Below are 72,089 nucleotides of genomic sequence, written 5' to 3' on the forward strand. Positions count from 1 at the left end.
TGGCGGCCCAACAGAGATCAATCCAGGCTCTGGCCTCCTCTCTGATGGCAGCCATTGTCCCTGTTTCCAGCCTCCCCCCTACAACTTCCTCTACCCAGTCCCATTTCCCTCAACCCCAACCTATCCGAAGCACACAGGCAGACCAGCATGCACCCAGGACGACACACAGGAGTGGCTCAGGCAAACACAAGCACCACACATCATTCCACAGGCACTCACACAAACACCATCCAGATGCAGACATACCAACATCCACCGCCTCCACTGTGTCCCCCTCCTCCTCTTCGTCCACCTCCCTCCCAGTAGCACCTACACTCACACCTGCATGCACTACATCCTCATCCACTACCACCATCACCAGCATGCCTGTCACTATACACCCCACACTGGCAGTCACCACCCCCACATCCATGCACACATCCCCTGTGTCCTCTCCCACTCGGTCTGTGCCCCTCCTCCCAAAGTACAGAAACGCAAGCACTCAGACACCCAACATCCACCCACCTCACAACATCATCCAGCCCATGCACCTGCACCCAAACACAGCAGACTGACACCTCCTACAACCACTTCTTCTTCCTCCACTCCCAAACCTTCACCCTCTTCCCGTCCCAATGTCCCTTCCTCTTCCTCCACTCCCAAACCCTCCCCCCCTCGTCCTTCAAGTCAGGCCAGGGTGGTCAGAACCCAGGCGAGCACCTCAGCCACCCAGTCCACGGTCGCAGTAGTGTCGACAGCTACTGCAGGTAGGAGAGGATCCTGGGAACCTGCCAGCAGCACTGAAAGTGTGCCTGCACCAGGTGCATCAAGGAAGGGCAAGGAGGCACCACCAGCTGCGAAAGGGAAAGGCAAGGAGGCACCACCAGCTGCAAAAGGGAAGAGCAAGGAGGCACCACCAGCTGTGAAAGGGAAGGGCAAGGGGCCTGCACCTGAAGGCAGGAAGGACAGGAAGCCTGGTGCTGGGACTCATTCGGAGCCCCCACCACCAACCATGGCGGTTCAGCCATCCGAGGCTGCAGGGGATGGGCTGGAGCCTCCCTCTACCACTGACAGCACCGCCACCAGCACCACTGCCAGCAGCAGCAGCCCTAGTAGGCAGCTGCCCGAGGCTGCAGGGGATGGGCTGGAGCCTCCCCCCACCACTGACAGCACCGCCACCAGCAACACTGCCAGCAGCAGCAGACCCAGTGGGCAGCCATCCGAGGCTGCAAGGGATGGGCTGGAGCCTCCCCCCACCACTGACAGCACCACCACCAGCACCGCTACAAGCACCACTGCCAGCAGCACCACTGCAAGCAGCAGCCCCAGTGGGCAGCCATCCGAGGCTGCAGGGGATGGTCTCGAGCCTTACCCCACCACTGACAGCACCGCCACCAGCACCATTGCCAGCAGCAGCAGCCCCAGTGGACAGCTGTCCGAGGCTGCAGGGGATGGGCTGGAGCCTCCCCCACCACTGACAGCACCGCTACCAGCACCGTCACCTGCACCACTGCCAGCAGCCCCAGTGGGCAGTCGTCCAAGGCAGCATGGGATGGGCTGGAGTCTACCCCCACCACTGCCAGGCCCGACACCAGCCCCGCCACTGCCACCACTGAGCAGCCGTCACCACCGGCGGGCAGTGTGTAGTCCTGCCTCCTTGGCCTGTAGTGCATCCTGGGCCCGGCAAATCCTGTAGGTTTGACACCCAGGTGAGAGACCTGGACCTTGCACTCCCCAAGATCTGCATCACAGGGCACGATGCCCCCTCCAGAACCAGTGGAAGAAGCCATCCACTCCACCCATTCTTCCCAGGATGAAGCACACTGGGCACAAGGCCCGCTCCAGAACCAGTGGAAGAAGCCATCCACTCACCCCATTCTTACTAGGATGAAGCACACTGGGAACAAGGCCCCCTCCAGAATCAGTGGAGAAACAATCAACTGACCCCATCCTTCCCAGGATGAAGCACACTGGGCACAAGGCCCCCTCCAGAAACAATGGAAGAAGCAATCCACTAGAGAGACTGTGGCCTTGCACTCACCAGGACCAAGCACTGGGCAAACCACCCACTTGAGAGACTGTGGCCTTGCACTCCCCAAGACCAAGCAGTGGGCAAACCACCCACTTGAGACTGTGGCCTTGCACTCCCAAGGACCAAACAGTCGGAAAACCACCCACTTGAGAGACTGTGGCCTTGCAATCCCCAGGACCAAGCAGTGGGCAAACCACCAACTTGAGAGACTGTGGCCTTGCAATCCCCAGGACCAAGCAGTGGGGAAACACCCACTTGAGAGACTGTGGCCTTGTACTCCCCAGGACAGCGCACAGGGCATGTAGCCCTCTCCAGGACCAGTGGCGCTGTACCATCTTCCGGCTGAGGTGCCCCCCATTCCTCGTCCCCCTGAAGTGCCTGTGTATATTCGACCTGATGCCCCTACAGTGTTCTCTCTGTGTTGTTGCAGGAGTGAGGTGGGGCCTTTGCCTATGTGTTGTGGCCCTGTGGCCCACAGACATTGAAGACTGGGCAGTGACCCTACATTTGTAAATATGTATATACTTGTTGTTTTGGATGCATGTATTAATACCATTTTATCTTATTACACTCACTTTCTTCAATTCATTTTGTCCTTGTATTCTTCCTGAGGGGTATGGGGTGGATATGTAGTGTTAGTGCATCTGGTTGTGTGTATGGTGTTGGGGGTGGGGGTGTTGCTTGTTGCATGTGTGTGTCAATTGCTTTTTTCTCCCTTGTGTGCTAGGCGGCAGGACTCATAGTGGTCGTCTTCACCGGCGCTGATGTTCGTAATGGAGGAAAAGGTAGACAACCATGGGAAAAATTTGCAGCTCGGGCTCCATGGTGTTGTTGTTGTTCCCTGAGTCTCCAGAGGTGACTCCTTTGACTTCTGTGTTCTGTTTCCTCCGTGCTTTTGATGCTGTGGTACTGCCCTGGAAAAGGTGGCAGATGAGTGTGTCATAATAATGTGGGCGGTACATTGTCTTCCGCCTAGCTGTTGGCGGTTACCTCCGTGGTGCTTGTTCTTACTGCGGTGGCGGTCGGTGTGTTGAAGTGGCTGTCTGTCTGGGTGGTGTCCGCCGTGGTCATGATTCCATTTTTTTTTACCGCCGGCCTGTTGGCGGTATTACCACCACTTTATCACCGACTGCCAGGATTGTAATGAGGGCCCTAGTCTTTTAATGATAGCTTTGGGTGAGCCCATAAACAAGAAATTTCCATAACCTAGGCACAAGAAAATAAGCACCTGAACCACTATGTCCTGGATTGCATAGGTTGCAGGTCAAGGATTTTGCACATAATCCTCAACTGTGCAAAGCAGGATGTCAACGTTTTTTTTGTTGCTTGGGCCTCCATGGATGGGGAGCTGTCCAACCACATGCCAAAACTTTTTATTGAAGGCGAGGGAGTTGGAGGAGTTCCCAAGCACTCTGGCCAACTGACTGGTGGTAGTGGCATTGGTTTATTCCCCAAAAACATCAACTCAGTTTTGTCTCAATCCACTAAGCCATCTTCTTTAGGCATCGGGCTAGCTGATGATGCTCACCTGTCTTGGGCGCAGGACACAACCAATTGGGTGTCATCAGCAATCGACAACCCAAATTCCATAACAATGTCAGCTAGAGGCTGTACATAGCTAGTGAAAAGTGTGGGGTACCCCACACTTCAAGGGAACTGCTTCTGAGTAACAGGGGTTTCACAGATTTAAAAAAGACCTGTCTTTTAGGGGGGCAGCCATTTTAAGGCACCATCTCTTATTCCGAGTTCCCTCATCCTGAGAACCAGGGTCTAATGGTCTACCATGTCAAACGCTGCACTCAGGTTGAGGAGAATGATGGCTGTGGACCCTTTTTTGTCCAACAATATCTTTATCTCTTCTGATACAGCTAATAATGCTGATTCTGTACTGTGTTTTGGATGGAAATCCATCTGGGTAAGAAGAATGACAGACTGAGTTGCACTCTTTTCTAGTACTTTCCCCAAGGTTGGCAACAAGGAGCTATGTCTATAGTTACTGGGGCATGTGGGGCATAGATAGGTTTTCTTTAACAAAGGTTTGACTACCACATGTTTCCAAGCTCGTGGGACTGTCCCAGTGGTAATAGACATATTATGAATATCTTAAAGAAGATTTCACATGCTCCTTTGCAAAGAATATGGGGTGGAGGTGGGTCCAAATGGCAACTCTATTTAACTTTTTCAAATAAAGCTGGATGCTTCAGTTGTAATCAAGGGAAAGTTGGGAATACTAATCGGCCCCCTGTGTGTAGCATATGTTTCTAGTGAAATGGGTAAAGTTTCCCTTGTTTTTTTTAGGGCATTGTATATCCTGTAGACTTGGGGGTCATTATGACCCAGGCGGTGGGTGTAAATCTGGCGACAGTACGGCCAACAGGCTGGTAGTACATACCGCCACATTATGACATTGGCAGGTTGGCTGAAGCCAACCCGCCAATATACCATAACGAGCGCCATGGCGGTAGCAACCGCAGGGCTGGAGATAAAAATATCCAACCCGGCGGCTGCTACTGTACCGCCGGTGGCATTTAAATCCTGTCTTCCGCCATGGTTTTCATGGCGTTCGTAACACCACTAAAAGGATAGCGATAGGCCGTACCAGTGACAGGGATTTCCTTCCCTGTCACTGGTAGGAGGCCCACTCACCCACCCTTAGACTCCCTAGACACCCCTTAACCCCCCTCCGTCCATGCTCCTCCCTTCCAATCCCCCATACACACACACTCGCAGGCACACACCACACATTCACACACTCACTCACACAGGCATACACGCATTCATACAAGTATGCATCCATTCATTCACACACGCATCCGTACACACATTCATACTGACATGCAGACACGCATTCACATTTCCATTCATACACACATTCTCACACATGCACACACACACACGCAAACAACACTACACTCACATTTGCATTCACGCACACACTCAAACATTCCTGCACACACCCCCATACACACACACAACCCCCCCTGTCAGAAACCCGACTTACCTGCATCCAGGGGGTCTTCCATCAGGGGACGGGACGAGGCGCTGCTACCGCCAGCAGCGCCCACCAGCAGAACACTGCCAGGCTGTATTATTCTTCATAATACGGTTGGCGGCGATTTACTGGCGTGGAGCTGCTGGCGCTAGCAGTGCCACCCTAACACCATCCACCAGCATGGCCACAGCTGGATTTCCGCCCTTCTTGTGGTGGAAATCCGGCTGTGGCCATATTATGGTGGATGGATGTCAGCCGTGGCAACGGTCTTTTGGCGGCCCTCGCCGCAGCGGTAGGTGGCACTTACCGCCAATGTTATAATTAGGGCCTTTGTCTTGAAAGTAGGCTGCCAATTAATTGCATTAAGTTTCTGTGGGAGTGTGCAGTGAATTTTCTGCTTTGGAGATGGTGAGGAATTTCATGACGCACAGTAGTTGCCTGGGGACACTGGCAGCATTAATCATTCGTGCTTCATAATATGAACAATGTGTTTTCTTAGTTTCCTGATGGTATTGCCTAATGGCTAGATGATAGGCAAATGTATGTTTTTTCTTCATAATATCATACAGTGGATTGTCATACAGTGGAGTGGTGTATAGTGGAGTGGCGTACAGCAGAGTGGCATAGAGTGCAGTGGCATACATTGGAATAGCGTACAGTCCAGTGTTGTATACTGGAGTGACGTACAGCCGAGTGGCATTTAATGGAATAGTGTAGAGTGTAGTGCTGTAGAATGGGGTGGCATCCAGTGGAGTAGCACAGAACGGAGGTGGAGTGGTGTATACTGAAGTGCCATAAAATGGAGTGGGGTAGAGTGGTGTGGGTGAGAGTGGAGTGTTATATAGTAGATTAGCGTAGTATATAGTGGAATGACGTAGAGTGGAGTGGCATAGAGTGTAATGACATCGAGTAGAGTGGTGTAGAATGCAGTGGCATAGAGTGAAGTGTGGTAATTGAAATAGACATAGGCCCTCATTACAAACCTGGCGGTTGGTGTTAAAGCAGCGGTAATACCGTCAACAGGCCGGCGGTTAAAAAAATGGAATCACAACCATGGCGGAAGCCGCCAACACAGACAGCCACTTTAACACTCTGACCGCCATGGCGGTAGAAACAAACACCGTGGCGGTAACCACCAACAGACAGGCGGAACACAATGTACCGCCCACTGTATTACAACAGGCCTATCTGCCACATTTTCCGGGGCGGTACCAACGCCATCAAAAGCACGGCGGAAACAGTCTTTGGAACGGAAACCACTCACCTCTTGACACCCAACGAGGAACCAGGACGCCATGGAGGCCGAGTTACAGGTGCTACCAATGTTGGTTTACCTCCTCTTCTACCAGGAGCAGCAAAGACGGCGGCGATGACCACGGTGAGTACTACACCTAGCACACAGGGGAGGGGGAGAGAAAAGAGAGAGTGACACACACACACACGCAACACCCCCACCCTCACCCACAACAACATACACACAAATACATGCATCAACATTACATTTACACCCGTCACCCCCTGGAAGAACGCAAGGACAAAATGAAATGATTGTAACAAGTGTAATCATCCAAAATTCAGATAGGCCAAGATAACTTTAAATCATCAGTATATTAAAATATGTACAGCAACTACACAAGTCCGGATAGTGTTCCAATCATTGTCCGTGGGCCAGTGGTCCCAAAATGCATGGGCGAAGCCCACACATGATACCTGACTCCAAACGGAGATAACAGCGCTGGGGCATCAGCTCGAAAATAAACAGGCACCTCAGGGGAAGGGGAGGGGGGCACCTCAGCCGGATGAAGGGACGCCACCACTGCTCCACAAGGGGGCTCCATGCTCACTTATTGGTCCTGGGGAGTGCAAAGCCACAGTCTCTCAAGTCTCTCAAGTGGATGGTTAGCCCATTGATTCGTCCTGGGGAGTGCAAAGCCACAGTCTCTCAAATCTCTCAAGTGGGTGTTTTGCCCACTGATTGGTCCTGAGGATTGCAAAGTCACAGTCTCTCAAGTATCTCAAGTGGGTGGTTTGCCCACTGATTGGTCCTGGGAAGTGCAACGCCACAGTCTCTCAAGTTGGTGACATGTTCCACTGGTGCTGGAGGGGGCTTTGTGCCCAGTCTGCTTCATCCTGCCAAGGACTAGAGTAGTGGATGCTCTTCTCCACTGGTTCTGGAGGGGGCTTTGTGCCCAGAGTGCTGCACATGCAGTGTGGCATGTCCCATTCCCTCACCTGGGTGTGTGTGCCACGAGATTGCCTGGGAACATGTAGCATGATACTCCATGGAGTCAGAGACACACTCCACCCTGCTGCGACTTTGCCTGCCACCTGCTGTTACTAACAGTGCTGGGTGTGGTGCCTCATGTATGTTTTGCAGGGGCCAGGACATCTCCTGCAGCCTCGGACGGCTGTACACTGGGAATGTTTGCCATGTCGGCTGTGGTGGCACTGTCTGTGCACTTCGCGGAGCTGGTGGCGGTGGTTGCGGCGGTGTCTGTGGCAGAGATGCTGCGGGTGGTCAATGTGTCAGCACCTGTGGAGGGAGACAGCAGGACGTCTCCTGCAGCCTCGGATGGTTGCCCACTGGGGATGATGCTAGGGACTATTGCTGAGGCGGCAGACGTGCAGGTGGCGGTGCAGGTGGCGGTGTCCACTGCCGTACAGGTTGCTGTTCTGTTTGCCAGAAGGGGTGACACTAGACCCTCAGCTGGAGGCTCCGTGCCCTGTGCTGACTTTCCCTTAGCCTTGTGTCCTTTCCCCACCTTGGAAGTCACTGATGGGCCCTTGGCACTGTCCCCTTTTGGTTTGGAGGAGGCCTTGCTGGGTGGTTGGTGTGGCTTTTCCCTACGGCATGTGGGCCCCTTCTTCACCTTGGCAGGTGGTGAAATGGGCTGATCCTTGGCCTCGCTAGGTGGCACACTGGCAGCCCTGATGGGTGCTGTCCGCGATGTTCCACAGTGCTGGAGGATTTGCTGGGATGGGACCTGGACATCCTGGCCCTAGGGGAACGACGGGGTGGGTGTAGGGAAGAGGTCAATGTTAGCCAGGAAATGTTTTTTAGACACACTGGGATGGGAAGATGGAGGGGGTTTGGGAGTGGAGGAAGAGGCAGTGGTTGTAGGAGGTGTACGTTTGATGAATTTGGGTGAAGGTGCATGGGCTGGAGGCTGTTGTGAGGTGGATGGCTGTTGGGTGGGTGTGTGTCTGCCTTTGTGGTTGTGTAGTTTGGGAGGAGGGCTCACAGATACACTGGGAGAGGACACAGGGGACGTATGCATTGTAGTGGGGGTGGTGAGTGCACTTGAGCGGTGTGTGGTGATGGGCGTGCTGGTGATGGAGGTAGTGGCTGAGGATGTAGTGCATGCAGGTGTGAGTGAAGACGAGACAAGGAGGGAGGAGGAGGACGTGGAGAAGGGGGACACAGTGGAGGCAGTGGATGTCGGTGTGTCTGAATGGGTCTGGTGCTTGTGTGAGTGCCTGTGGGATGTGTTGTGCTTATGTTTGCCATGTCCACTCTTGTGTGTTGATGAGTGTGCATACTGGTCTGATGGTGTGCTTGGGATAGGCTGAGGTACAGGGGATTGGGTCTGGGTAGTGGAAGTTGGAGGGGGGAGGCTGGACACAGGGACAATGGCTGCCATCAGTGCTGAGGCCAGAGCCTGAAATGCTCTCTTTTGGGCTGCACGCCAGAATGAATGCCCTCCAGGTATGCATTTGTTTGCTGCAAGTGCCTCTCGACACCCTGGATGGCATTCTAAATGGTTGATTGCCCAACAGTGAAGGTTCTCAGGAGGTCAATACCCTCCTCACTGAAGGCAGCAGGACTGACTGGGGCAGGGCCTGAGGTGCCTGGGGCGAAGGAGATGCCTACCCTCCTGGGTGAGCGGGCACGGGAAACTCGATGAGGGGCTGCTGGGAGGGTGGTGCTGGTAGGGTGGGTGGCGGCTGTACCAGTTGTTGCGGTAGGCACAGAGGTGCCCGCCACCGCAAGGGAGCTCCCATCAGAGGAGTCACTGCTGTCTCTGTTGTCTGTTCTTGTCCCCGTCGGGGAGCTCCCCACGCCCTCCGTCCCACTGGTGCCTTCAGACTCCGTAAATTCACCCACCTGGGCCATGTGGGTTGCAGCTCCCTCCTGCTCCAGTGCCAATGCTCCTCTGCCAGATGATGCTAATGCGCACAAGGACAGGGTGACAAAACAAAAAGGGGGGAAGACAGAAGAGACACATGGTCAATGCCTGCAACACCACCACCACCGTTGGCGGACACAACACACAGGGAGCAGCCCTATGCACTAGCCCATACACTAACAGTGCAGGGGAAAAGCACATGCCCATGGGGGACTCTGCCTAGACCCATTTGATGCACAGCTGGAACCCACAGAAGCCTGTCTAGGTGTAGAGGGCCACTACCACCTTTGGGGTTGGAGTGGCACTGAGCCTGCAAAACAATGGATCTACCTTGGCGCATCTGCCCTGGCCTAGGGGAACCCACAGCCCACTTCCCCCACCCAGACACCTCGTAAAGCACGCAGAGTCAGCTGAATGAAACTGTACTCACCCCCTTGTGGCTGCTGTGATGCCCTCAAGTGCCCATCCAACTCAGGATATGCCACAGCCAGGATCCGGTACATCAGGGGGGTCATGGCGCGACAGGCACCCCTTACACGTTGGGAGCCCATCCCCAGCTGGGACTCCGCCATCTTCTTGGTCCAGCGGTGCAGGTCCTCCCATCTTTTGCGGCAGTGGGTGCTCCGCCTCTGGTAGACCCCGAGGGTCCGCACTTCCTTAGCGATGGCACGCCAAATACCCTTCTTCTGGTTGACGCTGACCTAGAGGAATAGTGAAGTAAGAATGGATGTTACTCCCCGTCCGGTTCTTCTCACTCATTGCCCACAAACCTCCCACCCTGGCCCAGAAAAACATATACTCACCATCCTCACATGCTGGCCTGTGCCACCCTGTCTCTTCCATCCACGACACTCCATACATTCATGTGCCATGCATACAGTTTACTCACCTGTTTGTCTGGAGGACCGTAGAGTAGCGTGTACTGGGGGAGGAACCCATCCACCAGTTTGTCCAACTCCTCCACAGTAAAGGCAGAGGCCCTTTCCCCAGAAACTCGAGCCATTGTCGCTTCCAGACTCAGGTCACAGCACCACTTGCAGTGTAGGTCCCCCCACAGGAATGAACAGGTGTACAGAAACCGCAAAAGCTACCATTCTATGAATGTGCAGATGGTGTGTGTTGGCAGACCAGTACATCTCCCATGTGAATGCCAAGTATCCTGGCTCAGTGCATGACGCTTACATTTTTAGGAATAGCAGCATCCCTTATGTGATGAGGCAACTCCAGAGGCACCAGGTGTGGCTAATAGGTAAGCCCAAGGCCTCAATACAGTTGACATAGGTGTCTGGGTATGGGAGAGTCCCTAAGAGTTGGAGGATGTCTAACAGTTGTACCTCGATATTTGCAGGTGACTCTGGTTACCCCAACCTGTCATGGCTACTGACCCCAGAGCGGAATCCCAGGACAAGGGCAGAGGAACGCTACAATGAGGCACATGGGCGAACTAGGAGGATAAAAGAGCACACCTTCGGCCTCCTGAAGGCCAGATTCCGGTGCCTCCATCTGACAGGTTGTACTACTCACCGAAGAAGGTGTGCCAGATAATCATGGCATGCTGTATGTTGCACAACCTGGCTTTGTGACACCATGTGCCTTTTCTGCAGGAGGATGGGCCTGATGCTGGTCTTGTGGCAGCTGTGGAGCCTGTGGACAGCGAAGAAGAGGAGGCAGAAGAAGAAGATATAGACAACCGAAACAACATCATCATGCAATACTTTCAGTGAGACACAGGTAAGAGGATGGCACTGCTTCTCACATATCATACTACTGTAGGACATTGCATAAATCTGCCTTTTTACCACTGTGTATGGACCCTGACATGTCACTTTGCCTTTCCATTTCACAGATCTGGGTCCCAGTTTGTGCCCTCTGCTATGTTTACTGCTGCCCAACAACTGTGTAACATTGGTATGTGAACATAAACATTGACATTGCTATATTTCTGAGAGGTTGCAATTACACATTTGTGAAAGTACAGACTGACTCCAGATTGATTTGTGATTCAAGGGTGTTTATTTCTGTGCTAATAAGTGGAGGTGTGTGTACAATGGGCTGGGGTGATGGTGGAGGAATGTCCATGGTAGAGTTCAGTCTTTTGGTCTCACAGATGCATTGTCCAGGGGGCATAGGAAGTGGAGTAATGGCAGTTCAAAGTTGTCAGGGTGACAAAGTGGGACAGAAGTGTGACAATCAGGAGAGTCTTATTTCCTGGCGGGGGACTTGGCAATGTTCTCTGTCTTGTGCCTGGATCTTAGGGACCGTTTGCGGGGTGGTTCTCCTTCTGCAGGGGGTGGGGTGCTGGTGGCCTGTTGTTCCTGTGGCGGAACCTTCTGTCCACAAGCCGGCGGAGGTGGAGGGATGTTCATCGTTCAGGCTAGTGTCAGGGCCCGTTTGTGTGCCACTTTGTCCCTCATGGTGTTGGCCAGGTCTGCCAGCACCCCTGCAATGGTGACCAGGGTGGTGTTGATGGATTTCAAGTCTTCCCTGATCCCCAGGTTGTGTTCCACCTGCAGCCGCTGGGTCTCCTGAAACTTGGCCAGTACCGTGCCCATGGTCTCCTGGGAATTATGGTATGCTCCCATGATGTTGGAGAGTGCCTCGTGGAGAGTGGGTTCCCTGGGCCTGTCCTCCCCCAGTTGCACAGCAGTCCTCCCAATTTCCCTGTTACCCTGTGCCTCTGTCCCCTGAACTGTGTGCCCACTGCCACTGACTCTAGGTCCCTGATTGCCTTGGGTTGGTGGGTTTGCCTGGAGTCCCTGTAGTGGTGGACACACTGCTGATTGAAGTGTCCTGGGCTAGAGGGATGGGCCCGCTGGGTGGGTGCTCCAGATGGGAAAGGCTCTGGGTTGGTTTATGACAGTGGCAGTGGAACCGACTGTCCAGAGGTCCCTGATGGGCCGGGGCTGGTCATCTTGATCCAGACGTGCAGAGCTGCTGTTGTCACTGTGGGCCTCTTCTGTGTGGGGACTGGATATGTCTGGCACCTCCTGTCCGGTGACGTTGGGTAGTGGTCCTGTTGGGGTGTAAATGCATAGTTATTGTATCTGTGTGTGCCATCTTATGCATTGGGTGAGTTAGCCTCTACTCGTGTGCTTGCATTGTAGTGTTTTGTGTTTTGGGGTCTGTGTGGGTTTCTGTACTGGACATGCTTTGGTAATGGGTGTCAATGCTCTGGTGTTGCATGCAGGGCTTGGTATTGGGATGGGTGGGTTGTGATAGTGGGGCATATGTGAGGTGTTGGAGTGATGGGGGTGAGGGTGGGGGTATGTGATGGCATGCAGGTGGGTTGAGGGGATATGGTAGTTAAGATATGACTTACCAGAGTCCAGTCCTCCTGCTATTCCTGCGAGGCCCTGAGGATGCAGTATTGCCAAGACTTGCTCCTCCCATGTTGTTAGTTGTGGGGGTCCACCCCCAGTCCTCTGTACTGCTACCTGGTGTCTGGATACCATGGAACGCACCTTCCCCCGTAGGTCGTTCCACCTCTTCCTGATGTCATCCCGTGTTCTTGGGTGCTGTCCCACTGCGTTGACCCTGTCGCTGATTCTCTGCCATTGCTCCATCTTCCTAGCAATGGAGGTGTGCTGCACCTGTAATTCGAGAAGCTGTGGCTCTACCCGGATGATTTCCTCCACCATGACCCTGAGCTCCTCCTCAGAAAACTTGGGGTGTCTTTGAGGTGCCATGACGTGGTATGGGTAATGTGTGAGGTGATGTTTGTTGTGCTGTGTGATGTGTTGAGTTGGGTGTGTTGTTTGAGGTGCGTGGATGTTGTATGAGTGATGGTGTTGTGTGCTTGTGGATGCTGGTGTGTTTGCTATTCTCTCTCTCTGCTTCTTCACAAAAATGTCGTTATAAGGGGTTGTGGGTAATGTGTGTGTGTGTTTTATAGTGTTGTGAGTTTGTGGGTGTGGTGTGTGTATGTGTATCAGGTGTGTGTATTTCAAATTGTCCAAAGTGGTTGTGTTTTGTAAGTGTGTGTATTTTGAGCACGGCGGTGTGTACCGCCAATGGATTACCGCGGGTGAAAGACCACCACATTGATTCATGGGTCATGATAGTGTGGGTGTATTCTTGTTGGCGTGACGGTGTGGGTTTTGGTATTGCCAGTTTATCACTGACCTTTGGTGTGGTGGACTTGTGTGGGTGTCTGTATTGTGACGGATTACGAGATGTGGGTCGTAATACCTGTAGCGGATTTCCGCCACGGCTACGGTATTCAGCATGGCGGTAAGCGGGATTTGCAGCCAGGGTTCTAATGAGGGCCATAGTGTCAATGTGTGTGGGAGGATGTAGATGTAATGTGGCAAGAAAATACATTATTAGGTGCAAATTGTAAATGTTGGTAGTATGTGTGAATAGTATAATTAGTGTTAAAGTTGTAAGATTTAAAATAGTTATATATTGTGCTGCAGTTTACTACATTAAGTGTGTGGTATACCATAGTACATGCACATGATAAGGCATTATGTGACTGGCTAGTAGCTGTGTTTACCAAAGACAAAATGCAGACATGTAGTTTTCAGCACAGTTTGGGTGCTTTCCATATTTCCCTGTGTTCTGGGTTTGGGTCTTAGGTATAGGTGGGTACTAGGGCCCATGTTTATACTTTTTGACGCAAACCAGTGCAGGCGCTAGTTTGCGTAAAAAAATTTACCGCCAGCTAACGCCATTCCTACGTGCCATGCAGGTGCCTTATTTAAGGATTGACGTTAGCCGGCGCTGCGGGCTGGTCAGAGTAAAAAAAAAAATTACTCAAACCAGGAAGCTCCGGCGTAGGGGAATATGGGGGTTGTGTGTCAAAAAATGGTGCAAGTCAGGTTAGAGTAAAAAATCATGGCTCAAACCGGACTTGCGCCATTTTTTGACGCACAACCCCCATTGAAATGACTCCTGTCTTAGCAAAGACAGGAGTCATGCCCCCTTGCCCAATGGGCATGCCCAGGGGACTTTTGTCCCCTGGGCATGCCCATTGGGCACAGTGGCATGTAGGGGGGCCCAAATTAGCTCCCCCCATGCCACTTTAAAAAATAAATAAAAAAATACTTACCTCAACTTACCTGTTCTTACCTGGGATGGGTCCCCCCATCCATGGGTGTCCTCCTGGGGTGGGCGAGGGTGGCAGGGGGTGTCCCTGGGGGCAGGGAAGGGCACCTCTGGACTGCTTCCATGGTCTAAGACCATGGAAGTGTTTCCACAGGTCTCTTAATGCCTGCCCTCAACCAGGTGTTAAAAAATGGCGCACATCAGGCTGTGCGCTGTTTTTTAAGGCCTGCCCCCTCCTGTGTGTCAAAATGACGCAGGAGTATAAATAAGGCGCACAGGCCTTAAAGTCATTTTTTGGACGGGAATGCCTACCTTGCATGTCATTAATGCAAGGCGGTTTCCCGCATCCAAAAAAATACGCACACAGAGGTTTTTTGGGCATCCGCGGGGTCGGGCGTCATAGTTTAAATATGGGGCAAGGTTTGCGCTGAATGTGCATCAAAATTTTTGACGCACATTCGGCGCAAACAGAGTATAAATATGCCCCTAGGTTTTCTTGTTGCTCCCTACCTATTATCATTTTATTAAAGTGTTAATAGATAGAGAAGAGAAATTAATTTATGATTTTCTATATATCTTTACTGCAGTTTAGGGAGAACTGTACTTTTCTTTTTACGTAGTGCAGTAATTTGTAGGTGTAACTGTGGTACTGTGTATACATTTGTGTAAAGATTTAAATATGTTAAAAGCAGAATATAACTGTACTATACTATATTTATAAAATATAGTATAGCACAGTGTATTTCTAATTTATTTGACATATTTAGGGACTGAATATGACTCTGGTGGTCAGACTGAGCTGATCGCCAAAGCCGCAGGGAGGAGGCTGCCGTCATACTGGCGACCTCCCCACCACACTCGTATTCCAATTTTTACACCAGGCTGACCGGCCAAAACATTGTATTATGACGTTTCAGCCAGTCAGACCGGAAACAGTGCCATGTCACTGGCCTTGGCTCCCTTAAGGAAGTGGAGTTGGAGTGGGATGCGTGGCCCCTGTTCCCAAGCCTCTGAGAGGCCCTGGGGAACCCATCCCTTGGGGCTGAGGTCAAAAAAGAAGGGGAGAGGGCAAGCAGCCCTTCTTCTGGAGACTAATTGGGCTTCAGGGATCCCATACCTGAGGCTGAAATGTGTAAAAAAGGACACCACTACGGGGCCAAAATATGAATAAAAGCAGAAGGGGCTGCATGGCACCCCTCCTATGTCTTAAAAATGCCTCAGGGACCCCATACTCCAGGTTGTGACACTTATTAAGAGGCCAACCCCCTGCTGCACATGGTCATCGCATCATGGTATTGGCTGCCTGGGGTGGTGTTGCCAAGCCACTCATTCCACTGCCAGGTTGTCTTCCTGTGTGTTAGAAGTTCAACTCTAGATAGCCCAAAACTTTCCCAAACTCAATGCCAAAATGAAAGATCATATAGGTAGGAAACAATATTGAAAGATGTCACACCTCATCTGTTCACAAAACCCAGGAGACAATCTCTCTCTGGTGAGCAAGATGGAAACTATGGGAATCATGATGAAATCAACATTCTTCTTTGAAAAGGAAGAGCAAAACTGTTTCTTCAAAATGTTGCCATATACTTGGACTCTTGAGAAAAATTCTGAAATTATTTCATCACCATCTGCTTGCCCATTTAATCTCCTTGTCACTTCTCTTTTAGATCGACTATTGCAACATTCTCTTTGGATGTCTGAATCCCCCGAGCCAAACTACAGAGAATCCAGAATGTCCCAATACAATTGGTCAGGTATCATATACATTTGATCATGTAACCGAGGCAAGAGTTCACCTTCATTGGCTTCCTGGTAAGCAAATAATTTCTTTCAAAACACTTTGGGCCAGATTTAAGAAAAGTGGTGTTGCTCATTAGTGCCCCCCTAACGCCACTATGTGTGCGCTATATCTAAGATATGACACATTATGGCAGTAGTTAGGGAACTAGCATCAAAATGTTTTATGCTAGTTGGGAGCTTTGCAGGATTAGAGTAAAAAATGTTGACGCTAATCCTGCAAAGCCCATTGAGGTCCATTATGAATAATGGTGTGCCTCCTTTTAAGGCATTCTCTGAGCACCATTTTTTCGGTCCTCCTACCGGGGAAGCACCCCCTTTGCATACATTATGCATGGTGCAAAGGGTTACAAAGTGGTGCAATGCAGGCATTGCACCACCTTGTAAATCTGGTGCAGCGTTTTTGGCCATTTAACGCCACATTAGTGTAAAAAAAATGATGCTAATGTGTTATTAGATGGTACAAGGGGCTCTTAAATCTGCCCTTTTTTTAATGCACAGGGTCTTCAATAGAACTGAAACATTATGCCTTGCTCTTCACTCACTATATTTCAGTGAGAAGTGTGTCTTCCACTTCTCAGCTACTATTCTAATTTCTCTCTTTTAAGCAAACTTGCCGAAGTGTGTGTCTTCTCTGATACTTTGTGCTGCAGATCTGGAACAACTCGCTACACATCAAAAGTATACAACCTTATTCAGTGGTCAGAAAAGCTGTGAAACCTCATCTTTTATGTTAAATGTATTTGTTTTATAGTGGGTTCAAGTCATCTTTAATACCAAGATACCAATGCTGGTGAACAATGGGGCTTGTAATGGCGGCTTACCCATCATCATGAAGTGAAATGGTAGCGTCTACTGTTAACTACGTTAGCAATGTAGTGCTCCATCTTTCCAGTTCACTGCTTGTGAATCATGGTTTTCAAGCAGCATTGCCACATTACACATTGGCCAATGTAGGCACGTCCGTGGCCTGTTCATACCAAGAATAGCTTTCTCTACATTAGCTAACGTGCAAGCTGCGTGTATGAGCATGCTCATATAGTAACTCAAGCAAATCCATGACCCCTACACTGATAAGTGCACAATAAATGCTTCCATAGATCAGCAACACAAAATGATGAAGTCCCCCTGCAGATTAAAGTGAGGGGTCCCTAAAATCCCATAGTTCACAGATTCTCATAAGCCTTAAATTAATAGGAGGTCTCCAGAAGGAAGAAAGTCTCCTCCCATACGCAATGGGGGTTCAAAGAACAAACTTCTTTGGCATTGGAGACGCTGTCTCTCCTGGTCAGCTATGATCGATCAAGACTTATTTCCTAGGTCAGTGCGTTTAATTCTCTGAAATTGCCCCCACCGCCAACGTAGACTGGTCAGAATGTTTTTTTCTAATGAGCACCTCCTCCACCCGAAGCACAAGTTTGTCTTGGAAAATTAAAATTCGGTGCATGTTAGGAGTTTTCACCCAGTGCCCATAGGTCGTTTTTTCCCCGTGATGGCTGAGCTATACATGCCCATCTTGGGCAGGAAAAAGCAAGAAGCTATAGTGTTGGAAGGTCTGTTGTAAATTTGATGGGCATGCTGATGCCGTATACAGCGTCATCATGGCACTTTCCCAAAGCCGGAAATGTCTGTGTCAGGAACGCCAATATCCTCTGCAGTTCCATTGGGGAGTGGGATGCAAGGGTCGGGAGTATGAGACATCTGGCAGTTTTTAGCAGCTGTGCTAGCTCCACCAATTGTTCCACTCGACGGGAAACATTTGATTCAGTTTCTAAACCACTGTCTAGAAGTCCGATTGATTCATTTAATGACAGGCCAGATCGATAGATACAACAGAATTTATAAAAACGCCCTTAACCGAAAATAAAGCAATTTCTGTTTTGTGGTGTAATTTGAAGACGGTCACTCACTTAAATTCTTTAGGAAGAATAAAACATCAGGTACAAAGAGATTGTGCTGTCCAATTCAGAGACTAAAGGAGTGGATTGATACCGACACAGGGAACACTAATAAAGGAGCAAAATTAGTAATAAATCACGTATTTGATTTTACCTTTTCACAGATAGAATTCTGCATTGGAGATGTACCTTGCCCTGCAGTAATGTAGGGATTAGGGCTGAAGGGGGTATGATTGATCAATCAATTTGTCCATAACATCATGTATACTCTGACTAACCTGATTGGTTATGGACTGACTAGTGATGATGCCCAAAATGTTCCTGGGCACTTCTAAAATGGAGGTCCAAAGGTCATTGTATATTTGAGGTCAGAAGGATGTGGTGATACCTGGTTTTCTCGTCAGGGAAGGTGAGGAGTTATCCAGGCAAATTTCCTTTTGTAAGTGGGTTGATCATCTCATTAATAAATGTACCACAACAGTCCACAGTGAAAGCAGAGGATTGTTGTTCAATAACCTCTATATTATATGTTAACGGTATCACAGAAGGGCCTGTAAGGGTGTTACATTTATATAGAGCTTTGGAACCCTAACAAGCTGCTGAAGTGCATTAAAGGACAAGTAGCACGCTACCCCTTGGAATTGCTATGGATGAAGCAGTGTTGTCTCCCCACAAAGGCTACAGTTTTGATACTGTGCACAAGGACTGGGTTGGGGTCCTCTTGTGTTATTTCTTTGCCCCCTGCAAATGAACTGAAGTGAAGAGGAGTAAGGCATAAGATTCATAAGCAATCAGTGGTAGTATTTGCATGGATAGATAGTGAGTTACTTCAGTGTGGCCTCTGTGGAAAGTGTGTTGGTATTGTGCATGTATGACAAAGACTGCTCAACCTTAGTGCCATCCAGTTTATTAGCTGCACATGTGCATGACGTGGGAGAACTGTGGAGAATAGACTCGGTCAAGCATGTGGATACATCCCTTTTTGGAGTGGTCTTGATTCAGCAATTTAAATCCCACTAAATGTGTAGTATAGGAAGTGTGCAAAGGGGCTACGTTTGGGAGGTGCAATTTTCCATCAACTGTAGTAGATGCTCTGTAGTACACACAGGAGTAGCAGGTGAGCAAACTATAGTAATGCATATTATGAAGCTAGCGATGGTGCATGCTCTGTAGAGTCCCATCATGCCATGTGATTTGTATTGCTTGTACTGGTGCCCATCAGATTGTCCATCATTCTTTTAGGGGCTAAAGGACTCGTAGGTCTATATCTGTTGCTCATTTCTCCACATTCTGATCTTTTATTTTATACAGTTATGTTTTCTTCCATTACGAGTCTGTGCCTATAGTTTTCATACTGTTGTATACTTGAATCTTGAAAAGCAATTTAATATCAGAATAAAGTCGACTGTATGAGAAAAACAGGCAAATAAAGCTCATGTTTTTTTTCTCACTTGAGAAATGACAATGATATCTTTCTGACTATGGTTTTAGAAAACAGCATAAAAGCATACTTTTTGTCCTTTCAGGGAGAAACGGACATAACAACTTCTGGTAAACGTGTCCTAGCAAAGCTGTAGATTGGGAACATCCTGGCTTGTCAAACGTATAAACTATCCTCTCAGGTAACTTTGGGCTATTTGCCCGTGGGATTCAGGTAAGCTCTAATGCTGTGCACCCCTATTTGAAAGCATGTCTGTGCTTATTATTAGCCAGGATTTACTAAAAAGGGAATGCATTTTATGGATTATGTTGTCTGCGATCGTAATATTTACTTTTTGTCTCATGATTACTACATTCTAATATCTGCTACAAAGTTATACATATATTGTGTATTAGACTGTCTTAGAATAAAGCCTCATAAAATAATGATTTATATATCTGTTGTGTGCTCTGTTAAAGAAAAGGGGAATATGAGCCACCTACCCCTGTATCTCTAACAGGTATTACTGTATTAATGTTATTTTCCAAACATGAACGGTCTCTGGATAAGCTGAATAGAGACTTACTGGACACCACTTGCCCTTTTTCCCTGCTGAAACTGGCAGGCTGATATACTCGTGCTTGCCTTAAGGCCAAGGAAAATCTGCCAGACCTTTTTGTGAAATTTAAAAGATACCCTAAAAGCATGTGGGCTGTATTCACAAACTTCATATTGTAGTACTATGGTTGTTCTACAATGGTACTACAAAATGTTATCACAAACTTACAAGTGAACATTTCAACATCCCCCTGTCCGATCGTTTCTATGGGAAGATTCTCATGCATTCGAGTTTACTACTTACTAGTAAATGTGTGGGGAACTAAGGAGAATGACTGTCAAAAGGGGCATACTCACTACTAAATGGGAGAGGACTAGGGCTAAGTAAGTTGGGGCTTGCGGAGGGCTAATGAGGGGCAGACACACACTCACAAAAGAAAGACCGTTCCTATTCACAAACTACCCTTCTGAGGTTGCTGCAGAAAAAAAGGGCCCAAACAGCAGCAAATGTATTCCAGCTCAAAGCCTGAGCAAGTCCAACACCACATTTTTCCAAGCACTGGTACGGCAACAGCGTCCAGTAAAAAACAAATCAGGTAAGGATACAAAATAAAACCTATAGGAAATAATTTTAAATGAGGTTAAATTATTTAAACTATTTAAAATTATCGATAAATGTAATTTATTTAATGTTTAATTTAAAAAGAAACTACTATTTTATGTTAAAACATTATAACTTTTTTTAGGTGAAAATTATTTTAACATTATTTTTTAATCAAAATAATATAATTACTTTTTAACTAAACTATACATCATGTTTAATACTTTCAGTACATAATAAACATTTTTATTTTTACTTGGATGGGATTTTTCCTAATTTAAACTGTAGAAAATAGTTTAAATTTAATATAACAAATTCAAAATTAGTACATTTTAAATTAAAACAAAGTTATTAGTGCTGCAGCATATTATTTCTTCTTTTATTCTACGTTTAAAATAAATACAGTTAATTTAAATTAGTATTTAACATACAATCTTTTTTACTAATAATTTAAAGTTTAAAAACATTTTTACTTTTTCCTATATGTTACCATAGGGAGATCTCCACAATCAGCAATCCACAAGTTGAGGTACCCCAAGGGCCACCTACCGAACAACGGGCTGTTAGGTCCAGGCATTGTGGACTAGCAGACCGACAGGCCCAGACACCCCATGCACAACCCCAGTCCAGCACTAGAGCTCCTCAAAGTTGGACATCCTGTCTGTCGCATTCAGGCCACTGAACCCCAGCGGCACGGAGAACATCCACTCCTGCTGGGTCCGAGGAGTGCACCTGAGTAACAGGGATATTCATAGCAGTTCTTGACAGTGAGGTAACTTGTGGGGGTGAGAAAAGGGGTCCCAACCCTCTGGGATCTGGTGGTGAGGAGGGAGCTACAGGGTAAGCTCAGGTAGCCAAGGAAACCACTGAAAGTGAGCTTGAGAACAGGACCCGACTTGGAAGAACAGCGTGTAGCTCTGAGTGAAGGAGGCAATCTATATGGGAGTCAGAGGAAAGGCGTGAACAAATGAGGGAGAGAGAGAGAGAGAGAGAGAGAGCTCACACCTTGGAAGTCCAATGAGAGAGTAGAGAAGCACACCCTCCACCTGAGGAGAGCAGGGGTAGGTACAGAGCCCCAGTCACAGAAGAATCCAAGGTAGAATCATAAGAGAGGCTTTTTACTGGGATCCGACCACCACTAGAGTGCTAACGAAGGAGAGGGCTGACCAGGAAATTAGGGACTAAGGCAGCCTGAGCAAACCCAGCTTAGACACAGGAGGACCAAGATGACACCTTTGGGTGCTCCCGAGGAGAGTAGCGACAATCATGTCCGCTGGTCCTCCTGGACATGCGGGACAGATAAACTAACCCCCAAGGGATATAGTAACTTAGGAGGAAGGTGAGATCTTCACACAACCTTTTTGCCACTTCCTAGCCTGTTGGACTGAGAGAAGTGATCAGTATGATAGTCCCGGCTGTAGGAGGCTGGCCTAGTTTGTAGTGGGTACCAAGGGGTACTTACACTCTGCACCAGGTCCAGTTATCCCTTATTAGTGTAGAAGAGGTGTTCTAGCATCTTAGGCTGATAGAAAAGATAGCTTAGCAGAGCAGCTTAGGCTGAACTAGGAGACATGCAAAGCTCCCACTATACCACTGGTGTCATATGCACAATATCATAAGAAAACACAATACACAGATATACTAAAAATAAAGGTACTTTATTTTTATGACAATATGCCAAAAGTATCTCAGTGAGTACCCTCAGTATGAGGATAGCAAATATACACAAGATATATGTACACAATACCAAAAATATGCAGTAATAGCAATAGAAAGCAATGCAAGCAATGTACAGTCCCAATAGATTGCAATGAGAGCACATGGGTATAGGGGCAACACAAACCATATACTCCAAAAGTGGAATGCGTACCACGAATGGACCCCAAACCTATGTGAGCTTGTAGAGGGTCGCTGGGACCGTAAAACAGTGAGGGTTAGAAAAATAGCCCACCCCAAGACCCTGAAAAGTAGGTGTAAAGTGCACCTAAGTTCCCCAGAGAGCACAGAATTCGTGATAGGGGAATTCTGCAAGGAAGATCAACACCAGCAATGCAACAACGATGGATTTCCAGACGAGAGTGCCTGTGGAACAAGGGGACCAAGTCCAAGAGTCGCGACAAAGTCGAGATTGGGCAGATGCCCAGGAAATGCCAGCTGAGGATGCAAAGAAGCTGCCACCGGATGGTAGAAGCTGTGAATTCTGCAAGAACGAAGAGGACTGGGAACTTCCCCTTTGGAGGATGGATGTCCCACGTCGTGAAGAAGCTTGCAGAGGTGTTCCCACGCAAAAAGACCGCAAACAAGCCTTGCTAGCTGCAAGGGTCATGGTTAGGGTTTTTGGATGCTGCTGTGGCCCAGGAGGAACCAGGATGTCGCCAGTTGCGTGAGGAGACAGAGGGGGCACCCAGCAAGACAGAGAGCACTCACAGAAGCAGGCAGCACCCGCAGAAGTGCCGGAACAGGCACTACAAAGAGGAGTGAACCAGAGCTCACCCGAAGTCACAAAAGAAGATCCCACGACGCCGGAGGACAACTCAGGAGGTTGTGCTCTGCAGGTTAGAGTGTCGGGGACCCAGGCTTGGCTGTGCACAAAGGAAAACCTGGAAGAGTGCACAGGAGCCGGAGCAGCTGCAAATCACGCGGTTCCCAGCAATACAGTCTAGCGTGGTGAGGCAAGGACTTACCTCCACCAAACTTGGACTGAAGAGTCACTGGACTGTGGGAGTCACTTGGACAGAGTTGCTGAGTTCCAGGGACCACGCTTGTCGTGCTGAGAGGGGACCCAGAGGACCGGTGATGCAGTCTTTTGGTGCCTGCGGTTGCAGGGGGAAGATTCCGTCGACCCACGGGAGATTTCTTCAGAGCTTCTAGTGCAGAGAGGAGGCAGACTTCCCCCACAGCATGCACCACCAGGAAAACAGTCGAGAAGGCGGCCGGATCAGCGATACAAGGTTGCAGTAGTCGTCTTTGCTACTTTGTTGCGGTTTTGCAGGCATCCAGAGCAGTCAGCGGTCGATTCCTTGGAAGAAGGTGAAGAGAGAGATGCAGAGGAACTCTGATGAGCTCTTGCATTCGTTATCTAAAGAATTCCCCAAAGCAGAGACCCTAAATAGCCAGAAAAGGAGGTTTGGCTACCTAGGAAGGAGGATAGGCTAGCAACACAGGTAAGAGCCTATCAGAAGGAGTCTCTGACGTCACCTGCTGGCCCTGGCCACTCAGAGCAGTCCAGTGTGCCAGCAGCACCTCTGTTTCCAAGATGGCAGAGGTCTGGAGCACACTGGAGGAGCTCTGGGCACCTCCCACGGGAGGTGCAGGTTAGGGGAGTGGTCACTCCCCTTTCCTTTGTCCAGTTTCGCGCCAGAGCAGGGCTAGGGGATCCCTGAACCGGTGTAGACTGGCTCATGCAGAGATGGGCACCATCTGTGCCCATCAAAGCATTTCCAGAGGCTGGGGGAGTCTACTCCTCCCCAGCCCTGACACCTTTTTCCAAAGGGAGAGGGTGTAACACCCTCTCTCTGAGGAAGTCCTTTGTTCTGACTTGCTGGGCCAAGCCTGGCTGGACCCCAGGACGGCAGAACCCTGTCTGAGGGGTTGGCAGCAGCAGCAGCTACAGTGAAACCCCGGGAAAGGTAGTTTGGCAGTACCCGGGTCTGTGCTAGAGACTCGGGGGATCATGGAATTGTCTCCCCAATGCCAGAATGGCATAGGGGAGACAATTCCATGATCTTAGACATGTTACATGGCCATGTTCGGAGTTACCATTGTGACGCTATACATAGGTAGTGACCTATGTATAGTGCACGCGTGTAATGGTGTCCCCGCACTCACAAAGTCCGGGGAATTTGCCCTGAACGATTTGGGGGCACCTTGGCTAGTGCCAGGGTGCCCACACACTAAGTAACTTAGCACCCAACCTTTACCAGGTAAAGGTTAGACATATAGGTGACTTATAAGTTACTTAAGTGCAGTGGTAAATGGCTGTGAAATAACGTGGACGTTATTTCACTCAGGCTGCAGTGGCAGGCCTGTATAAGAATTTTCAGAGCTCCCTATGGGTGGCAAAAGAAATGCTGCAGCCCATAGGGATCTCCTGGAACCCCAATACCCTGGGTACCTCAGTACCATATACTAGGGAATTATAAGGGTGTTCCAGTATGCCAATGTGAATTGGTGAAATTGGTCACTAGACTGTTAGTGACAATTTGTAACGAGAGAGCATAACCACTGAGGTTCTGGTTAGCAAAGCCTCAGTGAGACAGTTAGGCATCACACAGGGAACACATACATATAGGTCACAAACTTATGAGCACTGAGGTCCTGACTAGCAGGGTCCCAGTGACACATAACAAACATACTGAAAACATAGGGTTTTCACTATGAGCACTGGGCCCTGGCTAGCAGGATCTCAGTGAGACAGTGAAAACACACTGACATGCACTCACAAACAGGCCCAAAGTGGGGGTAACAAGGCTAGAAAGAGGCTACTTTCTCCTACCGGCCCAGAGGAGGGATCCTTCAAACCAGAGCACCTAGCGGTTGTGGAAGACTGCATGGGCCTGGAGGGGGAGATCCCAAGTGGAACATCCCTTACATGCAGGATTGTCTAAGGAGATGGGAATGCTATGTTGAGGGAAAACCAGTGGAGCTACCCAAAAGAAGGATATGCCCGCTACTACGGAAGGGCACATCAAAGACCATCTATGTGCAATGGGATCAGATGGATAAGGAAGGGCTAAGAGTCAAACTGCTGCCCTTGTTGGATGGGTCGGGAAATGCATCTCATGCTTCAAAAAGATTACTGCGGGAACAACCCAGGTGATATGCAATGTTAAAAGTCTGCTAAGCAGTATTTTCGGAAAGCAGACAAACATGGTGTTCGCCTGAGCTTGCATCCCTGCGATCACACTGACAAACACGGAGCATGACTGGGCTGCATTCAATTCACATAGGCATCAAATATGGATAGTCCTGAGGGAAATATTCCCTGACTGCCCAGATGCAGGAGGGTTAATGGCAGACACCATGAAACCTGCGGAGACCATGACAGGTTTTCTAGACAAGATGAGGGAATGGTGCAGATAGGAGACAGGACATCAATGGACAGATACAGAGCCTCAGGCCATCTTCTCTTACAATATCTTGAAGAAAGGGCCGCCCACCAAAACACAAAGTGGACTGGACAGCGTAGTAGGGCTAGACACCAAAACTTGGCAGGAGATACAAGTGCACATATTGTATTTTCACAAAAAGAAACAGGAAAAAGACAAGGAAAAATAGGAGCAAGCACAGAGGGACAGCGCTAAGTTGGTTTCACATAAACAGAGGAAGACCGCCCTTGAGGGGGCCACGTTGGCTGCAAGTGTGCAAATTGCACTAGTTTTGAAGGGAGCTCCACCGCAGGACCCCAGAGGTTTCTAAAATACCTATAATGATAGAAAATAGGGAGGTTGGTAGCAACCAAACTCCATACAATGCTGCTATTGCCACAGAATGTGCCACATGGTTGACAGATGCCAACAAAAGGCACACCATGCCCAGAAGTCGATGAGCTGGGACCAATCCTGCAAAATTTACATTTGCAAAACCAAGCCCCATGAAAACTGAATGCGCCTTATATTCAGCCACAGAGAAGTCAGTTCATTGTCGCACCACTGCAACATAGTTCATATAGTTGGACCAACGCATGGCATCAGCAATTACAGACAGGGAACCTATCCTAACAAGGGCTGGGGCCACAGCAGGGAGGGCTACCTGTTTAGGGAAACAATGCCTTCGCTCAGTCACAAAACCCAAATGCACCATAAACCTCAATATCCCAAATGCAAAGTATCCATTTTGCAAACACATTAAAATTTTACTGCAGTAAAACAAAAAAAAGGCTTACAGGAGAACATTAGGGATTTTAACCTTTACTTGATGTCGATTGGGTATCCTCACTATAGTCCACCATTCATGGTTGCTGTGTGGTTGTCGATCGGGTATCCTCACTGGAGTTTGCCATTCCAGGTGCCCGTGGGAGCCTAGGCCCCACTCTGCTGCTGATCCCCCAGGTGGGGGCCAGTTGGCCACACCCCGGGGGGAGGGCAGTCTGACGAAGAGGGGCAGGGTGACTCCCAGCCAGTGCTTAAAAAGCAGGCACCCAGGTTCCCACACACATGTCAAATGGGACAAGTTCCAATGACCAAGTCAAAAGGTCCCTATTCTCGGGCACCGAGCCAGGACTAGAAATCCTTTGTCACGTAGTCCCAGCAGCAATAGCGCCCCCAGCAGCCCCTAGCCCAGCCTTTTCGTTCCACAATTTCCTTCAGTGCCGGGAACCAGGCTTCCCGTGCACTTGGGGTAGAAAAGACCCCATAACCCTCACAGCACACACATGATTTCCAACAGATTGCAGAGCTTTGCATGATGTCAAGTCAGTACAGGGGGTTTCCCAGGACATCCAGCAATCCCAGTCCATTCTCATAATCCAGGAAAACTTTGACGAGTTCTTGGCCTTTCTCCAGACTCTCCATGCTGCGGTACTTTTTGCCTCCTCCTTTCCATCAAAGCTTTCCAATAGCAGCCGGGAACTGTGGGTCCAAAAAGGTATGGTCTGAGAAAGGTGGGGGTACCAGAGAAGGGAGTCCCAAACACCCATCACAGCTCCGAGCAGGATAGAACACAGAGATATGCTCACCCCTGTATCATGCCTCATGCGTGCAGTTTGAAGAGAGCAACAATCACAACCTCAAACACTGCAAATCACAGGCACATGGGGGCCTCTGAACAACTCTCTGACCGCCCTGGATTCACAGCAAATAAAGTACCAGATCATACGGATCATACAAAATTGTAGAGAAGCGCCTCTAGACCAACAAAAAAAGCCCAAAGCTAGCCCAAAAGAATCCTTCAGAAAAGGGCATAGCCAAGACGCCTGATGCCACATTTAAGGGTCACATTGCATGCTCCATACCAGGACTAGATGGTCACACATGTGACCCCAAGGCACGCTGTTATCACCAACCAACGTTCAGTGTGACATGCCTCCTTTTTATACATCCCCGTGCATGTGTAGGTTGAAAACACTGCCCACACTGATGGCACCCCCATGAGCAAGCCAGGGTACTGGAGGGCTGGCGACGCCAACAGAGCCACAGTTAAAATTTTAAATTACTTACGTGCACAAGAATGATGCTGTGAAGCATACCCTCAGACGTATATTTAGTAAGGCACGGAGAAGGGGGAAGCCCAACAAACCACGAAAATTAATACATGCCTGAATAATAACCCATTTTTTTCCAAACTAGGCATCACAAGTGGGGCTACCTTCCAGTGTCTTACTAAAATCACGGAAAACTGAGGCACCAACACCAAAGAACTTTGGACATCTCTGCCGGAATTATCTCAAGACCTACAATGTTCCACAAGTTATGTGTTCTTATACATTTATACATTCTCTGTTTACTAGGGGTGCTACTGCATCCATGCATTTCTAAAAAGTGGCCTTGTCTAATGGAGTCTATTCAGAAAACACCACAGCGCTTGCATAAGGATCCCTCCCAAGTCACCTATAATTACACTGCACTAACACTAGCATTCCACACACACTACAGAGTGCCCTTTACACAAAACGTGGTTTCAGCACATGAGCGTCGTGGGTTCCAGGACATCATCCGGGTCATGTTACATCGATTTGCTGATACCACATGCAGTAGACACAGATAGGCTTTACTTATCCAAAGAGATAGCCCCGGAAAAAGCAAAATGCCTTCTCAATCTGTACATATGTAAAATTAGGCCCAAACTACAACCTAATAGGGTAGAGCCCCATAGGGTAGTAGTAAATCTGACACGCTACAAGACCAATCCCACATCATTGTATCTTCTCACCGAGCCTAGCGATATCCTCAGCTAGATAAGATGCACAGAAAGGGAGCAATAGGGAAGAATACTTTTTGGCCCTGAGATTTTCCAAAGAAGTGAGTCTAGGAGGTAGCTAAACCACCTAACCAGTGCAGAAACATATCTGCTCCCACTTGCAACTGTGGTTCCAGGGTGGCTCTTAGATTTGTTAACAACAAGCAGACCACAGACAAGGAGTTTCAGTGCAGGACCATTCACCTCAATGAAATGAAGGAAAATGGGTCTCGTAGGGGAGGGTTGAAAACAGCGTCGATATCCCATGTCAAGATATCTGGGAGACTGAGATAGATACAAGTGGATAGGAGGGAAGGGGCAACCCCTAATTGTAGGGAAACTCACACTGTTTTCCTTATGTTTCAGAGGCAAAGGAACCATTCCGCTGGCCACAAATGAAGACTGTGGCACAATACTGCACATGCCGGACATGCAATGGGGCACCCCCATGCTGATGGACATCTTCTGGCGATGCAGCAAGTTTGCTTACACCAACTCATCCCTGGATGGCATGGCCTCTGCTCCCTCATCACCATACATACCCCTACCCTGGTCATCCCTGGAGAAGGTCTGTCAGGACTGTACCAAACCTTGCTAAGGGGGAAGACGACTTTGTTGCATCAGGCTCGAGAGAAATGAACTGCTGATTATTTTGGCTGGGCTCAATACAAGGACATTCCAGCAGAATCTAGACTGTTCACCGATGCCCAAGTGTCAGCGAGAAGGTCCATACCTTTTTCACCTTACAGACAAATGTGAATGCCCCCTGGTTGCAAATAACCAGAAGGGAAATGCTCAAAATAATGAACAGTACTGAGCTCAGCCTTAATGCAATCAAGGAACAACGAAGAGCCATCCGCCTCATGGTGATGCAACATTGGTACGTGTTGGACATGATGAGCATAATAGAGGGTGGGGTTTGCATTAAGATAGGTGAATCTTGCAGTACTTTCATGGATCGTAATGACATGGAAAATGGAACTTTGACTCTTGCCATTCAAGCATTGCATCAACTACAGAAAGAGATGTGTGAAGTTGGAGGTGCCACTGAGCATGCGTGTTTCATGAACTGGTTCTTCTGGCTCCCCTAGTGGCTGACCGGTCTATGCACGTCATTGTTGCTAGTTTTCATTGTGTTACTGTTTTTATGTGGTTTCCTACAAGTGGGTGTTTTCTGCTGCAAAACACAGGCCTCAAATTGGGTAGAATGCAAGTAGCTAGGGAGGTTCGTCAACAATGTGATTGTCATGATGTATGGGTTTGATGGTGTAGTTGAAAATTCAACTAGAAGGGGAATGTTAATATTGGATTAATCAATGTTGATGCGCACAGCAACACATTCATATACATGAACGGAGTTGCATCACCATTATTAGATTCCCCTGTTGTGAACTCTCCTGCAAACATGGCATGAAGGTACGTGGTCAAGCAGACGCTGAGGCCTAGGCCTGAGAATGCTGTCTGACAGGTCACAGGTAGGATAAGATGTAGCCCGCAGGCAAACACACAAACAGGAAACTTAGAGATCTGATCTCACAGATAGGTGCAGTAACACCACAGTGGCCCCCGGAGATTAGCCCCAATAAAACACACATGGACAGAGGGTTGCACGCATTCCCAAAACACCATAAAGTTAAATACCACATGTACACAGACAATTAGAACACAGTACACACTGTACACGCAGCGGCCAGTCGCCCCTCAGGCCAGACATCTGAACATGTACTCGCTGGCCCACATTGTGTCCATGCAAAGTCGAGGCCCACCTGCATTTACTATCTAGAACTGTTTTTATGACTCCATGAGAACTGTTTGCATTTTCAACCAAAAAAGGAATGTTTGTTTTGCTTTATGGTACTCAGAGAACTGTATAAAAACCTACACCAAGTTGATGTACATTGAGAGACAGTCATCAGACCCTGGTTCTGTAATTGCTCTTCCGACCGTAATGTTTGTTTAAACAAACTGTTCCTGATTTGTCAGACACCTCTTGTGTTTTTTAAAGGTAAATTCCCATTTGAGCAACACATGTTTTACAGGGCTACGCAAGTGAGTGGTACAATCGAGCCCGTATGTTAAAGACAACTATGGAGCGCAACACTGCACCAAAATTGGCAGCGTCATGCACCATCATTTTTACAACGCAGGGATGCGCCGTATTTATGTGAATGCAGCGCACAACTGTGGTGTCCTCTGCGCAGGCGCTAAATTAAGCTGCTGTGCCAATGCAGGCATCCTTGCACCATTGTGCGCGGATGCCTGTGTTGAGAAATTTTATTGTTTATGTGTGGGAAGGTGTCCCTTCCTTCACATAAACAATCACTAATGGCTATTTGGCACTTCTTTGTGTGCTGCAGAATGCAGCACACAAAGAAGTGCCAAAGCGTCATTTTGAAATGATTGTTTATGTACAGAAAGGGACACCTTCCTGCACATAAACAATCATATCTGGCATTTTGCTCTTTTATGCATAGAAAAAGCAAAAACGAGGAGGAATAAAAGTATTCCTCCTTGTTGCGCCTTGCTAACGCCACCACTGGGATGTCGTTAGATTTTGGCACCTTCTCAGGTTTACAAAATCTCGTAAATCTGAGGCAGCGTCAAAATGCAATGGGTGTTGCTGTGGCACTCCCACAGCAACACCCATTGCACACCTCTTCCACACAAAGGGCTGCATGTGAAGGGGCTGTATTTACAAGGTAGCGTTAAGCCATAAAAAGTGGATTAACCCCTCCTTGTAAATACAACGCAGGGCATAGCACCACCGTAGCGTCACTAAAAGTGACACTCCGGTAGCGCTAGGAGTTCTTAAATATGCCCCTAAGTGCTTCAGGCCCACTAGTAGCATTTAAGTTACAGAGCTGGGGTACATGTAGGATTACCTACTACGGACTTAAAAGCAAATTAAATGTGTCAGTTAGATACAAGTCATTTTCATCATTTTTAAAAGAGAGAGCACAAGCACTTCTTCACTGGTTAGCAGTGGCAAAGTGTGTAGAGATCTAAAAGTCAACAAAAATGAATTCAGCAAAAAGAGGAGGAGAAGGCAAAAAATCTGGGGGAAGACCACCATAAGGCTTACAGATCTAACGGAAGTTCATCCATAGTGTTTAGATATGACATGACAATAGTGTTGTCCAATGCACATATACACATACAGTGAAGCGGGATATGCAATATCTTTGAGCTATCCGTTTCAACAAAAATAATACTGCAACCATACTGAAATTTCCAAAGTTCTAGGGGGCAAAGGGTTATGGTAGATTGTCGGTACTGAGATCTATTACATTTCTGTGGATTAATTATGTGCTCTAAAGAGAAAGACTCTACATATTTTAGCAAATGATGAGGAGAAAATGTAACAAACAACTTGTGAAAAGAGAACCACGAGTCACACCTCTTTTCCATCCAGTTTAAAAATCAAACGTTAACCCAGTGTTAAGAATGTTATTGTTGGTGAAGTCTTATTTATGTATGTATTTAATTACTCAACTGTATTATACAGCGCAGCAATGATATAGGGAACTTTACAATGGACAAAGTTGGCTTGTACTTAACATCAAACAGGATCACATTTGAGCAAAGCACTATACATGTCTTATGACTATGGGTACGGAAATAAGACAAGTACTGGTGGGAGAGGTCGGTATTTAAATGTTTCTTGAATGTCAAGAGTGAGGCAATTCCAAGACAAAATGTCTGCATCCATGAATGATTATTTGTGCATGTTATTGAAACGAGGAACTTCTAATTAAAGAGAGTTTTTGTTTCTCAAGTTTTTTCTGCTTCCTGAAGTAGTGAGGAGCATGGCTGCAGCCTGGCATTCTCTAGTGCGGCGCGATGGAAATGTTTTTTTTGCTAGATTTGGTAACAGTTGCAAATCTCCTAAAACGAGTGCTATGTTTGTATTTTTTTTTCATCCGTGACAAGTAGTGCCTCTGAATAGCCAGAGATAGAGAGGTTGTGTGGCATCTGCTAAGCTAGTATTTTCAATGTCTAGTCTTCAGAGAACGAGAGATTGAACAGCAATTTTCAGGTGGTCAGGGGACATAAGATGCTTGTTTTTATTATAGAGAGTAGAGAACGTAGGGTCCAGTTTAGATTGCAGGGGGTAGCCCGTTTCTCCGCCAGTGTGACAGAGTACATTTCTATGCCACCCTGTCTGAGATGCCACCTGCAGAATTTATAAATGACCCCCAAGGTGGTGGCCATTTATAAAGCATTGGCATGAACAGGCGTCACTGAGGTTCAAGGCAGTGCCTTTTCCAGTTTGGTGCAGGGTTCCGTCAATATGACTGCACCAAACTGTTTTTTTTCTTTTTCAAAAAGAAATTCCCAAAACTGGATTTTCTTTTTGAAAATAAAAAATAAAATGTTCTCCTTATCAAGGGAGTCCCCTTCCATGGTGAAGCAGCATTTAGCAGTTTTCACTGCCCCTTGCTGCCAAGGTTTTCCTGGTGGTGATGGGCTGTGAAACTACCCTCTAATACCAACCATCTAAATCAGGTGGGTGGAATTACAGGTCTGCCTTGGATGGCTCTTAGTCCCCAGAGCAGTCGGAGGGGTTTAATCACAGCAGGGACAGAGAAGTCTGGTCTGGTATGGTTCCCCTGCATGTAAATCGGTTGGGCGGATCATTATTTTGGCAGCATAGATACTCTGTCACCATTGTAATGGAGTATCTATACTGTCAAGATATAAATTGGCCCCTTTGTTTGCAAACTTTAAAAATTGGTTGAAGCAAGTTAAAAGAGTGAGGGAAGAGTCTAAGGCAAAACCCACCGATTTTACTTGTAGGGGGTGTGATGTGAGAAGACGCCTACTGTTGAGGAGACATTTAAGAGAGAGGAATTAAATTTAGATTTATGCTTAGATAGCAAGGGGAGTTCTGGTTTCTGTGGGTTAAGATTGGACTATAATATAATTTTATGTTTGCATACATATTCTTTAGAAAATAGTTGAACATTAACAGTGTAAACTTTTTTGTAGTTTTGGAAATACATGTGGGTTGGGGGGTAGTCAAAGCATAAATTTAATGTGCTTACTCTTCAACATCTCTCAACGATGGAGCCCTACAATGGGTTAACAGACTTCTGTAGTGGTCATAACTGGTGCTGGTACCCAGAAGGGAAGCATGTACACTGTGCATTTGATAAAGGAGGCCGTTGAGAAATCCCTAGGAACGTACCTAGAAGAATAACATAAAGTACAGTATTAAACATTGACACTCAAAGGGGACCCACTAAAAGTAAAAAGTTATGCAGAGTAGAAGAAAATAGCTAGATTACATCAAGGAAGGTATATGGTGGTTAACTGGGAGCTCATGCTAATCGTCTAATTCAGGAATCATCATCTCACTGTATCCAAAGAATGCATGGGTTACAAATAGTGCCAATAGCTGATATGTTATCCAATGGTAGCATTGCTTAAGGAGCAAAAATTGGAACATGATGATAAACACTGACAAGCAAGAAAAAAAGAAAAGAAACAAAAGCAACAACAGAGAACACAAATTCTATCCGTGACCTAAAAAATAAGGTTAAGAATACTTTTTTAGTATTCGTAAAAACTTGCATTTAGGCATAGTGCATACAATGCTTTCTGCATTATACCTTGGTACGTCCATTTACATTTTTTAAACCCAGGTCAGTGATGAAACTTTGGAGTATCTCAATATTAAAGCAATTTATTCTTAGGACATATCCATCTTGCAGCTGACTTGTTCTGTACATAGTCAGGCTACTCTGAGTTCAGTTTCAACAACCACGGCTTATTTTTGACTCACTCACAAGAACCCTGGTTTAGGATGGGCTTTAGCGTAATTTCAATGGGTATTTCTGCAGAACCTGCAGTTTATATTCCTAAAAGGTGGTACAGGGGGCGAAGTGAATGAGACCTTAATTAAACTGAGTTCCACTAGTTTAATTTTTACTCTTGAACAGGGGCGGGTCCTCCATTTGGGCGAAGGAGAGTCACCCCCCCGCCAACAGCAGTAGCTGTAAAGCCTTTCAAAGAAAAGGATAATAAACTATGTTTAATATCCTTTTCTTTGAAAGGGGCGGGACCACGGGGTGATGTGCACTGAGGGGGAGTGCTGTGCACTACTCCTCAGAGCGCATGTGTGTTTGGCTGGCCATGTCGGGCCGGCCAAACACACATGCGCACAGGGCTCTCTCCAGCCCATCAACTGCATTGCTGGGCTGGAGAAAGCCTGTACAGGCTCCCAGTCTGCCTTGGAGTGCCCAGCCAGGGCACTCCCAGCCAATCCTGATGCTGCTCCGAGCAATGTCAGGATTGGCGCAGGGCAGACTGGGAGCCTGTGCCTGCCTGGAGAGACGAGGGAGAGCAGAGCGGCGCGGTGCGAGGTAATTTATTTTAAAAAAAACATTTTTTATTTATTTAATATTTACCCCCCGCACTGCGCCACCCCACCCCTCACATGCAGTGTGAGCTGCGATTACTCTTGAATAGCTCTGCTATCTTTTCTGGTTCTCTGAAGCTGAAGGAACACATTTATTTTTTCATGACTGTAATTGTCCTTTTCGATGTGTATTATTTTGTTTTGATTGCTGCAAAATGGAGAGGGGTCTTTTTGGCACATGTGTAGATGAACAAAGTGGCAGAATAAAGCCTGGATCGCTTAAAGAGATGGCCTCATGCTATGGAATAAATGGTAGGGAGGCACAAGAGGGTAGTAAATATTTCCCATTACAGAAGCAGAAGCAGAAACTACCAATCAATCAGGTGGATTTATATAGTGGAAGAGGGTATCCAAGGGCTTGAGGGTCATGATGGTTCAGACGACTCAGTCCAACAACCAGGTCTTGAGTGGTCCCCGGTATTCCAGTAGAGAGGTGGAGGTCAGTAGCTGCAGAGAGAGGTCAATCCAGGATTTCCTCATGAGGTAGGGTGAAGGAGTGTCCTCTGCTGTTACTTCAGTGGATGCGGAGGGTGCGGGAAAGTGAGAAAGAGGCGGAGCGTAGTTGTCTGGTAGGGTGGTGGAAGTTCAGGCGACAGTTGAGGTAGGCTGTTCCATGGTTGTGTAGTGCTTTGTAGGCATGGATCATCAGCTTGAATTGGCATCTCTTCTGTATGGGGAGCCAGTGGAGTTTTGTGAAGTGGGAGGTGATGTGGGTCCATCAGGGGAGTTGATAATGGGCCTGGGAGTTGAGTTCCATGAGGTAAGTTGGTGGTCCTTATTGATTTCATTGAGTGCATGAAGGTGAAGGACGTCTGAGGGCTTGTGCTGGGGTACCCAGCAGTTCTGTCCACTGCAGCTTGTTACCAACAGCAATAAAATACTGCTATTTCTAATTCAATACTGAAGTCTGCACAAAACAAATACGGCCAAAATGATTAGACTAACTATCCAAAATTTGAGTGGCTCTGTAATGGTCTCAAAATTGGCAAAACAGAAAATATCAAGAACTTTGCTACACTTTTTTAGAAAATTCAGAAGCTTCGTAGAGTGCACAGCATCCGGTCCAGCATCGAAATTCGTTCTCAGTTTCAGGAGCAAGTGCATTTGTCAAAGTTAATGAAAGAAATGGCAGAGTCTATTTCTCTTTTGAAATGTATTTCAAGCAGGTAGAGCTTGAAAAAATACAGAAAAGTGACAGCTTCGTAATGTCAAAACTATAGAGATACCATTACACTGATGAAAGAAAGATTAGTAGAGCGAGGCATTGTATTAACTTATTTTTTAATCGAAAGGCCAGCAAACTGGCATACTACAGTCACTGTAAACTACTGATAAACACTCCTGCACAAGCAGGGGACGGACAACACCGACCCACTCATAATCAAGGCCTATGGAAAACAAAGGTCCTGTCAAGAGTTGTGGTGAATTCTATAGCTAAACATTAAAATTACTACAAGAAAGGTTGAAATGGGAAGTTTCATCATCAAACTGAAGATTGCATTGGTCTCAGAATGTACAATGTTTAACTGCAACCATCCATCAGTAGATCCGACACAATGCCTGCGATACCTTCCAAGCTACATTTTAACCAGATCCAGGGTGAATTGAATTTTACGATCATGAGCTGTGGATTGGATATGAACATGGATAAAAACAGTTAAGAAAGACACTACAACTGAAATAATCTCAACATGTCGTGCAAGGATATTCGAGGCAGGCACTGCAGGGTAGTACCACATTAAAACTAACAAAGACTAACTAACCCTACCACCAGTGACAGAACTGCACACACTTTCCTGTCTCCCTCCTCAGTGTTATAGCCTCTTCACTATGTCCATTTTTACTTGAACATGCTAAGCAAAATAGCATAACAGATAGACAGAAAGAGGCTAGAATTCTGCAGGTGTTTATAAAAAAACAGAAAGAAACAGGTTTGGTACCGGAAAGTGCCATGCCTCTGCCGGCTCCCCTACTCCCTCCCAGTTGTTTTTACAAGTTTAATAGACCCATGTTAGCATGTGCTTTGTAGGATCCTCCCCACCAAGGCAGAGTTGCAAACAATATCATTAAAAAGTCAGGTCTAGGGGCTTAGCCTGACCTGACATGGTGTGAGGCATGTTTCCCTGGCTCTTCGGCCCCTCGTGAGGGAGTCAGCACTGGGATCATGACGGACCCCTAAAGCCTTTAACAGTTTGCCCAAACAAGTCGAGAGCACATCTACCCGGGCGCTGTACTGCAATCTTGACCATTTCTCAGCAAATGCACTCTGTGGCCTAGTTGTTTCAGAGCCTCCATCTTGGACACACTGCCCCCTCGCTATTGCCTGACTGCGAAGGTGCTTGGGGCCTTCCTCTGCAGTATAAAGACCCTACTCTGGAACAACTGCATAATAGGCAATGCCGAGAGATATTCTATGGAACGCTTCCTGCTGCCTGAGTGGCCCCAGAACAATCAGAGGCATCCACTAGATGGTGGTGACTGCCAGAGAGGGAGAATTTCTCCACGGCCAGATGGAGAGGTGAGATGTGTTGTGCCGTGCGATTGAGAGGCCAAGGACTGGTCCCTGCAGTGCCCAGATGACACCCTTGATTGCTTGCTCCTGCACCTGAGGGTAATTGTAGCACGACCGGAGGGTGGAGGAGTTACACAAGAATGATGCCACTGGGCCCTTTTCATACTCCCTGAAGAGACAGTGGTGGCATATGGAGTATTGGGCTTCTCTCCCCTTGATGGTCGATTTGGGTGCTGCCTGGATCTGGCGGTTGCACGTACACAGGGGACAGGAGGGTAAAGCTGACTGAGTTGCCATTCTTGGCAGCACCTGGCCATCACGCCTTGCCTCTCGGCAGAGGCCACAGACACATGGGGTTAATTGGACTTGGAGGCCAGCAGTGGACCCCTCCCATGATGCTGCGCAGGCTGAAACTACCTATGAGGCCCGTAGACTCACTAGGGCTAGCGCAGGGCTTCTGGACACAGCTGCTACCTCTTTTGACTGTGCCAATAGAAAAATTTTTCATGAAGCAATACACCTTTCTCATCTTTTTGGCTTTCTTCTACACATAATGTGAGGCACATACAATCCCTCTCCCGCTGAGCCAAGCTAATTGGGAAAACCCTGCATTAAACGGAGTGGCACCCCATAGAACTCAATGCTATGAACCTTTGATGCACGTGGAGAGTGGACGAGTGCAAAACAGAGCATTCCCTGCACTCCCTCCATACTGCACCCTCTGTCGGGTGCAGGGAGTGGCAAGGCCCCCTACATAATTGACTGGTGATCCTTGAACTATAGATTGTCATTATAGATTGTCTTCCACATCACCAGCCTGATATTTTAGGGGGGGGGTCTTTGTATCACTCCTACAGGACTCATCTGGAGGAGTGCTCTCTGACTCAGAATAGCTATTTGCTCTTTACAGGCCCCAATAGTGGACAGACACCGCCTCGGGGGTAGCAGCCACTGACAAGCCTATAGGCAACACATTGGGGGGGCTCAGCTTGGGCCCTACTCACCCAGTGCTACCTCTCTGCCTCACAAAGATATGCCATGCAACAAATCTGCCAAAGAGGTTCCAGTGACCTCTCTCGGGAATAAATTTACAGCTGAAGAAATGAAAAGAAAAGATCCCCCCCAGAACAGGCTCGAATAGACCCCCCAGTCCCATCACACAAGGCTTCATGAATCATTTCCTCCAAGAACTTTGCTCTGAGATTGGATCAATTAAGGCACATCTCAAAACATGTATCAGAGACATCAAGAGGGATGTATCTGTAATAGGGGAGTGAGTAGACTACTTGTAGCACATGGTGGATGCCAGATCAAAAGATCAGGAAATGCTATGGCAACGATTTATCACCTTGGTGGAACAACACATCAACGCCAAGCTAAGCAGGAAGATTTTGGAAATCCAAGTCGCCGGAACAACATCCACATTCAGGAAGTCCCAAAGGGAATAGAAGGCAGCAACATCACGGCATTCATGGCGGTGATCTTCCAGTATATTAGAGGCGATGCTGATGTGTCCCTGCCTGTCCACGATCAAGCCCACCAGGTGGCCTCTGTCCCGGCTGACCAAACGCGATTCCTGACATCCTGATGCGCATCCTCTTCTTTACAGAAAAAGATGCCATCCACTGTGCTGGCAGGCAGAAAGTTGACTTGTTCTTTCGAGGAGAACACAACTGTACCAAGACCTCTCGGCTACTACTCTGTGATGCAGAAAAGGATTCAAGCTGGTCACAGTCTAGCTGTGTGGCATGGACATTAAATACCAGTGGAGATAACCCTTTGCATTGCTTCAAGCATGGGAGGGCAAGCGGCACTGTCCGTGCTCTCTGGCGGAGGCGAAATAACTACTATGGTTTCTATCTGCAAATCAAGACAAGACCACCTTCCACAACCTGTGGATCCCCCAGAGACAATCTACAGACTACCTGGACAAATGTCAAGCAGCGCTGCTGGGACAAATGTCTGGCAGAGACAATGATTCAAGAACCAAAACGAGACATTGTACACCACCTCTGAAACATGGATAAAAACACATCACCGAATCCTCCACCTCTGAATCCATCTGACAGGGATGACAAAGCAACGACTGGACAAACCCAACCTATGAGTTGAGGACAGACACTCTGCCAACATCCGCAATCTGTCATGGCATCAGTATGTGGGGGGCCAGAGAAACTTCTCTAGTGGCCTCCTGTGCTGAACCTTGTTCTCTATTTGATGGTCTACCCCGCTTCCTGCAAGATGCACCCCGAGAGGGTGACTCTTCTGGCGAGATGCATGTACACATATGCCAGTCTCCGCAGGAAGAGGATGCCTGACTTTGGCCCTGTGGTCCACATTTGTTGATTGGTATAACATTTTTCTTTTCAGGTCTCGAAACAAATACAAGAACTGTGGTGGTCATGGGCAGGAAACCTTGAATGTTTCAATTACCTGTACCATTGCATAGGTGGGCACACCAATACTAGAGACTACACACCAGCACACACCACTAGGTTGCCTTCACACAATTCAGTAGCTGTGACTAAGGGTGCCAAACTGCTCCCTCCTAATATTCATGGTCTTACCTCCTCGAATAAACATAAACAGCTGTGGAGATACATCCTACACCATGATCCCAATGTCATATTCTTACAGGAGACCCATCTCTGAGTGCCAGATAGACAGAGAATGGCACATCTGCGATACCATATATGCCACTGGGCCTATACTGATTCTAAAATGCTGGAGATGGGTATACTATGCAAATCGAGTTTTGGCTCCCACATCACTAAGGTGGTGAGAGACAGGAAAGGCCATTTCCTGATGTTGCATTTGCTCCATGGAAAGCATTGACTCATACACCTCAACATTTATGCCCCGAACACCGGGCAAGACTCTTAAATCCACCACACTCTATGGGAACAACTGAAAGAGGTCAAAAGGGACATAGCTGTGGGAGGAGACTTTAACTTGGTATGGACCCCAGCAAAGGCCAGAATCTCTTCCATGTAACAAGTCATGGGAGCTATGCCTGCACAGCTGAAAAGAGAGATAAAGACCTAGCCTTCTGAGATGCTTGGCTCTATAAACACCCTGACTCTTGGGACTACTTCTTCTACTCCGATCTACACACTACATATTCCTAAATTGATTACATCTTTATAATGCATACCCTTCTCATCACCCTTGACACTGCTGAAATCTCTAACATTTCCATATTGAGCTGACATGGTCTCCCACTATTCCACCCTCAGGGGACTCAGTGCAGTGGTGTCTACCCCCACCACTTCTTCGTGGCCCAGTATATGTTGAGGAGATAATCATAGGTATCATTGATTATTTTGCTCACAACACAGGAGGTCTCACTACACACACAATGGGATAGGTTCAAAGCCACCATTTGAGGGGTAATCTCTTCAGTGGCTATAGCACAAGTTAGAGAGCCCCTGTTGGTGGAATCCAGCTAGACAACTGAGATATAGACTCTGGAACATCAGGATAAAATAAATTCCACCAACACAATAATAGATCGCTTGCTTTGCTGGTGGCCAATTATGAGCCCACAGGACAAATAGAGCTGAACTGTCCCTTCTAGCTCTTACACAACACTATTATGAAGGGGTAACAAAGTGGATACACTCCTAGCTTATAGGCTATGGCAGGCGCCTGTAAAGGCACATTTGCAAAACTCCAGATGTTGGACTGGGGTTGTGCAATTACAGAAAGTGGAGGGAATTCTATAAGTTCTATCAGGCCCTTTATGAATGTGAAGAAGTCCTACATACAATATTCAGCACTAACTTGGCTGCATGTGATTGAGAGCCTCTCCATCTGAACATGTGGAGAGTCTAGATGCACTGACTACATTACAATAACTCTGCCTTGCAATTAGAGCCCTCCCACTTGGTAAGACCCTTGGGCCAGATGGCCTCCTGGTCAGCTTCTACAGATTGTTTCTACCCAAACTAGGAGATCATTCAATCCCCCTGTTCAACTCCTTGACATACGATACAGGTCTCACCCCGTCAATGGTGGAGATACCCCTTTTACTCAGAACAGGCAAAGATTCAACAATATGCTCTTCCTACTGCCCGATGGCCCTGTTGAACACAGATGCAAACATTTTCACCAAGATCTTGACTACTAGGCTCGAACGATACCTCCTGATTCTCATATACATCGGGTGGTACATCTAGTTGACAAGGCGCACCGTTACCATATCCTGGCATGCCTTCTATTGCTTGATGCAGAGAAGGCTTTTGATAAGGTGAACCAGTGAACTGGGCCTTCCTCCATGAAGTCCTGATTAAAATAGGGGTAGGCCCCAATATGATCTCCAAGATTATGGCCTCCTATATCATCCCTGTAGCCACCATTCGGGTCAACGGGCACCACATAGACCCCATTACAATCAGCAGAGGCACTAGAAAGTGCTGCCCCTTGCCGCCTCTCTTATTTGCCCTAGCAGTGGAGCCGTTGGCCATTACCATTTGCAACATTAGAGAGGCAGAGGACATTCTCTTTGGAGGACTGGTGCACAAGATTAACGTTTTTGCCGACAACCTGCTACTCACGCTAACATGCCCTGCTACCTCCCTCCTAGCTGTGATTTCCAGCCTAAATGCTTTTGCTGCAACATTAGGCTTTAAAGTGAACATGTCCAAATCAAGCATACTCAACCTCACCGTCCCGGTGCAAGATTTGCCTTATTTTACAGGGATTGGCATTGTTCCAGTGGTCCTTAGATGCAATTAAGTATTTGGGCCTTAACTTCACATCCAGGCTCGCCATCTGGATGGGTGCAAATTGGCCCGCTTTCCACCGCACAATCATGAAAGATGTCTGGAGATGGAAACCTCTCTATATTTTGTGGTTGGGTGGGTGAATGTTGTTACGATGCACATTCAGCCGCTGATCTTTTATCTCTTCCAGGCTCCTTCCACCCCAATACCCCAAGGTGATATAAACACAAGTACAATGTGGCTTGTGCACGTTTATGGAATGGGAAACCACCTAGCTTCTCTAGTGCTCTCTTCGTGCAACCTCGTGACAGAGGGGGGCTAATGGGTAGCACAGGAGAGTGAAAGCCACTGGCTCCACATGGGCACGGCAATGGCATGTAGGTCACTGTGGGACTTGACCTGGCTGCCTTATCATGCTTGACCATGTATCACATACATCACTACTCCGACCAAGGCAGTCCTAGAGATCTGGGATAAACTAGCACTTACAGAGGCACTGACCACCTTTACCTGACCTAACACTCTTATTTCACGCAACCCGGAATTTACCTTGCAATGTCCTCTCATGCCTTTTGTGACTGGATGGATAAAGACTGTAGGACACTGCATGACCTATTTCTGGGTACTACTATAAAATCTTTTGAACATTGTAAGGCAGAATGCAATCTTTCTGACACAACTATAATGCAATACCCCCAGCTGAGGCATTGGCACTCCACCCTTCGATCTACCTGGAGGTCATTTGACCATACTCCCCATTTGAGATATTGGTGAGAACCTACAATGGTTTGCGAGGGCTTATTTCTCATACCTACCACATGATTCAGCATTGCACACCCATCTGCACACGCCCTTACCAATCACTTTGATGCACGACCACCTCCGAGACTGTAACATTTCAACAGTGGGATATGTTGAGGTGAGATATCCCAAAAACATATTGCATCTTCTCTCTTGGAGAAACAGCATATAAGCTCATGTTTTAGTGGGACTATACACCTTCCCACATATCTGCCATCTATCCTGACCCATCTGTCCTTTGCTGCCAATGCGGGCTGGACCACAGAGACTTTGATATGTCTGGTGACTTTGCACCCTCATTGCTACCTTTTGTAAGGAGGTCTTTAGCCACATTAAAGCTACAGTAGGGTACCCTCTTCCTGCCTCATACTTTAGGGCAATACTTGCAGTATGGCCACCAACTCTTAAAGTGAAGACACGCTGAATGGACGCTCATTAGCTATATGTGAAAGCTGATAGTTTCGGCCTGGATACAAACAACTCCACACAAAGCCACCCTCCATGACACACTGGTTTGTCAATGGAACAGCTTTCCCACAACCTGACCAGAACTGACACTAAGGGGGTCATTCTGACCTTGGCGGTCTTTTCGCAAGACCGCCGAGTTACCGCCGCGGTGAAGACCGCCGACCGCGGCGGTATGCCGCTGTGCGCATTCTGACCGCTGGGAGCGTTCCGCCGGAAAACCGCCAGCAGCCACACTGGCGGTCGGCGGGAAAGTGGAGACTGGTCAACCTCCACCGCCACGCCAGCAGAACACCGCCCACAGAATTACGACCCACATTTCTGTGTGGCGGTCTTCTGTTGGCGGTCTTCTGTTGGCGGTCACCTCCCCATGGCTCCTGTCACCTCCCGGAGGACCAACGCACAAGGTAAGTTGATCGTCCGTGAGGGGAGGGGGTGGGGGGGGTGTTGTGTGATGTCTGCGTGCATGGGGGTGTGCGTGTGAGTGTGTAGAGGGGGTGTGTGAGTGCGTGCATGCGGGCGGGGAGTGCTGCTGTGCCTATGGGCAATGTGTGTAGTTCGGCGGGTGCGCATGTCGGCATGTATGTGTGCGGGTATGTGTCCCCGTTGTGTATGTGTGTGTGTAGGGGGTGTGTATATGTGCATGTTGGGGGTGTGTGCATGTCGGGGTGCGTGTATGTGCATGTCGGGGTGGGGGTGGGGAGGGGGTTCGTACCACCTCTGGGGGGTGGCAGGGGGGTGGAGGGTGTGGGGGGAGGACTCGGGGGGGCAGTGGGGGGTGGGGGAGACCCCTATCAGTGCCAGGGAAGGAATTCCCTGGCCCCGATAGTGCCTACCGCCATGGTTCGCATGGCGGTTCCCGACCGCCAGAAACCGCGGCGGTAAGCAGGGTCATGATACCGTTGGCGGTCTTGGGTCGACCGCCGGACCGGAGTGCGCAGACTCCAGCCCGTCGGTCATGACCGCCGTGGCTGTCGGAGTGGGGAAGTGGCGGTCGGTCGCGGCGGTGACCGCCGCGGTCAGAATGCCATTTTTAATACCGCCGGTCTGTTCGCGGTCCGACCGCCGCCTCTCCGCCGACCGCCAAGGCAGAATGAGGGCCTAACTGTCAAGCTGCATGACGTCCCTTGGTACGCTATCTCACACTCATAGAATTCCCCTGCTTTAATCCACAGATACTCAGAGCATTGCAGCTATTCACATGATTCTCCACAGGCATGTTTGTCATAATTGTTTAGCACAAATCCCACCTGACTCATTAGACAGCAAGGGTGTACGATACTGTATAATAAACCCAAATCACTACCATATGTCACCAACTCAGACCTGAATAACGCTTCTTTGGGTTTAGTTATACACCAATATTGTTTGATTGCCTCCTGTTTTTCTTCCCACTTCTTTCCATTCAACGCAGCAACTTGACTCTATGTAATAACTCTAACACTGTGTCTGAATCATGCTCTTTAATGGTAGATATATGTTGTATATGGCCTGTAGTTGCGACTCTGGTTACCTAACAATGTTGGAACCTTGATCATGTAGCAGTGTTAGTAGTCTGTTACTACTCTGCTGTCTAACTGCTTTGCAAATATCAATAAAGAGATTTAAAACACAAAGTCAGGTTTAGACATAAGGGAGGAAAGACTGTTAGGGGCATATTTATACTCTGTTTGCGCTGGATTTGCGTCATTTGTTTTACGCAAATCCAGTGCAAACTTAACTCCATATTTATACTTTGTCGCTAGACCTGTCTAGCGCCAAATTTATGGAGTGTGCGTCATTTTCTGGACGTGTACACCTACCTTGCGCTAGTGAAATGCAATGTAGGCGTTCCCGTCTAAAATAATGACTCTAAGGCATTTGCGCCTTATTTATCCTCCCGCGTCATTTTGCTGCACGGGAGGAGGCGGGCCTTAAAAAATGGCGCTAAACCTGTTTAGAGTCATTTTTTAACGCCCTGGTCAGGGCAGGATTTAGAGGACCTGTGGGATAATTTCCATGGTCTCTGACCATGGAAGCAGTCCAAAGGTGTCCTTCCCTGCCCACAGGGACACCCCCTGCCACCCTCGCCCACCCCTGGAGGACACCCATAGATGGGGGGACCCATCTACGGTAAGTAGAGGTAAGTTTTTATTTTTTTATTTTTAAAGTGGCGTGGGGGCCTAACTTGGGTCCCCCTACATGCCACTGTGCCCAATGGCCATGCCCAGGGGACATGGCCATTGGCAGGCAGGCATGACTTCTGTCTTTGCTAAGACAGGAGTCATTTCCATGGGGGTTGTGCATCAAAAAATGACGCTAGTCAGGTTAGAGTCAATATTTTTGACTATCCTGACTTGCACCATTCTTTGACGCACAACCCCCATTCTTCCCTACGCCTCCGTTGCCCGGTTAGCGTCATTTATTTTGATGTTAACCAGGCCACTTGCCGGCTACCGTCATTCCTTAAATATGATGCCCGGCTGGCGCGTTGGAATGGTGGTAGCCGGTGTTAAACTTTTTGACGCAAGCCTGCACTAGGGCAGGTTTTCGTCAAACAGTATAAATATGGGCCTTAGTTTGAAGAGTCCCATGGGTCGACAGAAATACCTTAAAGCTAATTCACTCTGGATACTTCAGGGACCTGAGCACCCTTTATGAAAGTATGCGAGGATTCAATAGGTTCCTTGTGCCACTCTGCCAAAAGAATCATTGTGCCTATGAAGATTAATGCTTTTGATGTTATACAAGATTTGCCCACTGTTAATACTGAAGTTGAAGTAATCACCCAGTGTAACCTCTTGGGAGCTAGGTGAATGCATAAAATGTTCACTGACAATATTTTTATTACATCCTCATCATGGCTCTTTGTGCCAGCCCTGAATGATGAGGGTTGGCCTCCCTGTAGCACCCTTACAAGCCAACTCTCATGAGTAGTCATTCTTTTGTTTCTACTACCCATAAAGGCCATCTTCGCCATCCAGCACTTCCTGCTTGCCACTGGGGAACCTAAGGAAGAAGGTGTAATTCTCTTTCCAAAGTCTAAGAGTTGAGCGTCTGTTGCAAGTGAATGGTGGGCACTCTTGAAGGGTTGGAGGTAAAAGGAGAATGGTCAAAAGGAGAAAACATACATTTTTCAAATTGGAAAATATTGACCGCAGTATGGTATGCTCTGTAACAGTTTGCATCTCATATAGAGAATGCCTCGATCTTGGTAAAGACAGACAAAAAAAAGCATATCCGAACAGGCAAGGGGGCTCAAGAAAGAAAGAGTTGGCAAGTGTTTTCTAGGAAAGTTTCACATGGGCAGAAAGACACCTATCGGATTTGAGAGTGATGTATATTATTGAAGAGGAGCATGTATAGGCGGAACAAGTGAGTCATGATCTACAAGCATCAGCCTAATACCGTTTGAGCAGGGAAACTTTCAGTTTGTATTGGAAAACTTTGGGAGGCCATTGTTGAACCTTTTTGCCTTACCAAAAATGCACTTTTACCCTGGAGAAATGGCATCTTAGTCTGTGAGCAGTAGATGTGATGTAATTTCACTGGCTGTCAGAGCTACTGTTTGCATTTCCTCTGATTCCACACCTTCCAAGGGTATTGCAAAAGGTGAGGATAGAACAGGTGTAAGTGGTTCTTGTGGTGCCATTTTGGTTCAAGTGGTCTTGGTTTCTGTTACTGAATCAATTGGTGGATGATCAATATCTCCATTTCCTTCTTCAGCCTTTACCTCTTCAGTCTCCATTATGGTCGCTGGCACAGTTGAGGACTTTACTTCACATGACATGGAGGCTGAAAGGGAACTCTTGCAGGACTTAGGGTGTTCAAAAGAGGTAGCTATTGACATACAAGCCTGTAGGAAACTTAACGACTGAGTTGTATGCAATGCACTTGAAGAACTTTGAGAGGTGGAGTCAAAAGAAGGCCATGGAGGCAAGATGCTGGGACCAGTGTACTATTTTGGATCTTTTGTGTAATGATTTTGTCCCCTTCAATGCTGTCAACACGAGTGGGGATTAGAGGTTTTAGAGAACCAACATGTGAGATTGGGAAAATTATTTCTTTGATGTTTAAACTTTTAAAACATTTCAGATTGAAAAAATCAGTGACCCATGAGTCCCGGTCCTCTTGAGATGAGTCTGTGGATCTTAAAGGTATACTGAAGAAGCTGTTTGAACTATTACAATATGCTTCCAGGGCCTGGTTTTCACTGAATGTTGCATTTGTGTTAGCAATAGAATAGCATGTGTTGAGAGGTTGGGGAAGCTGGGTGCTTTGGCAATTAATTACCCATACTGGAAGTTAACAATGTTGTGCTAGGCAGTGCATGTATGCTATATACATGTTCTGAGTGTATGTGTGTCAGTGAGGATCACAATAGATGGAAGACTCGGGATTCCATTTTGGGAGACCTGGAGCAGACTGGAATAATAAGAGGAGTGGAAGATGAGGAATCCTGACAGACAGTTTTGTGGATTGCTGCATTTCTGTAAGCTGGGTGGGACATATTGGAGAAAAGGAAAGTCAGGCTGTTTAATATACTTCAAAGGTTGCTCTTTGGTTCAGTGAGAGGTCGCTAGGAAGGGGCCTGGCCACATCTCAAAAAGGAGGTAGGACTGATAAGAGACTCTTAAAGAATAGGGATGATTCCCAGGGGTAACCTTTTGATACACATATCAGTGTGGCTGAGATCTTCGTGTGAACCTCTAGTCACTTTCATGACTGGTGTTGTGGGGCTATCAGATTTGGAGTCACTCCTGCTGTGACCGATTTAGTTTTGGAGGAAGGGTAAGGCAGAGGAAAGGAAGCAGACACCCAACATAAACTTTAAAGACTCTATATCATACTTGGTGTCTGGAAATGGACTATGTGAAAGAGAGCTCAAGCCCCCCAAAATTGGCATTCATCAAGCAGCCAGCCAGGCTGTGCAAGGAGACGATGTTCTGAAAAACTTCTGCTAATGACCAGTATTGGGGGGCAAGGGCTGCCAGTCTCCAGCTGCGTGATAGGACGTGCCCCAGGGAATTCTGTACCACCTGCCCTTGGAGCGAGGTTCAGTTGGGGGATTCCAATAACTAAGTCCCCTTAGCGAGGTGAGAGGAAACATCTGTTGCACTGATTGGGTCATTGGCCATGTGCAGAAAAAGTTGGTGACCCCCATATGCCAGAGAAGGGGCTCTATGAACTGAGCTATGACCCCTGCTCACTGACTGAGTTATTAACTGTGTGCAGTGACCAAGTTGGCAACCCTGTATGTCAGGTGGGCCCACCTTGAAGATTGCTGCTATGCCGATCGGGCTGTAACCCATGTGCTGGACCAAGTTGGTGATGCTGTATGCTAGGAAGAGCCACCATCAAATTTGCTGCTGTGCTGATCAGACTACGGCCTGTGCACAGAGATGGAAGGGTGGCACAGTCTGACAGGGGAGCCACTGAGACAAAGCAGGGAGCATATTCTGATGGAGACCATCATTAGAGGCCGTTGTAGTCACCCGAGCAGGCCCAATCATTGACTGAGGACCAGGAGAAGGTCTGGAAAATTCTGCATGTAAGCAGAACTGGGGACAAAGGTCTGCCAGTCTTCTATCTGGGTGAGGGAATATCATGCAGGAAACCCAGAACTTCCTGCCCTTGGAGCATGGTGCACCAGTGACTGCCTGCTTACCAAGACTAGTGTGCCCTGTGAGAAAGAATAGAGTGTTAGAGGGAGTGAGGTCCAGTGGGAATCCTGGCAATTAGAACTCCATAGCAAGGTGTGAGGAGACGGCTGCTACAGCGATCGGGTCATAATGTGTGTGCAGCCACCATATGCTAGAGGAAGGCTGCCCCGAAGGGGCCCGTGACCGTTGCTGACCTGTTTGCGACCAAGTCAGTGACCTTGTAGGCAGAAAGGGCCACTGTTAAAACTGCTTCTGTGCCTATAGAGTTGTAGCCCACGTTTACAAAGAAAGGTTGATCCGGATATGCCAAAGGGGGCCACAAGGCAAGTAGTGTGGTCTGGTTGAGATAGTTATCGGAAAAAAGAGGCTGCCATGTTGACCTGATTGGGCCCAAGCCATTACTGAACACCATCACTAGGAGCATTGCATTCCACCCACCACCACCTGTAGGGAGGGACTCAAAAAAACTCATCAGCATTGGAGAAGCATCGAGAGCCCACTGGTTACTGCTGCTGCACAACCACGTGTGAGGAACTCAAGGACACCCAACCGCCTGTGAAACACTAGGGGGTATATTGATGCTCTGTTTGCACTGAATTTGCATCAATAATTTTGATGCAAATTTGACACAAACCTTACACCATATTTATACTATGACGCCCGACCCCGCGAATGTCAAAATTCCTCCGTATGCGTCATTTTCTGGATGCGGGAAACCGCCTTGTGTTAATGATATGCAAGGTAGGCGTTCCCACCCCAAAAATGACTTTAAGGCCTGTGTGCCTTTTTTATACTCCTGCATCATTTTGACGCACAGGAGGGGGCAGGCCTTAAGAACGGCGCCCAGCCTGATGTGCACCACATGGGTGAGGTCAGGGATTAAGGAACCTGTGGGCTCATTTCCATGGTCTTTATCATGGAAGTAGTCCACAGGTGCTCGTCCCTGCCCCCAGGGACACCCCCTGCCACCCTCACCCACCCCTGGAGGACACCCATGGATGGGGGACCCATCCCAGGTAAGTACAAGTAAGTTGAAGTAAGTATTTTTTTATTTTATTTTTAAGTAGTATAGGGGGGCCTCACTTGGGCCCCCCTACTTGCCACTGTGCCCAATGACCATGCCCAGGGGACAAAAGTCCCCTGGGCATGGTCATTGGGCAGGGGGGCATGACTCCTGTCTTTGCTAAGACAGGAGTCATTTCAATGGGGGGGTGCGTAAATAAATGGCGCAAGTCCGGTTAGAGCCATGATTTTTTACTCTAACCTGACTTGCACTATTTTTTGACGCACAACCCCCATTTTTCCCTACGCCGGCGCTAGCTGATTAGAGTCATTTTTTTTTACTCTGACCAGCCCGCAGCGCTGGCTAACGTCAATCCATAAATAAGGCGCCAGCCTGGCGTGTTGGAATGGCATTAGCCGGCTGTAAATTATTTGACGCAAACCAGCGCCGGTGCTGGTTTGCGTCAAAAAGTATAAATATGGGCCTAGAGCCCTGACTTCAGTGGACTGTGTGCATTGTTTGTGAATGTTATACCTTACTTTGTGCTCGTATATAAATACTCCTTTTCCATAAAAACAAGTATTTGACTGCTGTTTACCTCTCCCTGAGGAGCCTTGGACTGCTCGCCCTGCAATACCACTGAGAGCCAACTAATGAAGAGGTACTTTGGCCCAGTTGCTCATGATCCACAGAAGGCCTAGCCCCGGGACATCAGAAGTAAACGGACTCAACCCCTCACGGTTGGGCCCAGTAACTCTTGCTTACCTCCTGGCCCTCTGAACGGGGTAAAGACATAGCTCAAGATTAAAATGCTTTTTTTTCAACATGAGAAAGTCAAGGAGAAATGTTAAATATTGCTCTGTTTACCCAGAGTGTGCACAAAAATCCTAAAGTAAATAAAGTGATGATAAGCTAGTGGAATAATAACATACAGAAGATTTCAATTAGCCCATAAATATGGCATCTGTAGAAGAATTACCTCCTCTGTCTGAGGATTTATGGAGATCGTGTTTAAGATTAGGTTCACAAGGAGAAAGTTAAATGTTACTTTTCACTTACTTTTATGATTTCTCTTTTTAATTTTGCCGTCAGAGTTTAATTCAGTATGGTGCCATGTAAATGGTTGGTGAGATTTCATCCAGTGCTTTTGAGATGTTTTATACAAATTATGGCTCATATTAAGTAAACCTTTGCATCCCACTTGTGTAACGCAAGGCAACACAGGGCAACACAAAAGTTTATTTGGGATTTACAAAGCCATGCAAGGCTCGATTTGCATGGCTTTGACATGAAATCTAATGCAATGCAGCTGCTTCTGCGGGCTTTTGCGGGCTTGTGCTACATTTCTTAGTAGTAGGTGTTCCATCGTTGACAAAAGGCAATATCTGTGCATCCACCCATGAATTTCACACAATTCCAGATTTTATAAAGTTTGTAAAGCTGCATTTGCGTTAAATCTGTGCCTGTGCCACAGAGAGACATAACTAGAAATATGTTTATGACACCTCGTTACTTCCTCTTTCTATGTATGATACATTTTGCATCACGCATAGAAAGAGGAATATGCCTCTAGGAATTGTTTTTGTGCAGAAAGATACCCCTTCTTGCACAAACCAATCCTGCCTGTAATACAGGCACACTCAAACATGGCACAAGGGTGCCTGCTTTGGAGCCAGGCAGCCACAAGTCCATCAGCACTGGTAAATAGCCGCAGAGCCCCATATCTTTATAAATATGGTTCCCTTCAGCTCTGCCCCATTCACGCAATGTAGCAACTTGCCTTGCTGCACTCAGTTGTGGGAATTCTAAGAAAATCTGACACTATGTACATAAGACAATCTTTAAATAGGTAGTTTGTATAAATCTAGCCACAAGATGGCACTACAATCATAAAAAAGCAAGTTTAACTTAAAATAATTAAAAGCAACCTATTATTGATCTCAAAGTCTTGGAATCCCCGGAGCGATGTTTATTTTTTATTTATTTAGTTTTTGTATAGTGGGAACATGACATTAATCAATAGTGCCAGAGCGCTTTACATATTTAATCAGCACGCAGAATTTTAAAGAAGAAAAAAATGTAGATATAATACTGAGAACATAATTTCTCGCTGTTTTAACAGATATATGTGCAAGCAGGGGTTTGCCCAGGGGTCGTAAAACACCCACCCACTCATAAGCCCAGCCATAGACATGCCCGTCAGGAGCATTAGGTAGGTTCGATGGTTGATCATGAGGTGATTATTCAGAGATTTCCTAGAGTGAAGGATGCTGCTGCAAGGATCTTTGATCCCCTCCTGCAATATGAACATTGCAAGACTAAGGGGCATATTTTCAAGCCCTGTTTTGCAGGAAAGTGACCTTGCTGCGCTGTCCTGTGCCACATGAAAAGGGCAGAAACGTACCGTATTTATAAGTTATAGTGCATTTCTGTCCTTCCCCCCAACCCGCTCTGGCTCACAAATTGCTGACTAGCGCCAATGCAAGCATCCTTGTATCATGGTGCAAGGGTGTCTGTGTTGTAGGCAGGATTGTTTGTGCACAGGAAGGGACATCTTTCCACACAAAAACAATTCAGAGAGGTATTTTCCTCTTTCTATGTGTCCTGCAGAATACACCACAGATAGAAAGAGGAAACAACTAGGAGAAATAAAGATATTTCTACTCCGTGCGCCTGCCCTGCGGAGGCGTACAGTTTTGAAGCATTCCCAGATTTACAGATTCTTGTAAATCTGTGAGTGCGTCAAACCCCATGGGTGTTGGGCAGGAACACCCACCACAAAGTCCACGGTACGCCTCCCTGATGCAGGGTAAGGCAACGCAGCGACTTGCACTCTGTTGCCTAACACCATATCTAGAAGGCCATGAAAAGCCATGCAAAGTGGCTTTGTGTGGCCTTGTACAAATGGGTCAGCACTATGTGCTGCTGGAGCATCACAAAAAGTGAGGCACCAGAGGTGCACGTGGCTTGAAAATCGGGCCCTATGTATATTACATGGCAGAACTTGTTTTTCTTTTTTGAAAAGGTTATGGCATAAGACAGCCTTACCTCCAAGGTGTTTGCTGCAGTCTTCTATGCAGTCTGCACACTTCAAGGGGTATCCAACATTGGAATGATGTGAGCAAATGTCCCTCTTTGGAGATTAGTCGAGTGGCGGAGGATACAAATGCTCTTAGTGAGGTAAGGTGGGCTTTTGAGAAGCTGGGGAGTAAGAGATAGCAGTATTAACTTCTAGATAGGATTATGGCTTGAACTAGGCCCTTCAAGGCATTGATATAGAAATCAGACTTACCTTTGAGTCTAGTATAACTGTAACACATAAAGGACACAGTGGAACAGATGGCTTTTTGTGAGAGGTCCAACTTTATTCAGCTGTTCCGTCCAGTGAGTGAGCAGTTAACAGTTTTGGTTTTGCGTGTTAGAACAAAGAACTTGATTTTCTGCATGTTTAGTCTGAGCTGCAGCTTTCTCATCTAGATTTGCAACTCACGTATGCTTTTCTTAGTGTCACAGGCTATTTCAGCAGGCCATTTACAAATCTACATGTTTTGACAAAGAAGAAAGGAGAATTGTGAAAAAAAGCATTGTTTTAGTTGCATGCACCCCAAGAAACTAAGGGGTGAGTTTTGAAGTAGATTTGACAATATTTATTAGTTAAAATTGGTTAGTGATGTAAGATTTAAACCATTTTAAAATCTCTGTCTAAGGCACCCATGAAATCTGATATAAGATGGAGAAGGATCTCATGATCAGTTGTCTCCAAGGCAGCAGATAGGTCAAGGAAGGTCAGTATTTGCTCTGTCCAGAGGTTGCAGGTAGTCATTTATGATATAATGAGGGCTTGTTTCAGTGCCTACCGAAAAGCCCCTAGGAGTTTGTTGGTGGAAATATGTTAATTGAGTTGGACGGCCACCAAAAATATTAGCAAGTTTTCAAACAATAGGAATCCACAGATAGCTCTGAAGTTGTCAGTTTCAGTTGGTGTTAGAACTTTGTGCACCTTTTCACTGCTGACCAGTGCTAAAGTGCATGTGCTCTGTGTCTAAAATTGGTAACATTGGCTTCTCCATGATTGGCATATTTGAGTTGCTAGTAAGTCCCTAGTAAGGTGCATTATGTGTTCCCTGGGCCTGTAAGTCAAATGCTGCTAGTGGGTTACAGCACTGATTGTGCCACCCTCTATGGTAGCCTTTCAAACATGTCTCAGGCCTGCCACAGCAGAGCCTGTGTGGGCAGTTTTAAACTGCCATTTCGACCTGGTAAGTGTACCCACTTGCCAGGACCAAATCTTCCTTTTTATTACATGTAAGACACCCCTAAGGTAGGCCCTGGTTAGCCCCAAGAACAGGGGGCAGTGTATTTGAAAAGTTGGACATGTACTTTTAAGTTTAACATGTCCAGGTAGTGAAAAACTCTTGCATTCGTTGTTCACTATTGCAAGGACTATCTCTCTCACAGGTGAGTATGGGGATTGCCTTAAAACATCTTTTGCATGTAATTTCCAATTGGGAAAAGAGAGGAAAATGGAGTTTGATGTTTCTAGACTCACACTTTTAAAAAACATCTTTTGGTAAAGGTAATTTTTGAATTGCCTGTCTGAAAATTCCATTTTTAGAAAGCTGGCATTTTCTTATTTTAATCACTCTGTTCCTTAGCCTGCCTCCAGTCCACGTCTGGTCTGTGTGGGCTTAGGTAACAGCTTCAACTGTGCATTCCATCCAGATAGCCATTAAAAATACAGGACACTCAACTGCCTTTGCATTCTATTTGCATAATGATGGTTCTTCCTGGGGTGGAAGGGTGGAGGTGTTCTTGCTTACACTTCAAAGGGTAGTGGCCTGACTCCACACAAAGGACGGATAACCCCCACAGATCTCCTGGCAGACAGGACTGGGCTGTAAGGGAACTGGTGCACTTCATACCACTCTTTGAATTCTCCTCTACTTCAAAGGCACATTTGGGTATAAGTACTATATTCTTGGAACACTTCTGGACTGAGGACATTTTACTAGGAAGAGGGGCCACAGTATTGTTGTCAGAAGGACTATCACTTTGCTGTTTGCTCTGCTGTGTTGGCCTGCTGCCTGCTACTTCTTGCTTGGGAGTAAGAGGACTGGATCTAGCTCTCTATATCCTACAATCTAAAGTTTCTCCAAGGGCCTGACTGAGCTTACCTCCTGTTTCTGAACTCTCCGGGGCATCAAAGACTTTGTCTGCATCTTGCTACCAGCACTTGGGCTGCGAGTCCTACTCTGCCACGTGGTGCACATCCAGTCCTGGGCCCCTGGAGGCGAGTGTGATGCTGCAACAGAAGAACGGATGCAACAACACTGGAGCGCCACTTAGAACCAACATTTCTTGTTGCAGAAACAATGCTTTGCCACTACCTGCACTGAAGCCGTGGACACCACTCGCTGACTGCTCGACGAAAAGACTCCGACTTACTATGCAAACCCAGCGTGGCTGACACAGCACCATTGCATCAGAACCAGTACTCATCGCTTCTCAACATTGACGCATCAACGATGTTGCGCGATCAGGAAACGATGGATCGCCTACAAGTGTGACACATCCCGTCCTGTGGATCAACACATCATCAACAAGAATCAACGCAACAAAGGTACTGTCAGTGAGTCTGCATGACTCCTGTACCTGGTCCATGCTCCATCGCGGTCTGGCTACACGTTTGGATTTGTCCCGGTCCAGCATGACCAGATAGTTCCAGTTGTAGCTATTGTCTTCTAAGCACTGAATTTTGATTGCATCTTTGAAAATTCATAGTTGACTTGTGTATGTTGGATTTTTGTTGTTTGGTCTTGGCTATTTTTCCAAACTGGTGTGGAGTCCTTTTGTGGTGTTTTAACTGTGCCACTGTGTATGTGCACAAATATTTTACACATTGCCTATTTAGGTTAGCCTGACTGCTCTGTGTCAATCTACCAGCGGGTGAGCATGGGTAAACATTTGATATGTATCTTACTTGCCCTGACTAGGACTGAGGTCCCTACTTGGACAGAGTGCAAACCTCTGCCAACTAGAGTCTAAGGTACAGATTTAAGAGGGCTTAGCGCCTTCTTGCTTCCCATCAATGTTAATGTGGCCCAACAAGGCCAAAATCGCCATGCCAGATTTACAAAGTGGCAAAATGCATACATTTGTAACCCCTTGCACCATATCATGCCTGCGCCAGGCATAATGTATACAAGGGAGCTGAAAAAATCATGCAAAGTAATCTAAAGGATTTCTTTGTGCCAATTTTTGCGCCATTTTTAAAGGCTGCTCAGAGCAGGTGTTAAAAGGGGGCTAACCATTATTTATAATGGGCCCCTATGTACTGTTCACGGTTAGCAGCCAGGGTTGGCGCTAACCTTGAAGAGTACATCAATAGCGTAAAAAATGTTGACGCTATTGACCCCTACCCTGCACCAGGGTGTCGCCCTATTTTACATACAGCGCACACATGGTGGTGGTAAGTGGGCACTAAGGGGAGCAAGGAAAGTGGCGCTGCACCAGGTGCAGCACCACTTTTCTTAAATCTGCCCCTCAATTTCTAAAAGGGCTTGCGGGTTTTTCTGTGAGAAAGGTGCCTGTATTGTACAAACAGTTTCCTTAAATGATAGCACCTCACCCTACCCCTACCACTTAAAATAAAACTCATACTGATTAATATAAAGTACCATATCCATCTACATATGTATGGCTCTACTCAAAAAAGCCTGCAAGAAATGTATTTAAATGAAAACATAGTAAAGCATTGGACATAATCTCATTGACTGACACATATACAACTAAAGTATTTTGTAATGTACAATGGATAGACTACTGACCCCCAGGGTTCGTCCACATATATCACTCGTTTGTTAGAAGAAGTTTGTCTACCATCACTACCTCCTTAATGTTTTGAATTTTACCAGGAAGCCCCACCGCTCATGTCATTTAAATGTCATGAGGTGAGCAACTCCCGAGATGAGGTAAGTATGATAAAGGATTAAGTTCCATCTCACTCTAAAACACTGCACACAGTGGATGAGAGGGTGTGGACTGTGGCAGGTGTAGGAACAACCTACTGCTCTTCCCCTTAGCTGCCATGCTCAGGATTACCAAATTTCTTGTGTGTAGCTAGACGTTTAGCTGAGCAAACCTTACACATTGATCAAGCAATGGTGTCTACTGTTCTTCAATTGTCTGAAGGTGAGCTGTGCACTTTCAGGGGGGCTGTGTGTACCTACCAGGGTCTAGGCCTCCCTCAAAGAGCATGAGCAGAGTTCATTGGTGTAGAGCCCAGCTGGCACAACATTGCAAGAGGTCGCAGGACCTCAACTGGGATGTGTGTATCTACGGGTATTTGTAGAGCGTAAACATGGCTTGAGACACATACACACCTGGGTTTTGTAGTGTGAACATATATAACCATGGGTGGGCTACATCTTCTGCCTCCCTCAGCTGGTGGTTTACCATTACCATGCTTCACAAAATGATGATGTGCAGCACCAAGTGGGAATATCCTGCTGTTTATTGGATACGTCACAATGGAAAGGAGAGTCGGAATGTGTACCTTCTCAGCTGCTGTCCTGCATGACCTATTGTAGACATGATACCACAAAGTGTCCCATGCAGAGCAATTTACACCTAAGTGCTCCTTTAAAGGTTCAGGCACAGTTCTGTAGAAGAACTACGCTCTGCCCTCTCTGGCTGCTGGTTTCAGCTAAGGTAGAGTTAGAATGCATGTATTAATTTTATGTGTGTTTGTGAGTCATGCACTCTCACACATGACAAAGCACGCCTTTCCATCCTGGTCTTGTAACTACATTTTAAGCTCATGCTCACCCTCTTTGTTGTGTATGTGAAGCACATTTTCATTTTATGATCCATAACATATAGAGGAAACGTCTGCTGTGCTCATGTTGGAACAAAGTACTGGTGCCAGTCATACCATTTTTTTTAAAGAAATGACGGGGGCACAATTATAAATGAAAGCCAAGTCAAACATTCATTGAGTGTCATAGACCAGCACCTGCAGGCAATTCATCTAAATGACATAGCAATGGCAGTCCATGAATGCACACATAGATCACCCGAAAAAATGCACTTGCGTTATTTATGCAGTTATGAATATATTTTCACCTGGGTAAGACCTTCGTAGTGAAAGCTAGGGCTGGGAATACCTGGCAAAATTCTCTCTAGCATAAGTACTTGTAAACAATGCGAAATTACTTATAATTACGAATAATTATGTGAGAAGTGCAATCCAGCATTTATCAATATTTTCTCAGTGCAAAATACACCCTTTTGTCTAAAATTGATCCAAGTATGCATTTTATGCTAAGAAAATATCACTAAATGCTACAGCACATGAACAACAGCAGCCAATAGCTGCTTGCTCTCTCTTAGTTCGCTGTTAGTCTGTTCCTGAGGGAGGCAGGGATTGCACCAAAAAAACAAAACACCACTCCAAAGCAGGGGTAAAAAGGTGAAATGCTTTAAATTCTCCCATGTTTTCCCACTTTGCTTGTGTTCTGCACGGAACAACATACATCCATAGTGGTGAAAGGTTTAAAGTTAGTGTAAGTGTGGTATTTTGTACTGAAAGGGTACCCTGTGCTAAACATGATACATACACCTTTGCACTAAAGTGCAAAGGTGCTCGCTTGGTGCTAGACAGCATGATTGTGCATCAGCGCTTGGGCAGAAAGAGTCCTATCACAGTAGACACAGCACTTTCCTGCTCTCTCTCACGCAACACAGCACAGCCACTTTGGTTACTGCACTGTGTTGTGTGACACCTTTGTAAATCTGCGCCCTGGCCCATTGTCCTGTAATCTGATAACTGAACACTGGAAATGAATTCTATTGTTTGAAGTATTTGGTTAGTGTACACACACGAATAGCCTGAATATATTTTAAAATACCCGTATCTCTACGTTAATTAGGAATTTGTCTATCTCTGGGTATCCTGAAGCATGTTTAATCAAAAGGGTATTCATATGGTGGCGCTGGCTAAAGCATGCTGTTTACAAGTAAATGTAATAATTGTAATGTTGGTGCTAACCATACTTTTTAAAATAAGAATGCATTGTTCTTAAACTGAAATCGCAGTTTAGATGCCCCAGTTGTGTTTTAATGAGTTGTATTCTTCAGATAAATGAGGAATAATGGGTTTTCAGCTTCGCTTTTCAAAATTATCTTGTGTATTAAGTTATCCACATTTTATTTGGGAATATATAGCTCCTTAATAAAAGCTAGTGTAAAATACAAACAAACCACCAGGGTGTAACACTCTATTTGACTAAATAATGAAAACTCACACACTGATGAAAATGATGTCACACTAATGAATTAGAAACTTCTATGTATTATAAAGCCAACATATAAATAATTCATCTTTATGAATAATTCATATTTACATATAAATTATTGGCCATCTTTCTCTTTGAAACATTTATTTGTTTTTATGGCTTTGACATTTTAATTCAAATCACAGCTTATGGAAGAAATGTCAAACATTTTTTCGCACATCACAAATATTAGTTTCTTTTTCCACGGTTGGATTACTCAAACATTGATATGTAGTTCAAATAATCTCTGAACAAGCAAAAGCCTACTAACAAGTTTGCATTTTGAAGCCTTCATTATCATATGAGTAACAAACATGACCAAGGTTTTAGGAGCTGGTCTGAGATTGTTTCTCCTGAACTGTGTAGTGCTAGTTCCATACAGCAAAGGAGAATCTTTCCCTTCTTATAGGAAAATTAGATGATGCAATCAACTTTCACACTATTGAAAAGACACCACAAAAAAATAAATGTCTAAATTTCCAATGAATAGAGTCTTCAAACAATACCATGCTTATAACTTAAAAGTCACTTCTGAAACTCACAGAAGAGTAATAAAAACACCAGCAACACTCAATAGTATGATTCACATGGGACTAGGGGCCAGATGTATCATCAAGACCCTTTGCGAGTCGGAAATAGCGATGTTTAAGAAATAGCTATTTCTGACTCGCAAAGTGCCATGTATCACATTTGCGATTCGGTAATAGCGATTTCTTAAAAATCGCAAATGCTATTACCGAATTGCAAATTGTGATACCGGCCCATTCGCAGCTATGGGCCTGTTGGCCCATACCTGCAAATTTTTTGCATTTCCAAAATTGTGATTTCTGAACCAGAAATCGCAATTTTGGAAATGCAAAAGCCCAGGGTGCTGGGGGCCTAAGGCCCCATCTGCTGCACCCCAAAAATGTTTTGGGGGACATGTAAGGTGCACACATGCCAAAAGGGCATGTGTGCTTCACATGTTCAATTTAAAAATGCATTTTACATGCATTTTTAAATTTTGCACCAGGTTACCACCTGGTTTCATTTCATGGTATTTTGCATGTGCAAAATGCCATTCTGCGAAAAATCGCAATTTGCGATTTTTTGCAGCATCACCTTGCGATGTGGATTTTGCGACTCGCAAATTGTGACTCGCAAACCAGGTCGCAACGCCAGAAATCGCAATTATAGCGATTTCTTATTTGTGGTCTACGAATGTCTTTCATGCATCACAGACCAGTTTTTTGCACTCGCAAACGGCGGAATTTTGCGATTCGCACCGTTTGCGAGTGCAAAAAAATGTCATACATCTGGCCCCAAAATCGTAATATTCAAAGAGAACCCCCTTCATAGCTGAGAGATGGTGCAATTTCGTAGGTCATGCTCCATGTAGAGGAAATTGTTTCATGTGTTGTCAAATGGAGAAACGTGATCTTTGATACATAGGAAACGTTTTCCAGTAGACCCACTTAACGCATTCCAAAGTTCCATATTTCAGTGTGTTGTTTGGCGTCAGACTTAGAGCGTCATAGTAAGAGGTTTTCACAATATGATACCTAGTACGATCCACATTTTTTTCAACCTACTTGAGGTTTTCTGGTGTGTGATGTAATTAAATAAAATTGTAATTTGGTATAGAGTTATTGTAGTTGATTTTAAAGAACACTTGTTCTGCGCCCTCTCTTCATTATTCTAATACAATTCGATACTTTGCAAACAAATTAGCCAAACATTGAAACCAAAGTTCTCGATTTTATCGGTGGTTAATACATTTGCAATGAGATTTCTGTAATCTGTCACACACATTTTGAGAACCTTTGACTGAACTCTTGATCACTCATGATCAGAGCTAACTCAGTTCAACTCTTAACTCTAGTCAGCTTTGTGTTTGTTAAATGCTGCAATGCAGTCCTCAAACAGGGGCTTTTAGATTGCCAGTGCCTTATGCACCAACGCAGACGAGGCAGCTGTAAGGCCGATAGAATACAAACCAGCCTCAGTTTTCGGATGAAAATCCTACATGCCAATAATATGTTTATTTATTTTTCATATGAAGTACAAACTTAGCCCCAGAGCAATAGAGCATTTCACATGATTAAAAAATATTATTACATAAGGTAAGATTTTCTCTTCTTTTTCTTTGGGCATCGAGAGATTAAGTGATTTGCTCTGAATCACATGATATTGATGATCAGCCTCAAACTCCGTTCCCCATTTCCAAAGTCTACAACTCTAGCCTTTAGGCCACATCTCCTTGCATTGTGCACAGCTTGTTTCAGGTGGTGATCATTCTGAAGATCGTTTTCAAGTAATGAATATTTTTGTGTTACATTTCAAAAGAAAACCACTGTACAACTATTTATCACTTCCTTCAGCTATACAGTTGCTCATTCTATCCAGTTGTCCCAATGCAGCACCTTTCATTGTATGGTCACTTTCATGTTAGAACCTAAGACAGTTATGTATAGTTCACATTAGCCTTATTGAGCTGATGTGTAAAAGAAAGCTTTGCAAAATTAATCGAGGCTAATTCAAAATGGCGTTTTAGAGTAGTATTCCTGTAGTAATATTTTAAGTACTCTTTCATGCTTTTGAAAATTGGACTCAAAACATCTATAATGTGATTAAAATGCGAATATTCCTATACAATCAGTACAAATAGAAAATACTTTGTGCTCTTTGTACCTCTGCTAAAGGAGAGTTTAACGTTTTGAGGATGACTTACGAAGGCATATTAATGTACTTGAAAGAGTACTGCTGGTAGAACTACTCATAAATGCTTTTGTGACCTGGTCCAATTATGTTCAAGTTAAAAAGCCTGTTTTTATAGAAAGCAAAATATAACATTTCCATCAATTGTCAAGTCTAGGGAGAAGGCGGATGCAGGGCTGGCTTTTGGCACAGGCAAGCTGGACCCAGGCCCAGAAAGCTGATCTTCAGAGGGGCAAACATAGCTGTCTGCATTTGGATCATGCAGTCCCCCTCTCACATGGCTCCAGTTATTCGGTGTAAAAGACTTTTAATCATTTTTAAGATGGTGCATGCATTGCTCGAACACTCTCGGGCACCTTCCTTTCCCTCCCACCGCCCTCTAACCTTCTGCTGCAACACATCAACAGCCCCCAGTTTCCCCTAACTAAAAATGCGTCATCAGCATGATGAAGTTAATCTGTGGGTGATTGAGGTGAATTGGTGGCAGGGGAGTGAATGTGTTTCTGTTCAGAGGCCATTCACTGCTGTTACACAAAAAATGACCCCCCCCCGGCTGTCTAATTTTATTCAGCCACATACCTGCCCACCCAGGGTGCTATCCATATAAAAGAACCTGGGCCTACATTGACAAAAATTACTTATTGAGGCGTGTAAAACAATCTAATGTTCAGCCTCTCCAACACACACTCTTAAAAGAAAACTTGTCAAAAGGGAAACCAGATAAATTTCTTCACCATTCAATAAAGAGTTAAATTAGCTGGAATTAATACCTGACACACAAATGTACTTGAAAATGCATGAGATTTCACACGAAGCAGAGCGCACTTAACCACTGTGTTATTTATACCCTCTACTGCTTTTGGTGACTCAGTGCCATGTCAAGGCGCCTAGGTGGGACAATAAGGGTTGGGATGGGGGGTGTCCCGGATCGTCCAGACGGGAAGGTCCCAGGTGTTGGCCACATTGGAGGGGGTAGTTGGTTTCATGCAGGGTCGGGGGTAAGCTGGGACAGGGGCAGTAAAGGGAACGAGATACCTTAACACTATACAAGAAGTTAGCCATGTAGTAGCAGTAATGTTTATAACGTTAATGATAGCATTCAACGCAGCGCAGGGTCTAAGCTATTCGCCAGGACAAGCTCACCTTTCTCTCAGGTACCCAATGAAAATAATCCAATGATAGGGCTAAACCCTCTATTAAGAATCATTTTTTGGAATGTCAATGGGTTAAATAATAGAAGTAAGAAAGGCGCAATTGAACAACGGATTAAAACTCTGAACCCCTCTGTAATTTAACAGCAAGAAACCCAGATCCCGGCAAAAAAATTACTGCCTTTACCATGTTTAATAAATTTGTAGACTATAAGGTGGTCGCTGAATCCTCAGCCACCCACAGAGGCACCGTGGTCTTCTTTACCAGAGACCTGGGGGTGCGCATTCTTGATTTTCTCAGTGATCCAGATGGAAAGATGTACTTTTGTGAACTTTTGTGCCCCTATGTCAGATGACCCAGGCCCATATATGGGATTTTTTCAGTCTCTTTTACAGCTCCCAGGTAAAATGATTATTGGCGGGGACTTTAATTTTCTCCAGGACCCATATATCGACTCTTTGGTAAAGGGCAAAACAACAACATAAACCTAAAGTTGGCAAGATCTTCAAGGATTATTCGAAATTCTTGATGCTATGCAACCCTTGGAGAATAAATTTTCCAAATAAAAGAGAGTATATGTGTGTTTCGGGTCGGTTCAAAAGCGCCTCCCGCATCAATTTTTTTTTTACATCCAAAAAATCCATTTAAAAAAACAATTCACGTTACACTCAGGTCATTCGGATCATGCCACTTTTATTTTGGAAGTACTCCTTTCAACTGAATGATGCATGTTTCACCCCAAGCGATGGGATTTTAACCAGCTACTTCTTCAAGATGAAGGGTGGGATCAAGCTTCTAGAGTCGAAGTTAGGGAATTTGTAATAAGCAATGGGGGCTCTGCAACCCCCTCAATAGTTTGGGATGCGTTTAAGGCCTTTGTCAGGGGCATTGTAATTGCCAAGGGGGCCTTTGATAAACTCTACGAAAAACAACAAAACCAGGGGCTGGAGCAAGTAGTTCAGAAGACCCTAGAGATGTATTTGCGACCCCCCTTGGATTAAAATTAAAAAACTCTTTCAGTTGGCCATGCAAGCACTGTCCGACAGTATGCTGAAGAAGGAATGTAGGACTACAGGCACATAGACAGAAGCTTTCTCAAGAAAGCAATTTTATTAGTCGGTTTCTTGCCTGGCAAACTCGTGACCAAGCTGCAAGCAATATGCTACACGCTCTGAAATGTCCTATCTCGGGGCAAAGATATACCGAATCTGCTGCATTCAGAAAAGTTATGTTTGAACACTACAGGCAGATTTATAGTCAAACCCAGGATATTGACTGTAAGACTATCCAGGAATTTTTGGAGAAGCTCGATATTCCTACTCTTTCAAAAGAAGACGCAGATGTTCTTTCCCAGCCATTCACTAAATCAGAACTTTTGAAGGTGGTCAAAAGTCTTCTAATGGAAAAGCCTATGGCCCAGGCGGTCTTCCGGACGAGTTTTACAAAATCTTTTTCAAGGATTTTATAGATGATTTTCTGTTTCTAATCAATAGCTTGTTAAAGGGTGGGAGGATTCCTAAATCTTGGCATGTGGGGAAGGTGGTTAGTTTAAAAAAAAAAAAAAGAAGAAGAATAAAGAGGACCGTAATGCAGATCACCCAATTTCACTTTTAAATACGGACTATAAAATCATTATGAAACTCCTTGCTAACCGGTTTAAAGTGGTTATTCCTAACTTGGTCCTTTCTGACCAAAATGGGTTTATCGCGGGTCAAAAACTTGCAACCAACACACATTTTCCAGCTGAGGCATTAGACTTTTTCGCATCTAATAAAACCCTGCTATCATTCTTTTATTCGATGCAGAAAAAGCTTTTGATCTTGTAGTTTGGGATTGACTGTTATTCAGATTCGGGGTCCCTTCTCTGGTTTCTACACTTATTCAACGAATATATCAGAATTCTGAAGCCAATATTATAATTAATTCGGTGAGTGTGGGCCACCTTCAAGTTCTTCGGGGGACATGCCAAGATTGCCCCCTTTCCCCTGTTCTTTTTGCTCTTTTTCTTGAACCGTTAGCCATCGCAATCCAACAGAGTAACTGGATTCATCCTCCTCTAAAGTCAATGGCGAAGATTACATTTTATGCTGATGATATTATCATGTTTCTGGAGGGGTATCAGTCCTCTCAGCACGAGGCTCTCAAGTCTTTGCTGAATTTGAGCAAACTGGTGGATACAGGATTATTAGGAATAAAAAAGACGTAATCCTCTGCGGCACGACTTCCAATAAATTAATTCTAAGTTATCACTTTGCTGGAACACTAGGCCCAAGAGCTACCTTGGGATCAATTTTCATCTGATATACGAAATCTTTACGATCTCAATTATGCTCCCCTGCTTGTGAAAACTCAGCCGATGCTCACACGTTGGGGACTACTTCCCCTTTCTATTCTTGGTAGAATTGCTTTGATTAAAATGTCTATATTACCATTATTTAATTGTTGTTTTCCTCTATTCCTTGCAACTGAACCTGAATGATTATTACTTCTCTTTCTTTGCACACTATATGACCAACTTTAAATCCAAACAACCCGTTGATAGCCTTTTTTCCCATGACTTCCGTGAATTAATCTGCTCGGAACATGATATAAGGAACCCTGCTCTGTTGGGGAAATCTCCTAAAAAAGTTTGATATAAGATTTTTTAATGGTTTTTCAGAAAAAAGTCTGATCTTTTTTGAAGATATTCAGTTCCATATTTGAATTTTTGTACACCTCTCTCCCAGCTATCGCTGCGGTCAGGACACCAGCTTGATCCTGTAATAGTAAGAAAATGGGAGTTAGTTGGATTTAGGCAAATTGGTGATTTTCATGTCAATGTTAGGTGGGAAACATTTTCAAATATTCAGGCTGCGGTCCGAAATGATTTTTTATTAATGGGATCATACAACACCCTGCTCCGCAGCCTTACTGAATTGGACACTGAGCCAATATATGGTACACTGACATTAGTTAAAGAACTAGTAGATAACTCCAGGACAAGGTGAGCAGGGGGGTGGAAAAGGCTACTTACTGAGGGGAAAAAAAATGATCTATGGGCAAAAGCTGCGAGAAAATGGAACAGGCAAGAGGGCTTGGAGCTGACCATGGAGTGCTGGGAGAAAGTCAATCGATTACATTTTAAGTAGCTTAGAGGCGCGAACTGGCATCAGATGATATTCTTTAGTAAATGGCTGCTGTACCGCACACCACAATCCCTGTCTCGGAATACCTCCAGCTGCCCCGATGTCTGTTTCCGTTGCCAAGCAGAAGGCATAGCAAACTGGACGCGTGTGATCAGCACTTGCCTGCTTATTCAGGATTACTGGGACAGGTACTGAAGTTAACAGCTACTCTTCAGATCCCCATAACTCACAGTATCTGGCTCCCGGTTTTGGGCTATGACCCCGAGGCAAAGCTTCCACCTAGTGCCGAGAAATTAGTCTTTATTGCCACCGCTACTGCTAGATCCCTTCTTACTTAAAAACTGACGCTCCATGCAGATTCCTTCTTTTGCAGAATAGATGAATGAAATGGTTTTTGTAAGAAATCAGGAATTCTGCTACACAAAGAGAGCAGCGGGGCTTAAGAGATGTGCTCAAATGTGGGGTGAATTTTATCAAGACGACCGGCAGCAGCTACAGTTAGGTTAAGGAAACTACTTGAGTAACTATCGAGATTAGCTCGATTAAAACTGTGCTAGCAATATGGATTCGTTGTGTGATAAATTATGTATTTGAAATTGATTTTTTTCCTTTGTTCGATCTCGGTAAAACCAATTTTTAAAAAATTATTTTTTTTAAATGCATGAGAATCTGAGCAGGATGTTCATTTCTATGGTGTTAGTTTGACCCGTAATCTCAAATGTAATAATTGCTAGGGCTTCAATTAAGCTACCTGCATTGGGATTCTTTCTGTTGGTTGCTGTGGTTGATTTTTCTATGCTGTTTATAATGATATCGACTTTGCAGATGATTGGTGGCTTTTGTAGACTTTAGTTAGGTCAATGTTAGGTAAATATGCAAGAACATTACTTATATAAATGCCTAAATAAGGTTATTGGGGTTGCATAAACAAGCGTTGTGTAGCTATATGATTTGAGAATATAGTTGCTGCCTTCTTACAATCCCATAGTTGAGATAGAAAATTAAACAATTAACTTTGGTGGACTTTGACTTTTCTTTAGCCCTTGAAATGGTTCGTTTAAAGATAAATGAGTATGTATTCACTTTTACTTTTTATCCTTCGGTTAACTAAGTGGTCATTCAGGAGACGTTTTATTAATAGCTTAGGCCTCCTTCTTGTTGGGCCAGCCATTACTGGCCCTTGTCCTATCTACCACTGGCGTTTCTATAATACAGAAGGAGCGGAGGGCATTGGGTACCAATTTCTTTTGACATCCGTTTCTTACCGTGTATTAACTTTAGTTGCAGATAACATAGTACTGTACATATTTCAGGGCATTTAGCAAGTTTGTGCTTTACAACATTTATACTTTTATCCTGTCCATGTGTGTAGTCGCAATAGCAATAACTAGTTTGCTTTTTTAATTGACTTGTGTTTGCTTTTGTTCTTCCTCTAGTTTACTAATGGTCTGCAAAGGTCAATGAGGTATAGTGTAGACCCCAATTATCCATTTAGGTCTAGGAGATTCCTCCTTTCACCACTTCTACACACTCACGCAGTTCTTCCTCAGTAAACTAGTAATATTTCATCAAGATTGTTCTTTGGCACTGAAAATGCCGGATTCTTGCAAGTTGACCTCAAAAATATTTTCCTCAACATTTTGGGGCTAGATAGATGCAGAATCTTTGCTAAACAATGTGATCAGTGTATTGTTCATGCTGGAATTGTTTAAATGTTTCATTAGAGGAAACATTAGACAAGAAATATCAAGCTGTAAAAAGAAAGAATTAGTTAACTGACAATCATTCCAAACTGAATTAGTTAAACTAGAAAAGTAAATGAAGATTAATGTGAATGATATTGACCCATCTCAATTATCTTATGTTTCCAAATGAGAATGCTTTGTTAACACCAAGCAAGTCAGGATTGTATGCACTTTACTAGGAATATACTGAGGGGTCATTTAGAACATGGTGTGTGACCCACTAGGTGGTTGGGCCAGCCTTCCCATTGCACTACCACCTACCAAAATTAGTTATCCCTGCCTCTTTAGTGGTTTTCAGCGTGCTCTCAGTGCAGCTCATCACTAAAATCACTGATGAAAAGTGCCTGGTGGGCTTTACGTTTGTTTCAATTGCTCCTCATTCATTTAATGCTGGTCTAAAATATATTTCTAACCTAGCAGATTGTTTTAGGAAAACAAAAAAAATCAGTTACTGTGCTCTACAGAGAGTCTTTTTCTTACTTGTGGCCATCATTGACTGATTTACCTGTTGGAACTGACATGTCTTGGTTGGTGATAAGGTGCAGGGAAACCCATTAATGGCTGCCCAGCCCTAGAGAGGGTTAGCAGCTATCTTTATGACCTCATTCAATCAATCAGTAGATTGTAGAGCGCTTGTCATCCATGAGAGAATCCAGGACCTGGCAGGGTCTAGCAGATTAGCTGGATAGCAGGGTCTTCAGGGTCTTTCAGAACTCTGAAAGAGATGGGGAGATCCGGAGATGAATGGGTAGCTCGTCTCAGGTCTTTGCTGCTAGGTAAAAGGAGCGACCTCCGCATCTGCTCTGTTGGATGGGGGGCGGGTTGAGGGTTAGAGAAAGGGAAGCAGAGCGGAGGTGTCTGGTGGCTGATGGACGTTTAGGTGGTGGTTCAAGTAGGTGGGACTGCTGTTGTGTAAGGCCTTGTATGCATGGGTCGGGAGCTTGAACTCCATTTTTTTTGTACAGGGAGCCATTGGAGTTCCTTAAGGTAGGGGAGGATGTGGGTGTGCATAGGGAGATCCAGGATGAGGCTGGCTCAGGCGTTATATTTGGTCTGTATGCAACAGAGGGGGTGAGCTGTGATCCCTGTGTAGAGATCATTACTGTAGTCCAGTTTGCTGTAGATGGGGGATGGTGCCTCTTGAGCTTTGGGGTAGCCATTTGAAAATCTTATGAAGCATACAGAGGATAAGGAGGAGACAGAGCTGACCAGAATGCGTCCCATGGGGAGATTTTGTTTCTGAAGATCACTACCTCTGTATTGTACACGTTGAGCTTCAGGAAGTTGCCCTTCATCTAGACTGGTGACGTTAGTCATGAAGTTGTGGAAAATGGTCTTGATATTGGTAGTGTCTTCGTAGAGATGGAGAGGATGAGATGTGTGTTTTCAGCATAGGCTTTGATGTTGAGTCCATGGGTTTTGACTATGCTAACCAGAGGTGTCATATAAGTGTTGAAGAGGATGGGGTACTCTATAGATGATTTCCTTGAGTTTGGAGGTGAAGGTGGAAGGTGTACCTTTTGCGTTCTTCCAATGAGGAAAGAGGTGATCAATCTGACAGCAACTCCTTGGATGCATGTGTTGTGCAGACTTGTGATATGCATGTGGTGGGAGACCGTATCGAAGGCTCCTGAGAGGTCCAGCAGGATTAGAGGCACAGTCTCTCCTCAGTCAGGTAGAGCTCAGATGTCATTGGTAGCTGCGATGAAGGCCGCTTGATGCTGTGGTTGCTGCAGAATCTAGTTTGGGAGGAGTTGAGTAGGAGGTTTCATTCCAGATGCGTGGAGAGTTATTGGTTGATAACTTTTTCTAATATTTTGGCCAGGAACGAAGCAGGGAAATTGGTTAGTAGTTGTTGAGTTTGCTGGGGTCTGACGATGATTTCTTTAATAAGGCTTGTCACTTGGTCAAATGGTAGCCCTGTTGTGGATGAGGTATCAAGTCAAGGGTTCACAACAGCAAAAACCTTGAAGTCTCCACACCTTCCTGAGGAGGGACTGCAGTTTTAGTAAGTCTTGTTACTGAAACAACACTCATCATTATCCTTTTGTCTTAGATGTTAAAGATCCTAAGGTTAATGAATTTCACACAGATTTCTTGTAGAAGTGTGAAGGCTTTATAACGGGCCTGTTGTACAATTTAATATAAATGGCTTCTACCTGTATTTAAAAGCCTCAAATGGGTGGGTGCTTCAAGAAAATGGTGGCCACCTGCGACACGAAGTACCGATTCATTGTGTTGTAGCTTCTGGGCTTTTCCTCGACTCTTTCAGAGTAACCAGATCTCTTTTCTGAATCCTGTGACCATAATTATTAACTATTTCCTTTCTTTTGTAACTGTGTAGACTAAATTCAAATAGGTGTTTTTCAGGGGTGTGATACACTGTAAAATTATCTGCTCTCTGATTTTGCCATTAATATGTTAAAAAAATCTGCAGCCATCGTTAACTCATTGGTAATGTTGAGCCAGTATTCCGCCATGTGCATATTTTTGAGTGCAAAACACGGAATGTAATTGTGCAGCGTTGTAGTAAAGTCCAGACTGCCTCTGGGTCCTCGCCTCTCAAAGCCGGTCCCTCGGAAGGTGTTCACGAGCGGATGGCTGGGGGGAGGAGGCGGTTGGGGGGGGGGGCGGGAGGGCGCGGTGGAGGCGGGCTGTGAGGACACCCCGCCGTCTGTCACATAGACTCATGGAAATGAGCTTGCCTGTGAAAAGCACACAGTTGAAGACCGAAACCTTCCACAGGGTGGTTTACAAAGCTGTCATTACCAATTTAGTCAGTGGCTGTTCAGACAAAAATGATGTTTCCATTTGCTATGAGCCGATTCCCCCCTGCCCCTCTCCCGCTTGCGACTCTTTGCCAGGCAGAGATGTCTGCAGGAGGCTTGGCACTGCTTTTAATGACATGCTAATTGAAAAGTGGCAGAGTCAGCAGTGGCAGCCCAAATGCAGCTTCCCTGACCCGAGCCCTAACATAAATTATGATATCCTGCATTCTCTGCTCACTGCTGTTTTCAGGAGATAATCATTTCGTTATTTTTTTAATGAGGTGCTTGTTATAAGGAGTGCATTTATAATGGATTCCGGCGTTCGTCGCGGCGCGGGGCCCTTCCGCTTCTGAACCTGAGCACAGAATCCCGGCAGTAAGGAGATTAATGTAATCTCAGACCTGAACTCCCACCCGGGCTAAACTTTCTTCCCGTGTCCTATTATACGGTATGACATGAGTGACTAAAATGCAAAAATACTTTATTGTGGACTACTTCAACACTGTCTGCAGTGCCCACTAAGGCCAGCAGAGGACAGTGCGAATCTGTCATTGGAGACTGGTATTCCTAACAGAGGGCAAATATTGTTCTACAGTAAAAATGTACATCAGTAGCAGCCAACACTGGCTACTGAAGTGATTTTATCATTGTAGTGACTGTATGGACGTTTTCCATGGAAATAGAGTGTTAATAACAGAGACAGTTATGTAAGGAACCATGGTCGTTTCAGTTATATTGTTGTGCTATGCAGTTTTATTACAGAGCCAGAACTTCCAATTTCAAAAATCCTTTCATCATGTGGAAGGAGTGTGCAGTGGCTCGTGAGAGCTGGGGTCTCGAGCCCATTACTTTGTGACCATTTGTGAAAAGTCCTCTGACGGGCGGAGTATACAGAGGGGTCGTGGCAGTAGTGAGTACTGCTTAAGTCACCTCTTACCCACTTGTTCCCCCAAAACAAAAGAAAACAGAACATTAGCTTCTGACCCTGCCACCAGATGTCACGGGGAGGTTGCAGCCCGCATACCACTTGATCTCGCCTCTTGTGGATATCAGCTGTGTGGGCCCTCCTCTCATACTCTGGAAACCCAATTTATGCATGGGTTACCAGCACACTTTGTCACCCACTAGTTTATGTCTTTCCACAGGGTGGCAGTGTGAAGGGAACCGATAATGTTGTAATGTGGGCCCCGGTGCATGAGGGCCGATACTTGGATGTTGAGTAATAGCGTCACAGAGGCAATTCTTGGGTTACATTCCGGGGTGTAACTGCACAACTCAGCCACGCACCTGACCTTTTATTCCAACACGCGCGATGCGCAGGAGCAAACCAATGCCCGCACACAGATGGGTAAC

The sequence above is a fragment of the Pleurodeles waltl genome, chromosome 4_1 (genome assembly GCF_031143425.1).
Source record: "Pleurodeles waltl isolate 20211129_DDA chromosome 4_1, aPleWal1.hap1.20221129, whole genome shotgun sequence".
NCBI lineage: Eukaryota > Metazoa > Chordata > Amphibia > Caudata > Salamandridae > Pleurodeles > Pleurodeles waltl.